Below are 69,668 nucleotides of genomic sequence, written 5' to 3'. Positions count from 1 at the left end.
GTCCTATAATCCTTGATGATTTTAGTTGACTGGGAAGGCTGTCGACGCGACTCTTGGTGGTGATGAGGCTACTTCTGGTGAGGTAGTCGCTACCGCCAAGGATGCTATTAGCGTTGCGGCTGTTGAAGATTTGCCGGTGGGGGTGCCTCTTGTAGACTCAGGAGCATCCCCCGAGACCACGGCCCCAGCGCCGTTGGTTACCGAGTTGCCAGTCCTTGAGAAGGTAGTCGTGGGTGCGTCTTCTGAAGTGGCAGATGTTACGAAGTTGCTGGTGATTGCTAGTGGCACTTTGTTATCCGGTGCTATCACCAGTGGTGAGTTTTTTCTAACTATTTTTGCTAGTCTGAAGCTTTTGTAGTCTTATTTCTGACTTTTTCAGGACTTGGGAAAAATGTCGTGCCTTCAGCTGACCCTGGGGTGCCAAGTACCCGACCATCAGTCAATGAGAAAAAACATGTGCGACTACCACCACGGTCATCTCGGTGAGTTTTAAGTCTTTCTTTGTATCGTGTTTTTGAGCTTTTCGAGGGATGTGTGATGACTGTGTTTTGATGCAGGGATGCAGAGGACACTATCCCTGTGGACACAGGAGTGGAGTCTTGTCCTTCGACTACTTTTTCTGGTCCCTTGGTTGATTTAACTGTTGATGATGTACCCAAGATTGACACGAGCCATCTTGGTGCCACTATGTCCATGCTTCAAGAAGTACTCCACTCAGTGGAGAGCCCTGCGGTCCCTTCGGGCTCTGGTGGTGTGCAATCTTCAATGTCTATTAATGGTACTCTGGCTTTAGTTGATGTGGGTAAAGCGAATGAGGCTGGCGCACCGGGGACGTAGTCGGGGTACAGGTGTTGAAGTCGATGTATTGTGTCCTGTAATGACTAATGTGTGTCGCTTGTCAGGTACTGTCTTGGGTGTAGCTCCAGAGCCTCATGTTGTTAAAAATGCTGAAGGACCAGTACTCGAGCTTCCGTTGGAGTCGGAGTTTCGGAGAGCTATCCAGAGCTTTCAGGTGTGTTGTCTCTTTTGTCTGACTATTTTTTCTGAAAACTTGACAATTTGCTTTTATTTGCAGGATCTTTATGACAGAGCTCAAAGGAATGCCCGGGCCCTCCAGGAGCGAAATGATTCTGTACAACGGCTAGTGCAATTGGAGCAAGAGTGCAGCCGTCTCACTGAGTCCTTGAAGGTTCATGAGGAGGCTGCGAAGTCTTTTGCCGTTGAGCGGAGGGACCATGAGGTATTGCAAGAGAAGTTGGAGAATCGCTACAAGTCATTGAACAAGAAGTATCAAGGTGAGTACTTGCGATTTTTGAGTATTTTTGACTATAGTCGAGGGTTTTTGAACTTGTTGCTTTTTGCAGAGCTCAAGAGAAAAGAGGCTGTTGCGAGTAGCCAGCTTCTTGACTGGAGGAATGCGCATGACCGAGTAGCTGACGAGGCTGACCGTCTTCGGGCATCGCTAGCTGAAGCTCAGGCTGCATGTGAGCATCAGAGGGATAGAAAGAACCAGAATGGAGTTATGCTTGCTATGGCCATGGTGGCTTGTAGGGATCATGGCCGGACCATATGAAGACTATGAGGTGAGCTCCAAGAGTTGACTGATGCTGCGCAAGATGTTGTAACTGCCATTGCTCCTCTTGAGGATGATGCAGAGCCTCGTTCACTAGTCGAGCGGTTGAAGACTGCTCCGGGTAAGGTTGCTGGCCTCTGCAAGGCTGTTTGTAAACAAGTCCTTGCGGTGGTCAAATCTTATTACCCGAGGGCAGATTTAACAGCGGCTGGTGATGGTGTTGCTCGGAACTGCACGGAGGATTCTTACGCGCAATATCTCGAGGAGGCTGAGCCAATTGCTTCGAAGATGTCTGAGTTTGTATCTTTGGAGGAGCCTTAGGCTTCTGAGCCTTGTAATTTGCCGAGTATTTTGTTTACTTGAGACAATCTTTTGAATTTTGTTTGAAGTCTAATGAATGATTGTCAATCCTTGTCCTTGGGAGTAAGTCTGACTACTAGTCGAGTAGTCTTGCGGTTGTCAATTATTGTCGTTGCTATTTTGAAAGTACTCTGTCTTTTACTCTCCAAGGGAGGTGCACGAGTGTATTGTACTCTTTTGTCTTTTTGTGGCATGAATGCCTTCACGTGAATGGAGTTAGAGAGCATCTTGCTGACTCATCGGTACTTTGTTGTCACGAGCGAATAGTAACTCCCGAGTGGGTAGTAGTTGTGGCATTTGGTTATAAATAAAATGCCACGGGGGTCGATCAAGATCAGGTTTGAGTAGCGATGGATTGCTTTCGGTTGTTGTTATTTGATTGTAGAAAGCCTTCAAAGAGTACTCCGATGCTAGAAGATTCATCGTAGATTAGAGCCACCTTCCCTCCATAGACTCTAGCGCTCATAGGGATAGCCGCGATGCTAGAAGAATCCTCGTAGGAGGGTTTGTTGCGTGCCTCATCTTGCAGCTCATGATCCAGCTAAGTCCGTGCTGGAACTCACGAGTGATAGGTGATGAGTGCCGTGATCTTTATCCGGCTCTCTTATTAGAGGTGGAGGTGTGGCATGTAGTGTGGGATGGCTCACCGAGGCTAGCAAGGGAGCAGCCTTGTTTTTTTTCCCTTATGTAGTGCTCGGGATTCATCGTTATTGCTGTCGAGGTAGCGGCGGTGTAGGAGTTCCTGGTGCTGTTTGGGAGGAGGACCTGGATGTGGCTGCATTTTGCGTAGCTTCCTTGCGTGTGGGCCCTTCCCTTTGCAGTAGTCGTTAGGCCCGTGTGTCCTTGTGATATTGAAAAAGCCTGAGGCTTAAATGCAGACTGCTAGTAGGCAATTGCTTGTAGTCTTTGCTGTGCTGTTATGTTGTATTTTGAGTACCCTTACTCTGTTATGAGTAATCATATGTAACTTCAAAATTTGTTCTTGTTTGAACCAATCTTGAGTAAAAAAATTGTTTTGCCCTTTGGAGTTTTAAAACTCGTACTGAGGCTTCGGTACCTGCAGGAGCTGGTCTTGATAAAGTCTTGTTACCAAGAGTAGAGCATCATTAGTCAGAGTCGGGCTTGTAAGCTCCGAGTAGCTGGTAATGAATTTGTTTGACAGACTTGGGGTGAAGGCCCGAGTACGTTTTTCTACTATGGGTAGTAGCGACAGAGATGTTCTATATTACAGGAATTTGGTATTTGTTCTCCTGAAAGTTCTTGTAGTCTGTATGATCCGGGTCCTGTGACCCTGGATACGATGTAGGGACCTTCCCATGGCGAATTGGGTTTGTGCAACCCTAACGAGTCCTAGATTCGTTTGAGGACCATATCGCCTAAGTTAAAGGATCTCTCTTTAATATTGCGGTCGTGGTATCGTCTTAACCCATCGAGGTATCTGGCTGATTGAATTAGGGCTGCGCATCTTATTTCTTCTAGACTATCCAGATCCAGGCGTCTTGTTTCTTCTGCCATTCCTTCGTCATATTGTTCAACTGGAGGAGACTGTCACATGATGTCTGCGGGTAGGATAGCTTCTAAGCCGTATACAGGAAAATAGGGGGAAAACCTGATAGTCTTGCATGGTTGGGTTCGTAGTCCCCACAGAGCGTTAGGTAGCTCTCTGAGCCATTTGCCTCCTTTTGTGTTGCCGATATCATGTAGCCTTTTCTTGAGAGCTTCGAGTATCATGCCGTTGGCACGTTCGACTTGTCCATTGGCTTGTGGGTGAGCAACTGAGACGTAGCGGACATCAATTCCACTGTTCTCGCAGTATTCCTAGAAGTCGTGGTTGTTGAAGTTGGATCCCAGGTCGGTGATGATTCTGTTTGGAAAACCGTAACGGTGTACGATTTCGTCTAAGAAGTTGAGGACTCGGTCTGCCTTGGGACAAGTGACTAGTTTGACCTCGATCCATTTAGTGAATTTGTCGATGGCCACAAGTACTCGGTTGAAACCTCCTAGCGTAGTTGGCAGTGGTCCTATCATGTCTAGACCCCAGCAAGCGAAAGGCCATGTTGCAAGGATGACTAGTTTGTAGGCAGGGACGTGTTGCTGTTTAATGAAGAATTGACAGCCTTGACATTTTCGGACCAATTGTTTTGCATCGGCCAACGCCATGGGCCAGTAGAAGCCTGCTCGGAAAGCTTTGCCTACGATTGTTCGTGAAGATGCATGGTTGCCACAGATTCCTTGGTGAATTTCTTCCAGGATTTCTTGGCCATCTTCTCAGGTGACACATTTCATGAGTACCCCTGATGATGCGCTTTTCCTGTAAAGTTTGTCTCCGACTAGAACGTAGTTTTTTCCTCGTCAGGAGACTTGCTCAGCTTGATTTTTGTCAGATGGTAGCATGTGGTCTTTGATGTAATTGATGAAGGGTGACCTCCAATTAACCTCTATCATCATGATTTCTCGATTAGTTTTTGTAATCTTGACCACTGGTGGTGTGATTTGTTCCGATATGGACGGTTTATGGAGTGTACAAAAATTCCTGCTAGAACTTCTGCACGAGTTGAGCCCATTTTTGATAATACATCAGCGGCTACGTTGTTGTCGCGAACAATATGATGAAATTCCAAGCCTGAGAATTTGTTTTCTAGTTTATGGACTTCTTTGCAGTAGGCGTCCATGTTGTCCTTGTTTCGATCCCATTCGTCATTGACTTGGTTGATAACGACTAGTGAGTCACCGTATACGAGTAGTCGTTTGATTCCAAGGGAGATCGCGAGGCGAAGGCCGTGTAGCAGTGCTTCGTACTCGGCTTTGTTGTTTGAGACTTCCCAAAAGATTTGTAGTGCGTATTTGAGTTGGTCTCCTTTTGGGGAAATTAAGAGTACACCTGTGCCGGCTCCTTCGAGTTTGATGGAACCGTCGAAGTACATTACCCAGTGCTCTAACCTCTTGACTGGTGTTGGTATTTGGTTTTCTATCCATTCAGCCATGAAGTCGACCAAAGCCTGAGATTTGATAGGTGTCCTTGGTTTGAAGTCCAAAGATAGAGCTCCGAGCTCTACTGCCTATTTGGAAATTCTACCCGTGGCATCTCTGTTGTGGAGGATTTCATCGAGCGGGAAGTCGGTGATGACTGAAATGCTATGTTCTTGAAAATAATGTCGCAGCTTCCGTGAGGTGAGAAAAATTGCGTAGAGTAGCTTTTGTATTGGCGGGTACCAGGTTTTGGAGTCCGAGATTACTTCGCTGACGAAGTATATGGGTCTTTGGACTTTATAAACGTGGCCTGATTCAGACCGTTCGACTACTACTACGTTGTTGATGACGTGAGTAGTAGCCGCTATGTATAGGAGCAAGTCCTCGTTTGGAGATGGAGCGGTGAGGATTGGTGGTTTTGATGGAAAGTCTTTGAGTTGCGTCAATACTTTGTCTACCTCTTCTGTCCATTTAAACTTGTCCTGTCGTTTGAGAAGCTTGAAGAAGGGTAATCCTCGTTCTCCAAGTCTCGAGATGAATCAATTAAGGGCTGCCATGCAGCCCGTGAGTTTCTTTACATCCTTGATGCTAGCTGGTGCGTGCATATTTGTGATGGCCGATATTTTCTCTGGGTTGGCCTCAATGCCGCAATGGCTAATGATGAACCCGAGTAGTTTGTCGGAAGGTACACCAAAAACGCATTTGGTAGGGTTAAGTTTCCAGCGAAAAGCTCGTAGGCTTGAGAAGGTTTCCTCCAAGTCGATGATTAGGTCCTCCTGATTTCTTGTTTTGAGGACTACGTCGTCCACGTAAGCTTCTATGTTGCGATGTAATTGCTTTTCGAAGAACATCTGTATGGCGCGTGCGCCCGCGTTTTTTAATCCAAATGACATTGTTTTGTAGCAAAAAGGCCCAAATGGAGTGGTGAAGGCTGTTTTAGCTTGATCTTTTTCTTTGAGGCTTATCTGGTGGTAACCTGAATAACAGTCGAGAAAGCATAGTAAATCGCACCTGGCAGTAGAGTCGACTACCTGGTCGATCCTGGGTAGTCCAAAAGGGTCCTTTGGACAATGTTTGTTGAGATCCGTGTAATCGACACACATTCTCCATTCATTATTTTTCTTACGAACGAGTACAGAATTGGCTAGCCAGTCAGGGTGAAAGACTTCTTTGATGAACCCTGCTGCGAGTAGTTTGGCTAGCTCTTTATTGATTGCTTCTTGTCTATCTTGGGCGAACCTGCGGAGGCGCTGTTGTTTTGGGGTACCTTTTGGGTCAACATTTAGAGAATGCTCAATCAGTTCCTTGGGCACACCAGGCATGTCAGCTGGTTTCCAGGCGAAGATATCATGGTTAGCCCAAAAGAATCTGATGAGCATGATTTCCTATTTAGGGTCTAGCCCTGTCCCAATCAGAGCTGTCTTAGAAGGGTCGCCGGTCTGGAGATCAACTGTTTTGAAGTCTTTCTTACTTGTTGGGTGAAGTTTCTTTGAAGTTGAAAAAACTTGTTGCATAGGGCTGGGTGCTTGAGAGGTTGCGGCAATCTCCACGGCTTCTGTGTCGCACTCATAGGGTCGCCTTAGGTCTCCTCGTAGTGTTAGTTCTCCCTTGGGTCCTGGCATTTTGAGTACCAAGTAAACGTAATGTGGTATAGCCATGAACTTAGCTAGAGCTGGTCTCCCGAGTATGGCGTGGTAAGAAGTCTCGAAGTCAGCGACTTCAAATCTAATGTACTCGGTTCGGTAATGTTCCTTAGTTCCGAACGTGACTGGTAGGACGACTTGTGCTAGTGGTATGGCTGTGTTTCCTGGTACGATTCCGTAGAAAGGTGAGTCTGTTCGAGTGAGCATGTCCGTGACGTCAAGACACATTTTCCTTAGTGTTTTGGCGAAAATGACGTTGAGTCCGCTTCCACCATCGATGAGTACTTTTGTCAGTTTTGAGCCTGCAACGACAGGATCAAGTACTACGGGAAATCGGCCTGGTTCTGAAAAGTTTGACCATTGGTCCCTTCTGCTGAAGGTTATGGGTACCTCAGACCATTTTAGCGGTGTTTGATCTGTTGGTTCAATGGCCATGATTTCCCTGAGTACTAGTTTACTGGATCGCTTGGATGCGGTACCCGGGATTCCGCCAAATATGACATTGACTGTTTTGGAGGCGGTCTGGAAGTCTCCCTCTCCTTCTTCATCCTTATGGACTTTATTTTTGCCCTTATCCTTTTTCTAGTTGTACCCTTCGGGAGGTGGTGGTACGGGTAAGTCTTGCATTACTCGGCGCATGCTGTCTATTGCTGAGTGTTTGCTAGTTGGATGCCATGGGTACTATTTTTTGAGTAGTTCGGTGAAGCTTGGTCGTCATAGTGTTTGCGGGATCCTTTTTTCCCTGAGTTGGTCATGGAAGCGATGGTGTTGTCAGGTTTTCGTTTGCAATTTTGGTTACTTGAAAAGTTGTTTCGAGTATCGCTGTGTCGGTTCCTGTCCTGTTCATGGCTGCTATTGTCGCGTCCGCGGTTGCGATGAGAGCCGAATCGTTCTCGCTCTTTATCTTCTTCATCCGTCCATTGTTGCACCATGATTTTAAGGTCTTTGACAGTGACTGGTCGTCGTTTGCCGAAGTCTTGGTATGTTCGACAATCATAGAGGCCATTTTGAAAGCACTCGATGACATCTGTTTTTGAAATGTCGACTATAGTGGCCTTCTTTTCAAAGAATCATCGCAGGTAGTCGCGCATTGTTTCGCGTTCTTTTTGTTTTACTTGGCTTAGGTCGATCTTGTTGCCTGGTCGGGTCATGGAGCCTGCGTAATTGTTGGTGAACGCCTTTGTCAAATCTTCCCAAGAGTCAATTGTTCTAGGCTTGAGTGACTCAAGCCATGTTAGGGGCGCGGGTTCCATGCATATAGAAAAATGGATGAATTTAGTGTCATTATTGCCTCCGGCTGCTTGGACTGCCAACGAGTAGCATCGAAGCCATTAAACTGGGTCTTGCTTGCCATCATACTTGGTAATTCCTGTTGGCTTAAATTTTTTGGGTAGTCTTGTCCTCATTACCCGAGTTGTGAAGGCGGGAAAGTGGTTGTAGTTGTTGACTTCTCGTTCGCGGCGACTATTGATTATTTCCCGTAGATCGCTTAAATTTAATACTTCATGATTTTTCCTGATATGACGAGGACTTTTTGTGGAATTGGTGCAGCTGGCCTCTCCAACGTCCTTATGTCATACTGGAGCTTCGCATTTTCTCTGTCCTTGGCTGAGTTGCCTTGGTTGGTTGATGACCTCGTTGTTTCTTTGGGTTTTGTGAAGGCCATTGTCGACTGCAGCACCCCTATTGCCCTCTTGATGAGCTGAGTTGCGGGGGACAGATGGGATTGGTGATTCTTTATCGAGTAGTTTGTGTGCTTGTTCTGCGAGTTGCACAATTAGTCCATTGCCTCGCTGCACAAGTTGAGCTGTTATTTCATTGTCTCTATTTTGAGGTATGAGAGTTGATATGAGGTTGATTGAGGCAATTGCTGCAAGTGGAGTGTTGTGTTCTTGAGCTTGTACCACATCAAACACTCTTTCAAGGTTTGTGATGGAAATGTTTGTGGCTAGCAACTGTCGGCGTTCAGCCTGAGTAATGTTTCGTATCCTTCTTTGGTTTCTTTGATCAGAAGTTTCGTCTTATGGAGCGTTAGCCGATGACTCGTCCTCTGAAATGTTGTCGAGTTGTGCTATCCGTCGAGGGGTTCTCTGTTGGCTAGTACCCACATTGTTATTTTGAGTGATGAAAAAGACTTCTCTGACTGGGTAGTAGCTTCCATAGCTTGATGTTGCAATTTCTGTGGAACTATCCTCGCGGCTTGAAGTGAGTGGGATGCCTTCCTGGTACGGAAGGTTGTCTATGTGAGCGACAAGGCGTGACTCGTAGTTGCGGGTAAGGAGAGATGGCCTCATTCCTGGCCAGTGAACGAATCTGCCTTGCGGTGTTGAAGTTATTACCAAACCTTGGGCTGGCCCTGATAACGGGATTTCTTGGACATAGTCCGAGTTGAAGTCTCAATCCTTGTCTTCCCCGTGTTCGAGTTGAGTTTGAGTGAGGAGACCTTGGTAGACTTCGGCTGTATTGCGGAGTCCGTACGGGAATCATTTTGGAGTCAAAGTCGACTTGCGAAGTGACTGGGGTCGACTAGTCCGAACTGGGGTCGAGTCCAAGGCGTAGTCGAACTCGGTGTTGCTGACTTTGAAGTTTTGGTTTTTCTTGACCAAATCCTCTGTTTTTGGCTGAGAAAAGCTTTTATCGAGGGGTTTCTTCTCCTGGACGTTAATGATCTGACGCTGAAACGATCCAGCGCCGTCGGCGATGCAAAGCTAGGATCCGAAAATGAAGGTTGCGCCTGCCTCGAAGGTGAAAGCAGGCTTGATAATGACAGGTGCCATTGAACTCGTGCAGAGAAACTTGGTGACTTCCCCTACCTGGCACGCCAGCTGTCGGTGTTTTAGACCGGCAACCCGCCTAGGGGGTACCCTAGGTGGTCTTTTGTGCGGTGGGTGTCGTCGAGAATCAAGGAGTCAATGGTGACGCAAGGAACACGATTTAGATAGGTTCGGGCCGCTAGATCGCGTAATACCCCACGTCCTGTGAGTTGATTGTATTGAACTCGGGTGAGTTGAGAGGGTTGTCTTTGAGGGGGTCCCTGCCCGCCCTTATATAGTTGGGGGAGCAGGGTTACAAGCTAGAATTCTAGTCGGGTATGGTTACAGAGTTCTACTCGGTGTAGACAGAGTAGTTTCCATATGCATACCTAACTAGTCTTCGGGAGTCCTAGTGGGATACGCTTCCTTGCCGCATAGCCCCCTAGTCTTGATTACGTCCCAGTACACCCCTTACTGGGCCGCACAGGGCCTACTCGTGGGCCTGGGAAGCATGCCCGACACTGTTTGAAAAACATCGAAGTTTGAAAACAGTGACAGCCATCCAACTTTGAAATTAATTTCAGAAGAATTTTTCATATAAGCTTTGAGCGGTTTTGGACCGTAAGTTAACTTGGATATCCAGTGAACCTAGTGGACATGTTGTTGGACAAAGAGAGAAAACAATTCAAATTTTTCTTGAAGCCCAAAGTTTGAAGATTTCACTATCTAGAGTTGACTGTCGAAACTGAATGGCAATGGCCATTTCAACTCTAAAGACAATAAAAAATTGGCCAACTTTGGCTCAAGATTGTGAAGGATTCTATATGTAAATGATGGGAAACAACATTCAAAATGGGATCTAGAACATGTGGTTGACAATTGGTATTAGTTCATGGACAAGGAGAAGTGGGTTTGAATATTTAAATTTGAGCTCAAAGTTGAAGCACAGTTGTTGTTTGAAGGCTATCTGATGAAACTGAATGAGGTATTCAGTTGAACACTGACAGACCGAACCCTAGCTGAATTTCAGGGCTTCAATTCGAAGAGATAGAGTGATCTTTGGCCCTCGATGCAAATCTATAGGATGTAGACTTGAGGATCCTCTACAAGTTTGCTTAAAGGAAATCGTGATGTTTGAATTGGAAATGAGTAGAAGATTGGTTTGACTTTTGGGCGGAATTGGGGAGAAAAGGGGGGGGGAGAGCAGAGCTATGCTACCATGCAACCGCTTGCCGCTGATGGCAAGGGCAGTTTCATCGTGCCACACGCCGGCGCAGGCGTGCGACGCAAACCACAAGCAGGCAGGAGGTGGCGGTCGAGGAGGCAGTGAAAATTTGTATAAATTACCGCTCTCACCGACTGGAGTTATCCTTTCACCGCACTCCTCTGTTTTTCACCGCACTCGGTCGCCGGTGAGCTCCACCGCCATCCCACCACCGCCGGTCGTTTCCCTCTACCAGAATCACCGCCTTGACCTCCTGAATCCATCCCACCAGTCGTCATCCAACCCCGTCCACCACAGCACCTTCCCGTCATCATCGTCCTCAAGCCTGGCAAGTCTCTGTTCTGGTAAGGCCGCCGCCGTGGAGGGCTATGTTGCCAAAGCTCTGGTCGTTGCCTAAGGGTATGGGTGTGTCACGCACGAGCTCTAGATGGTGTAGGTCTAGCTTGTTGGCCTGGAGCACGACCGGGTTGGCCGGAACTCCTGCGCCACCGCGCGCGTGCCTCCGCCATGGCCGCCGTAGTCGAGCTCTTTGCTCCGGCTACGGGAAGCTTTGGTTTGGGCGAGCGCCAGGCGTTTTAGGTTGAGGCGTAGCTCTAGAGCTAGCTTGTGGGTAGAGAGTTGTCGCCGTTGCGCAATTCACCGCCGGGAACCCTAACGCCGCCGTTCGCTGCCGCCGCTCACCAACCCACCCCAAGAACACCACCAGTAGGTGCGCGTGGTTGAGACGGGTCTAGCGGGGTAGTCCCCATCGCTGGAGACCTCACTTGCGGCGAATTTCCACCTCCACCCGCTGGTGAACCCACGGTTTGGGCCGGGGTAATTGTGCTTAAGTCTGGGCCCGTGTGTCAGTGAGAGTGGGTTAGGGCAGGGGTGAGTAAGAAAGGTTCCAAAAGGGGGTTTTCAGGAAGGAAATTGTTTTATAGTTTTAGAAATTAGATTTAAATTTTATTTTCATATTTAATTCATTATAATTTATAGAAGTGTCCAAATTTAGTAAAACCAATTTTGTTAGGTGTATTTTATTTTTCCTTTATGCATTAAAAATTCTTAAACCCTAGGAAAAGATAATAAAAATTGGGTCTTTATTTAGTTCCTTTAATTAAGGTATTTAAATAAATACTTAATCTTTATGAAATGTATAAAATTTTGAATCATATTTTATTATTCACAAATACTTATTAATCCATAGGAATTAAGTTTTAAGATTAGAAATTAATTATAATGCTTTTCTAAATAAGAGAAAAGGTTTAAGTTAGGTAGTTAAACAAATTAAATTGTGGCTTGATCTTTTATGGGTAGATTAGTGTTGGTTTGCAACGTTATTATGAAGGTAAGTTGTATAGTCTTTATTTCAAAAAGTTTTGCATACTCTAACTATGGCTTGCATCATATCGTAGAACCTGAAGCACCGGAAGTGGATTACTTGGATTTCTCTGAGGAACCTTAGGAATTTGAGGAAATTATTGAGGTGGTTCCTTGTGTTGAAGGATCTTCAGAAGAAACTAACTTTTTGGTGAACCAAAGCAAGCCTCGATGCATCTACACCTATTTAATTTCAGAAATTATTATTCATGTGTCCAAAGTATTGGTTACTTCCTTATTTATGCATTAAGTCTAGGAGTTGATTGAAACCTACTCTTGTGCATGATCCAACCTTGTTTGTAGGACATCTTGCCACCTGTTCAAATAATTAGTAACCATCCTATGCTTAGTAATCTTAGATTTCCCTTGAAGTAACTTTTGTTAATCAATCACCTAAGGTTAATATTGTCATACATGTTGATCAAGGAAAAGGGCTTTGAATTTTGAAGATGTGGACAGAAGCTACAGATGGTAGTTTTGTCCACTAAGTTTAATCTGTTAAGGCCCGTTCGTTGTTTTAACCGCTGATAAAGTGATATTTACCTGGTTACTTACTATCTTTGGGGACCAGCAAGCCCGTTAGGTTAGTTCGCTCTCTGATTGGAAATGTTTTTACCTATGCTTGGCATGCAAAAGAAAGGCAGGGGCGTAACCTGAAACTCACATGGAGATTAGGCTAGACGTGGGGTCCCATGTAGGGGTGCATCCCTAGGTTCGGGTAATCATATTTTCGATCTTTAGGTACGGCTAATCGAAAGGTCGTTATGCGCAAACCGATCAATTGTGCATGGCTGGTGATTAGGTATCTCCTGCAGGATACAAATCGGTCCGGATCGCTGTAATTCTCGGTTATGAATGCACTTGATCATCGCTTAAGCATCGTAGAGTAATCAAGTTGGATATAATGTTTTTTCCTTGAATTAATATTGTTATACAATGTTTAGTTCCACTTGATTGATAAAAATGTTTTATTCACCTAGAGTAGTTAGGTAAAGAACTAATCTTGAGTAAAATAACAAACTAAGGTTCCACAAGTAGTAAGCTTTCAGAAAAAATGTGAGTCAGCCAGTATACTAAAAAGTAACATATTCCTTAAAACGTTATTTTAAATCTACCTGTACTAGTTAGATGGGTCAGTCTTGTTGAGTACTTTCGTACTCAGGGGATCCCTTGTTGTTTTCAGACGTGCAGCAGAGGTCGATCGAAGAGGAATGCCTGAAGAACTAGGGTATTTTACGGGTCTCGTAATACCCTAGAGTTAAACCTAGTTGTTTAATTACTTTACTCCTCAGACTCATTTTATGTTTAAAACTCTTAGAACGGTCTAACTTGCATACTAAGTTTGTTTCAATCTATGGTTTATAATAATTCGTACCTCCAGTATGTATGTAAAAATGTAATATTTGTTGATGCTTTCCCTTCGTGGAAGCGATCCTGATGTATGGCTACGATGGACTAGGGACACTTGATGGACTACCGGGTTTAAACTGTTTTGAGTGCGTTCTGTATACTTGATGTTCCGACAGTGATTAGTCGCATTTAAGCCAGTTTAAATCAGACGGTTCCCCGACATTCGCGTTGTACATCCATTGTCGATCCATCTACAAAGTATTAACGAATCAAAGGTATCCTGATCATCCATACATTTATATATGAAACATAACAAACATGATACAAATACCATTAAGCTCAAATGTTGCTGAAAGTTTAGATAGAAATACACAGATTTAAATTTTAGACTCAAACAACATGATACACTACAACAAACTCAAATGTTGCTGAAAGTTTAGATAGAAATATACAAATTCAAATTTCAGACCCAAACAACATGACACACTACAACAAACCATCCACTGAGTACTATCTAGGAGGACTTTAAGCATACTTGGGCGGTGAAGATGAAAGTTTCGCTGACCCAACCTCATCCTGTGGTTTATATGTGCCTCCTGTAATGGTAGTACTAAGTGGATCTGAAACACCCGGGCCTGGTGGTGGAGCATAATGACCACCAAAAGAAGGTTCCTAACTCGTCGCAACAACATCTTCATGACATCTTTGCAAATAATAAAACATTGCTCTCTCCCACGTGCTCATTTTCTTCAGCTTATCACGAGAACCAACTATGATTTTCCCCTTGCCGCGAGAGGAACGACGATCGCCCCCACCATCGCCACTACCTCCGGCAGTAGTAGCCATCTTTATGTACCACAATTTATTTAGCTCATATTTGGAAATGGCTAAACTATGAACAAATTATATTTTTTCCCCACAATTTATGTAACTCAAACATAACATATAAATGAAAAATTTCTCCATTGTAGCTTATTCTAAAATTGACTAATTATGTGCCTCTATTTCATCTTATTATATCTATGTACCACAATTTATCTCGCTCATATTTGCAAATGACTAAAATATGAACAAATTATATTTTTCCCCATAATTTATTTAGCTCATATTTGTAAATGACTAAACTATAAAATTATTCATCTAATCTCATATCAATTTTTTTTATTAATATGAAACATAGCATCCAAAAAATTATAGCTTATTCTAAAAATCACAAATATGAGCTCTAAATAACACATGCATATAAATAAAAAGTTTCTTTATTGTACCTTATTCTAAAAATCGCAAATTACTCTAGTTCTAAAGCATAAAACTTAGTATACTAACCATCTATCAAGGGAGGATCAAATTTCTAACCTTTGAACACTTGAATGAGTAAAATTCTCACGAAATGGTAAAAAAACTAGCAACACCTCCCCTATTTCGTCATGAATGGATGAAGCCCGAGCTGGAGGAAATGGCTCAGGTAGAAGGAAGAAGACGCCTTATTTATATGACGGAAGTTAGTACTGGTTGGGAACTCCAACCGGTACTAAAGGTCACCCATTACTAAAGACCTTCAGGCATATTTGTACCGGGTGGAGGCTTCACCCGGTATAGGTGACCTTTAGTACCGGTTAGAGCTCCCAACCAGTACTAAAGGGTTCACAGAGGGCTTCTGATGAACTAGTCGTTAGACTCGGAACTAGCCGTTAGACCTGGTACTATGCTCATATTAGTACCAAGTTAAAAACTAACTGGTACTAATGGTTAGGATCAATGCTCAGTTTTAAGGTGATGGTCACCTTGCCCACGGCGGGTAGTCGATAAAGTTTTGTGCAAGTTGCAAATCTTTACCTATTATTAAAGCAAGTAACGTTTCTGCCTGGATTTTTCGTCCGTCAGGTTATTTTGCAAAAAAAACCCTGACATTTCGTGATATCAACCCGCAGTCCAATTTGTAGAGATAGGGAGCTCGGGTGGAAAAAGAAGGGAAGGGAGGGGGTTAAAGGGAAAAAGACTTCTCCTTTCTTCACAACAGAGAGGCGGAGGGAGATTGGGCGCGGGCGGCCGGCAGCGTCGATGGTGCGGCGGCCGGCGTCCTGGGCTCAGCCGCAGCCATGGAGAGGGGGAGGAGGGAGAGTGTGAAGGGCGGCCCGACCGCGGGTGCGGACTGCGGAGACGAGGTCAAGCGAGCTCCGGCGGCATGCGATGGATGGGGCGGCCGTGCTGCGCCGCTACCCCGGAGGCCATTTTCTCCGGCCGGGCTCCCCTGCAGGGTCGCCGTACGTGCAGGGCCGCGGGCGGCCGGAGCCATGATGGCCATCTGCAGCATGAGCCGGAACATGTCGCGGATGTTGTTGGCGCTGAACTCCTTGAAGCTCTTGGCATAGTCGCCGCCCTGCAGGAGGAACACCCGGCCCAAGGCCGCCTCCCCGAGCCGCTCCTCCAGCTTCCGCGTCTCTCCCGCGGACACCAGCGGCAGGAACGGCTCCAGCGCGCACTTTGTGGCCTCCAGCGTGACGGAGTGGCAGTTGGAGCGTTGCGCGCTCGGAGGCGACGGGGATTGCAAGCCACCCACCAGGTATAATCCCACCTCACCAATTTACACCCAAAATCGTGGGCTTAAAACCCGGGATGCGAATACAGGTAATGTCTCCACTTAATTGACATCCGATGCGGGAGAGGGCAGGTCGAGGAGCAGGAGGAGTGCGGGCGGCGGAAGCGGCGGCGTAGGATGGGGGAGCGGACGCATCAGGAGCGGGGGGAGGCCATGGTGGCATGGAGTGGCGGCCAGAGAGGGGCGACGGCGGGAGGCATGGCAGCTCCCTCGTTCCCCTCCCCTCCCTCGGGGGATCGAGATCCGCCGCACTCCATCCGGCTCCGGTCCCGTCCCTCGGGGGATCTAGACACCGCCGCTCCGTCCGGCCCTCCACCCATCTCCCTCGTTCCCCTCCCCTTCCTCCGCCACCCTCCTTCTGGGGATCTAGCCGCCGCCGCTCCGTCCGGCCCTCCACCCCATGTCCACCGACGACCTCCCGCCATCCTCCGACATCGACGTCATCATCCTCCATCGACTTCCCACCGCCGCTCCGTCCGGATCCGGGGCCTGCGGTTGGTTCCCACCTTTGCCCTCCTCCCCATGTCTATCGACGACTTTCCCCCGTCCTCCGACATCGACGCCATCATCCTCCGTCGACATCCCACCGCCGTTCCGTCCAGATCCGGGGCCTGCGACCGTTTCCCACCTTTGCCCTCCACCCTTGGTCCCGGGGTCGGATGCGCCCAACCCCTTGAGGGTGGAATGCGCCTGACCCCTTGAGGGTGGAACTCCGCCTCGCCCGACCCTTGGTCCCGGGGTCGGATGCGCCCGACCCCTTAGTCCCGGGGTCGGATGCGCCCGACCCCTTGAGGGTGGAACTCCGCCTCGCCCGACCCTTGGTCCCGGGGTCGGATGCGCCCGACCCCTTGGTCCCGGGGTCGGATGCGCCCGACCCCTTGAGGGTGGAACTCCGCCTCGCCCGACCCTTGGTCCTGGGGTCGGATGCGCCCGACCCCTTGAGGGTGGAACTCCGCCTCGCCCGACCCCGAGTGAAGCTCCACCTCGCCCGACCCTGAGTCCTGAGGTCGGGAGTGTCCGACCCCTGAGCGGAACGTTGGAGTAGTCCGAGGCGAAGTCGAATCCGACGTGTAGTCGAACTCGAACTGGTTGACTTTGAACGTCTCCTCCTCCTCCACTTCCAGGAGGAGGCTCCCGCCCGTCGAGAATGGCCACGGCAGCGCAGGTCTTGCAAATGAAAATTCTTGTTCAAAGTTCAAAAATGGTACGAACAAACGTATAATAACGTGACAGCAAGTAATGACCCGTAGCAACGCACGGGCATTTCTGCTAGTAACAAACAAAGGGTGTATGCACGATAAGTTTTGTTAAAAAGTCAAGGGACCGAAGCAAGCCAAAGAGCCAGCGCAGCCGGGTGATCCACCTACAGCAGAGGAAAGACCAAGTTTGGCCAAGCAGGGATGGCTGCAACCGAGGACTACGACGCCGAGGCCGCGCTGGCCTCGTTCCACGAGTCCCGAGCCGGCGTCCGCGGGCTCGTCGAGTCCGGCGTCACCGCCGTGCCTCCAATCTTCCTCACGGCCACCGCACCATCGCCGCAGTCCCCGGCGTCGACTACTACGGCGTTTGCGATCCCGGCCGTTGACCTCTCCCTCCCTCGCTCGGACACCGTGGCGCTCGTCCGCGCCGCGGCACGTTCGTGCGGCTTCTTCCACGGCATCAACCACGGCGTCCCGGCCGGCATCGTCGACTCCGCACTCTCCGCGGCCAGGGCGTTCCACGAGCAGCCCCGCGCCGCCCGCTCGGCGTTCTACTCCCTCGAGCCCGTCGAGGCCGTCGCCTACTCCACCATCCCCAACGCGCCACCGCGGCAGGAGGGCGCGCCTCTCCTCCCGTGGCGCGACTCCCTCCGCGTCCGCTTCGGCCCATGGGACGGGGAGCCCGACCTCGGCCGCCTCCCCGCGGCCTGCCGCGACACGCTGCGGGAGTATCAGCGCGCGCTGACGGGGTTCGGGAAGGAGATGGCCGGGCTGCTGTCCGAGGCGCTCGGTGTCGGGGTGGAGCGGCTGGAGCAGGCGATGCAGGTGGAAGGGTGGCTCATGGCGTGCCACTACTACCCGCCGTGCCCGGAGCCGGCGCGGGTGGTGGGCAGCCTTGAGCACACCGATCCCAGCTTGTTCACGGTGCTGGCGCAGGACTGGGTCGGCGGGCTGCAGGTCCGGCGCGACGACGGCACTGGTGGCGGTGGGGAGTGGGTGGACGTGGCGCCGGTGGCCGGCGCGCTTCTGGTCAACATCGGGGACGTGCTCAAGGTACTACCCCTCGTGTTCGTCTAGCAGTTAGAACTTAGAAGAGGACGTTAGATTATATTATCTCTGCAAGTAAACAATTATAAACAAGGTACAATAGTGGTGGACGGGGCGCCGGTGGCCGGCGCGCTCCTGGTCATTGGTCAACATCGGGGTACAACCCTCGCGTTCGTCCAGCAGTTAGAACTTAATGAGGTGAAGTTTATCCCGAGTCAAATGTTAACTAGGAGTATTAAATATAGGTTAATGACTAAAATAATTGCATAAATGAGGGATTAATTCGCGAGATGAATCCATTAAATCTAATTTAATTAGTCCAATTAGTCCAGGATTAGTCCAATTAGTCCAGGGAGAAGGACAGGGAGGTGCTGGCGCTTTGTGCTTGGCGATGGATTGCTGCTTGGTTGTCTGGCAGAAGAAAAAACAAGTGAAAAGCAGAACTATGATACATACACCATCAAATAACTAAAACATATCCGTGCGTGCCTTTGTTGAGACTTCAAATGAAAGTTGAAAATATGACAAAAATGATGTCAACAAACAAAAGTTGAAACTATGAAAGAATGATATCGTTAAATTAAAGGTGAAACTATAATAGAATTACATCAATAAATTGAAACATGGCGGTTATGAAAAACTATCATTAAAATATTTATATACTCCTATTAACTTGTGAAATAAAATCAATGTGCATTTATTTGGAATTTGGCATGCATGCAAAAATTAGACTATTTTTCATAAAGATATAGCTTTTCATTGTGACATCATCCTGCCTGTCTTGTCACCTTGGACTAAAGGTGAAGTTAACAAGATTTACCGGGGAACATTTAGGAAAGTTTAACAACAGGAAAAAGCGGCATGAGATCAACACAATCACAAATTCACATGAATTCCGTTTTCTCAAGTATCATTGCCACCTCATGAAGCCCTATAAAACCTCAAGCTCATAATTCCTTCCAAGTGTGCTGAATCAGCCATAGTCGGCCATACCATGCACGCCCCATGTGTGGTCGATACACACCGACTTGAACCAAAGAATTTTCGCTACCAGAGAAAATGCTATCTCCGCTGGTTTTTGGTGAGCCAGCGGTGATAAGTTATCACCTCCAGCTTCTTACATAATTCGGTGGTGATAACCAAAACCAGCGGTGATAATTTCCTATCACCGCTGGTTTGTATTACGAGCCGGCGGTGATAGGTATCACCCGCCGTTTCATTTAAAAATCCATTGGCAATAGGATGTGTGGACCTGAAATTAATATTCATTGCAATTTTGAGTCCGCCTCTACCTTATCCACCCACCCGGCTCTCTCCTCTGCTCCTCCAACCTTATCCACCCATCTGCCAGCCTCTTCTCGTCCCGTCTCTCCCACCCACCTGCCGGTCCCTTCTCCCCTCTCTCCACTTTTTCCTCCACCTGCTGGCCCTTCTCCTCCCCTCTCTCCACTTTCTCCTCCACCCGCTGCACCGGCCCTTCTCCTCCGAGGCACGAGGGTGCAGCGGCGGGAGCTCCGGGGCGCAGCAGTCGGAGCTCCGGGGGTGCAGCGATGGGAGCTCCGGGGAGTGCGGGGCAGTCAGAGCTCAGTGGCGGGAGCTCCGGGGGGCACGACGCTGGGAGTGGTGGGCCTACAGCAGCGGGAGCTCACCCGGAGCTCCCCGGCACGTCGCGCAGGATGTTGCTATGGCGACGGCGGATGAGTCGTGGGATGCAGGTCGTGTTAGCAGCCGCGGCCGATGGCGCTCGCGAACGGGATTTTTTTTTATTTTTTGAGATGCTTATGGTTTGCAATCTGTTGTTGTCAAGATTAGCGGATCAAGACTACGACTAGTAAATTTCTTTTATGCGCGTAAGGCTTCGGATGGTGGCGTGAGAGGACACGGGGTTAGACTGGTTCGGGCAAGGAAAGCCCTACGTCCAGTATGAGGAGCTGCTCGTGTTACTCACGCAAGGTCTGTAGTAGGGGTTACAAACGGGCGAAAGAGGGAGCTGGTCCCAAGTCTCTTGGGTGTGCACTGATGCTCGTTGAGAGAGTGTGTGGGTTCTGTTGGCTTGAGAGTCCCTCTCCTCTCGGGGCCCCTGGTTCTCCTTTTATAGTGCAAGGAGAGCTCAAGGGTTACAGGTGAGCCAGGTGTCAGGAGAAGTAAAAGAGATAAGCTAAGTAAAGTAAAGTACAAGGAGAAGGACCAAGTCCCCGGGTCGCCGCCTCCTGCTCCAGCCTTCGGCTCCTGTCAGCGTGGCCATCGGAGGAGGGCGGCTGTCGACGGATCTTGTCGCCGGTCCTCCGGGCGACTGTTGTCGCCGAACATGATGATGGTGTTTGGCTGCGGCAACTGTGCACGTTGGGGAAGACAGCTGACCCCTGTTGTCCTGCTTACGGCCCATGGAACACGGACGTCGCGTCTATGTCGCTGGATACGCCGGGCATGAGAACGGACGGCGCTCCCTCCTGTGCCGGGCGGCGCATGCCATGAGTGCCCTATGACGAATCAGGGGGAGCCACGGCCACTATAGCCTGTGCGGTCGTGGCTACAGTGCTCCGCCCGGGTACTTGTGGCGGGTCACGTCGAGGGGCGCGGGCGCCTTTCTGCGCGCCAGAGCTGCGGTGCATTTATGGCAAGATCGGCGGGGGGGCCACGAGATCCGCGCCCTCGTCTGTTGGTCTGCGCCCGAGGTGGATACTTGTCTTGTGGGCCCGGATGAGTCCGACCTCCTACGCCCAGGGTCGGGCGAGGCGGAGCCTTGCGGCGAGGGGTCGGGCGCACCCGACCCTGGGACTGTGGGTCGGGCAAGGCGGAGTTCCGCCATCGAGGGGTCGGGAGTGTCCGACCCTGGGACCCTGGGTCGGGCGAGACGGAGTGGGATGTTCCCTGCCCATGCTGGGTCGGCGGTAATCGTCATTATCGCAGTTGGGCCTAGGCCTTCATGATTGTTGTTTTAAGGGGCATTAGGAGGTCATTAATATATCCCCCCAACACAATCCGGCTGTGATAACCAAAGTCTTCACTATCGACCTTGATCTAACGGATCGCAAAACCGGCGGTGATGACGGTTATAGGGCCGGCAGTGATAGCCCAATCTGTAGTAGTGTTTTAGGTCATATTATACCGCTGTAACTTTTATGAACTAATTGATGTGATCGCTTGGATTTCAGGCTATATCTATTGGACTTGGTGTTTGTTCCTGTTGCAACGCACGGGCATATTTTCTAGTAATTCTAATTAGCATCAAACATGCTATGTGACTCAGGCTAAAATTTAGCTCAAGGATCCAAACACCTTCTTAGAAGAGGACGTTAGATTATATTATCTTTGCAAGTAAACTAGATACCAGGAAGCAGCTCGGACTACCTCAGGCCTCGTTTTGTTCTCTTGGAACCGCCCGAAATGATTTCTATTCCGCACGGATTGATTTGACATGGTTTAAAATTCGGTCTAATATAAAATAATCGTTTGGTTCGGATCGGAATAGAGCCGTCCTTGATTATATTCCAGCTCGTTTTGGTTATTCCGGCCTCTTCGCGACCCGGAATCAATACCCATGTCTTCATCTCTGGAACCAAACCCTACAGGATCAAGTGAATCCACTCATTCCCCTCTAGGAATGAATCCTCATGTCTTGATACAGTCGGATCTGCTCATTCCCCTCTAGGAATGAATCCCCGTGTCTTGATACAGCCGGATCCACTCATTCCCCTACAGGAATGAATACGTTCTATGATTCAATCCTGAACAACCGAACAAGACCTTATGCGGTTAGGCCACCGACACATGGATCCGGGTCTACCTAGTACCTATTAGTGACCCAAAGTTGCACCTCATTGGTCGGTTTTTTCTCTCGAACACGCAGGAGGGCTTCATATCATTATATTAAGAAGAAAAAAAGAATAAGAATCCTTACAACACACAAACACACACATCATTACAGAACCACGCCGACAAGCGCCCTTTCTACGGAAAAAACAGCCGACCTCGACCTAAACCTTCACTCAGTTGGCACTAGAGCAAGGAGGTGATTAACTCCTCGAGCTCCAGCCATACCCCACAAATGTAACTCCTCACTGGCGGACAACAAAGCTCACTGGTCGTCCATAATAGTAGTATATGGAGTTGTTGAAAGTGTGTTTTTGAAGATCATGATGTCATTTAGTTGTACTATAGTTAAATACCTCCTCTGATTCAAAATAACTGCAGTTTTACCCTCTTGTAAATATATTCAAAATCCACTTTCAAGTTTCAACCACTGAAGTGCTTTACATTTTCAAATCAAATTTTGCAATTGTCTTCTAGATGCACCAGGGGTTATTAGGGACCAGAGAGTCGTCAGGTCCTCTCCATTTTTATCAGGCAACACAAGAAGGCTGGTTGAACGCTATGTTTTGCATATGTATTTGTTGCTCTTAATCCTGTTGTGTCACAGGCAGATGGCAGAGTAGTGTAAAATTCAGCGTAAACTGCACATTAATTTAGCATGCAACCCAACAATATGAGTAGGTGGTCTAGGCAAGTATTTTTGTTGAAGTATACATTTCTACTTTGCTTTGTAATATATTGCAACAAAAAGTAAAAGCTAATGTTGTATTTCAGAGACTGCGTTATGTTCAAAATATCAATTATTTGTGACTGCAAGGAGTAACTGTTGTGCCTGCAAGCAGGTTGTTTCCAATGATGAATTAAAGAGCGTGGAGCACAGGGTGGTCATCAAATCCACACAAGATGCCAGGGTGTCGATCGCCCTCTTCATCAATCCTGCCAAGCGTGACAAGTCCGACCTCTTTGGGCCTCTCCCAGAACTGGTGACAGCAGAAAAGCCCGCACAGTACCGGAGTTTCACAGTGCCTGAGTTCATGAGTTCAAGGAGGGAATACGGCCATAGCAGATCGTCCATTGAACGGTTCAAGGTGAGCTCGAGTTAAATAGTCTGGAGGGATGACGATGAGTTTGATGGCGAAGCAACCATGCTTGCACTGTTGCACACGTACGTTAATTTGTCAGGATGATGTCTGGTTAATTTCCCTGCGCAATGCAGCGAAAAAGAATGAGAATTACTGGTTCGTTGCAAGTATTGTAATGATAGGAGATATCGAACACAAAGTACAAAATAATGATCTACCTTTTATAGATGAATTGACAAGAGCGTGATGCATAACGAAAGTACCTTAGGGTGAGATTGGCGACTTGTTACATCTAGTACTGTGTCACTCCTATGTACTACAATAGATCAACTCTACTAAGTACTACTACAGGGAAAGATCAAACATTATAAGCCAAGCAGCAGCTCAGCTCAGGCTCAGCACAAAATTAATCACATGATCATTACTAATACACAATTACATGCACGCAACATACATGGATGATCCTGGCTAACTGGTGCGCAAACGACAAATAGGTCGAAACCATAACATAACAATATTATTTACTCGCAAAAAACACAGCAAAAAGAAAACCGCTGCATAATTTGATTCCCTTCCTATTTTCCCCCCTACTCATTATAGTTTAGGCCATCAAACCAGTCAGCGATCTGGCAGCTGATGGCCGTCATCTACAACTATGCTGGGCAGCTCCTCAGGGCCAACCGACCTGCTGTTGGCCACCGCTGGCTCACCCCCACTCTCCAGGCTTTCATGCCGGACTGGGCGGAGCAGCAGACCCTGCAACCGCACCAAGTAGCTTTGCCCCACCGGCTGTGACCTCACATATCTAGTCGCTGAAGTTGCTGTTGTTACATCGCTGGCACTGGCAGATGGATGGTCTGGCTCGCTGGTCGACCGGAGATTGTTCAGCGCACTTAGATCCAGGTTGGGGAAGACAGAGCACCGGCACCGTGGGCACTTGACGTTCAGCCGGAGCCATTGGTCGATGCACTCCACATGGAAATTGTGTGCACATGGGAGTCCACGGACCTGCATTAACAGGATTGGATTGGACCCGTGAGCATATATCGCAACCAAATCGATTCATCTCCTTAAGGCTTTAAGAGCTGCTTATGACTATTGATGCATGAGGTAGACAGCGACTCTGCTTTACCTCATTGCCAACATGAAATTCTTCAAGGCAAATAGGACATTCACTGCAGTCCGTTGGAACAGCTTTCAGCCTGAATTTTGGAAGTTCTTGAATCAGTGCCTCAACTGCTTCTCTCTGCACAAAAAGAAAAGGACCCCTCAAAATTCAAAAGTGCATAATCCATCCAAGGAAAATTCGATTCTAACTTAATGCTAGCATACAAAATAGCAGATATAAGATGAGTTAATTGATACTATAATGATGTTCCATATGTGGAACTAGAATAGTTCCACTCTACATCCCTAGTACTACTAGAAGAGAGCACTAGAACATTCAGACATATACAGGCAAGGAATGCATCTCCAACTTCAGCATTGACTGGCACCAGATGTCTAGTCCAAAGAAAAAAAAATGCTGTTCCTCTCTTCACTGAAAATCCTATTAGGGTACTATTGAACAATGGTAAAAGTTTCCTAAACTTTTAGCCCTCTAGCACTTCTGATCTCTCTGTCCTATTACCAAATTTCTCTTTTTCTTCGTAGACAAACAGAATTCTTATTGCTAACAGTCAAGAAAAAAGCATAAATTTGCTAAGCTAGACCTATTCCATGAGCAAACCAACAACTAACAAGCTGCACAACCATTGGATCTACAGCTAAGCATATAGAAAATACTTTAGCGAACTTGTGCAAGATTACCAAAATAAACTCACCTGAGCTGCAGTTAAATAAAGACCCGGATGGTATGCTGTATCTTGGCCCACTCTCATTTCCAGGCCAACAGCCTCAAATGCCCAGTCAGGCACGCGGATCATATCAACCAAAACCTGCACGAATGAAAACCATATTAGAAATATACCATACCACCAGAATAAATACAGGAATAGATTGAAACAAAATAAACCTGTGCATTCAACCAAAACATTCAATCTTGCCCATGAAGAAAAACCAGTTTGGACATGGTAGAAAATTAAATCTAACATTTAGGTATAGCTACACCTATATCTGACTCATGAATTTGTAAATTTTAAAAATTCCCAATAAATTTCAAACAAGTTTAAGTATAATGATCAATAAAATATCATTGGGAGAATATATCATGAACTAAACATGAAAACACTAATAAAGATGCACAAAATGATTTGATACATTCAAACTGCTAATCTCAACAGCTCATTTTATATTCGTAAAAGGATGCATAGAAAATAGAGAGAAGCAGTACCCCATATTCAGAGACGGGAATTCCCTGCTGTGCCCTTTGTTGAAGTGCATGCCTTCGGTTTATCCACTACAAAACAAAAATCATAAATTCTCCATGAACTAGCATCTGCTCAAATGATCCTCAGAATAATCAAAGCCATACTAGTAACAAGTCAATAATATTATGCCTCCTTCCTATAAGTATACACTTCTATTAAATCACAGGAACATGCTTTTATTAGTATGTCATATTGCACACGAACAGTCAAATATAGAGTGAAAACTGAAAAAATGCACATGAACAGGTCAACCGCTTTAGTGTTTGATAGATGTGTACTTAGGTAGGGACATATAAGTGTGGATCCCTGGTGAAGTAGTGATATCACATATATCAAATACAGTTGTATGTTTGACCAGAAGTAGACACTCAGTATATCAAGATTAAAGACTTTATGCAAGAGGATCAGTAACACTTCATCCTTTTAAAGAATCCAATGAAGCATCCAAGCTCATAGCACACAGTTCAGACCAGTACAGTTATGCCCATTAGAATAGAACCCATCAGTGTCCCTTCTGAACTAATACTAATAATGAGGCACATAATCTTTATCCACATAGTAGCTCAATATTATTCTAGCTGATGAACAGCAGATGTGAATGTATCATGGATATAAACATTCTTTACAGTTTACGCGCACTGAACTTAAGCTAAACAATTTCAGTCCAAGTAAGATCAAGTCGCAATATGCATGCCCAATTCAATAAAGATGGGCAGCAGAACTAACTCCATTAACAGCATCACCATACTAAATAAACTATTATTTTTGTAGGAAGGGCATATGTAATACCACTGTTAGATAAGCATTTTCAAAATGTATATACGAACTTCATAGTAATACCTTTCCAACAGCAACACAAGCAATACAGGCGAGCCCACAGTAACTGAACAGCAGCCATATCAGGAAGCCCCATTTTTGTCCTTCCTCAGGCAACTACAGAGGAAATGTGCATTTAGTATAATTCACATATATAGTGATACAAATAATACCTATATCAAGAATATCAGAACTCACGCAGCTTCTTGCAGTGCTAAACCACAATGTTCCTATCACAGTCCAAACCCAAAGAAAGGGGTAGAGAAGGAGTACAAGAACTGAGAGGACAACTATTCTTCCACAAAAGCGAGCATATCTCTGTTGCCATCCGAGGTCTCTACAGTTTGAAACACAAAAATATACAAAAGAATTAACTGACAGCCATACTTCTGCAAAGTTCAGTTAGTCATTGGTTGTGGGGCGGACAAATAAGACAAAGCTTAGAAACTTAAAACAACTGTATGCGAATGAAAAACATAAAGTAGCAATTAATATGGTAGGAAAATGGAAGATCAAGAACCTCCCATGCACCTAGACAAATCGTAAATGGCTATGTGTTACATAATTACTTTGATGAAAAGAATACTGCAACTCAAATCTTAGAATCATGCATTTGAAAGTAATCGCCTGCATCACATAGAATATGCCATTAACAGGTTTCATTTCAATTTTCAAACAACACATATCAGAAAACTGAGATATCCGAATTTAGAATATTCCATTAGCTGATAGAAAGTCGAGAGTACTTCAGACAAAACAAAATTGAGATAGCTTAAGGAGCACAATACTTTTATCGATTCTAAATAGCCTGACCATAAGTTAGAGTGTCATCCACTGGATCTGCAGACTATTCAGAGAGATATGACCATGTGAGCAACAGACTATCCTAGTGATAAATCGCACAGAACCGAGGGTATCTATCTAGCTTTATGCATCTCCGTAATCTTGTTTCCACTAAGAGTTTCTAAAGGACTAACGGTTTGATTAGTTTAAACCAAGACAGGATCAAGGTTGCAATCAAGGTCTGTCTGTGATTCGCATTGGTGAGGTCATCAAGAACAACAATTTTCTTGCCTTGTTAGCTTTTTCAGTGGCTGGCAAAGCAGTGAGACCATAATGCTCAACTACGGCTTTGGGCGACCAAAGAAGAGCACAAGTGAATGCAACATGCTAAATTGCGTGACAAAATTAGTTTGTATTCCAATACTTTCTCAAATTAAGAAAAGAGTCCAAAGCGTTGGGGGAGTAGGTTTAAAATGACTCACAATCCCATCCCTGCAGCAAGACCATTATCGAGAAACATCAGCAGACGGAAGATGAAGACAGTGGTGTAGTCCACCTGTGGAAAGCAGGCAGTAGAAACAATGAACGAAAATAGAATCAATCCACACATGAGTAGTAAAAACTGAGATACTAATCCTTCAAGTAGAATGAAAAAAAGAAACACTGGGGCAGGACAGGAATCTGACCACTATCCAAATATGGAGTGGATGGGCACATAGGCGATACCTCTTCCAATTTATGGAGACGATGATTCTAAACATGTATTGGATGATTATTAAGGAATAGCATAAGCAACGAAATAAAAAATTGGATGAAGTTGGTCAGGGAATTAGTGGGTGAAGTAGGATACACGCTAGTGGCGAGCATGGAGAGGAAGAACCCGTCGTACCTGCAATCAATCGCAAACCCAGTCTCTCAAATCAGCCAACCGCACTAACTGTCCAACTAACTAGCTAGGGTTGATTTGACAGGGATCTCCAAATTAAAAGAGGGAACGAATTAGAGAAGAAGCGGAGAGACGAGAGGGGTGAGACGCACCACTTGAAATCGACGCCCCGCATCGCCATGGTCTTCTTACTCTTGTTCTGAAGCACCGGAGTGGAAGAACTGAAAAAAAAAAAGGTTTTTAGCTGAAATTGGCGATCAAAATTGAACAAATCAAAAGAGCCCATCCACTTGCTCTTCGAATTTGTCAATACAACGACCGCAATCGGCTCAATCGAAGCCAGATTCCTTAATGGCCACTGATGGGATCGAGCTGAGGCTGACAGCGTCACGCTGCTGACCTGAGGGGGTTTGTCTTCCCGCAGGCGGGAAGCAGGGCAGCTGACGCGCTTCCCCTCCCCCGAAGCGGGTTCTCTGCGGCGCGAGCCCGCTGCCTACGACGCGCTCGCGGCCCCAACGCAGGCTTGCCGCGGGCGAGCTCACTGCCCCAGCGGGGGCTTGCCGCCGCCGGCGTCGCAGGCTCGCCGCCCCGATGCGCTCGACGCCCTACGCGTGGAGAGGGGGAGACGAGGAGGCAAGTGGGCTTTAGATCCGGTGGTGGTGGTTCTGCTCGTCGGCGTTGGGGTGAGCTCCTCGCCGCCGCAGCAGCATCAGTAGCGCCAGCATCTCATCGCAGCGCCCACGGAAGGGAAGGGAAAGGAACGGAATCGAAAGAGGACAGGCAGCAAGCGCTCCCGCAGGCCGCAACAGGTTGGTGGGCGAACCGAGCGGCTTTCACTTACCTCGCTGACGCCCGGAGCCCCCACATGTGGATCCCACCTGTCGGTGCGTTAACATCAGTCATCTGCCTCTCCCAGATTTTGATTTCTACGAAAATTCATACTAGTAGAATTTTTCACCAAAGAACTCATACTATAGGCTTACAGAGCTTTTAAAAATGAATCCTCCATCTTAAAAAACTTGGACGTTAATCTATGAAGGGTTTCAATATCAAAATGAAATGATAATTTCAGTAGTGTATGATATGTTGGGATCACCATCTGGTTGAATTATTTGGGAGTCACGGAGAATCAAAGAGTCTTTCTTACTGTGATTTACAAAAGTGGACACGTTACGAAATGTGTAGCTAACAAACTTGCCTTGGAGAACGATTCTAGTACTCCAAGGCCTCCAGGTGCTCCCGTACTCCTGGCTAACTTCATCCGTTGGAGTAAATATGGACGGCCAAGATCTGGCCAGTCCAATTGCTTTGGAAACTTTTAGATAGGCCCTCTGGTGGAGACGTTACATTTCTTGGTTAGCCCCCTGAAGTAGCATAGTATACTTTCTGATTGCAGGTCCTCTCCCTGACTCCCTACCGAGTCTGTTCACCTTCCGGACTTTCTCTCGTCAGCTGCTAGGGGAACGACTACTTCCACCGGAGCTGGAGCCAAATCTGTGAGAAATTCCACCACATTTTCAGCCTCTTCACCGTCTACTCCACGGCCTTCCTGTTCGCTTGCTTGCTTGCTCTCGATTGTAGCCTCCCAACTAGCTACGACAATCAGGGAAGCAGGTTCGCCCTTCCCGGATCTTCGCCGGCCCTGCTCAGGTGATGATCCTCCACCAAGTGTGCCTTCTCCATTCCCTTGCCTTCATGTTAGGGAGCACGATTAGGGATTTTTGGGCAGAAAGATGGGGAATGGGAGGGGGAGGAATGGATGGTGGGACTGCGGGAGTGAGAGGGGAAACTACCGTGGTGGCACCGCCTCCAGTTGGCTGTGGAGGAGGAGATCGGCTGCCGGTGCCCAAAATCGCCTTCCATTGAGACGGACAACAGCTTCAGTGGACTTGAAATGAGAAGGAGAAAGAATTTAGGGGTCTTTCACTAAATGCACCATGGAACTGGACTTAGTTGATAATGGTGGGATTTATTCAGGCGGGTTATTTACAAATTGTACGCTTGTGTAAGTATCATCCAGATCCTACACGTCCATATTCAACCTGAAGGCTGATATCGAGTTTCGGGAGTACGGGAGCATAGGAAGGCTGCGGAGTACTAGAATTGTTCTCAGTTGCCTAGGGTATGTTACCGAATACTCCGATCTGTGAGATAACACAAACTGAATTTAGGTGGTGTTTGGTTCAGCATAATGAGTAGTCACGATAGCGCAATATTAGTCCCCCTCTCTATGTTGTAAGTATTTCATAAACTTTATAAATATCCACTAAGCACTATGTGGAGTAAATATCCTCTAAGCGCTATGGGGAACTCCCCCACAGTCTTTCTTATAACATAATAAATTAAGAAAAGATTATTTTTGACCATCAAACTATTGCCTCCATTTGAGTTTGGTCTTCCAATTCCAAAATCAGGAATTTTTTACCACCGAACTGTCAAAACCGTTCATAATTGACCATTGCTGATGTGGACGACACATGGCAGTGAGTCCACATGTTAGGTGTTTTTTCTTTGTTCTCTCCTCTTTTTCTCTCCATTCATAATTGACCATTGCTGATGTGGACGACACATGGCAGTGAGTCCACATGTTAGGTGCTTTTTCTTTGTTCTCTTCTCTTTTTCTCTTTCTTCTCTTCCTTCTCTTTTCCGCTCCGCCGCTGGCAGCAGCACCTCCGAGCACACTGTTGAGGCGACAGGCAGCAGCGGCGGTCCTGCGCAGAGGTGGACGGCAGCGGTGGCCCCGCAGGGAAGGCCGGCTGCGGCCGTAGCTCGGCGTGAGTGGAGTGGGTAGCGGCAGCTCGACATGGGGGTGGACGGCGGCGGCGGCTAGGCGCTATTCACGAAAAGGGTTTCGCATGGCACCCCCACCTTTCAGCCCATGTAATGGTCCATGTAAAGGTCGGAAGGCTTAGTTGCAAATTTTGTACCTACCAGAGGCTTAGGGGCTAATTGCCACCCCATCCTCTTCTATATTGAGGAGGGGACTCACCTTGGGCACTCCACGCTCCCTTTAAGTTGTGACTTCATTTCTCTTTTATATCTCTCTTCTCCTGTTTGGCGGAGTCAAACCTCCAACATTTGGCACCCCGCCGCGTGTTTGACTGAAAAAATATAATATTGAAAAGAGAGATATAATTTAAGAGGAACGAGAAATAACTTCAGAGAGTGATCCCACGACTTCGCTTCTCTTCATCCGTGACTTCGTTTGCGACTTCATTTGGCTCGTCATCGGTCAACTTGGCCAACGTGGAGCGTGCCAACTTTGTTCGTGGTCTGCGTGTCCAGTTTCGCCCCAACATCAACATCAGCCCAACAGCTTCGCTAGCTTGTTTTTTTCTTCGGTGGGCACACTGTTGACGCTCGTTATTGACACACTTTTAATGTTATTTAACTAGTATTTTCATACTTAATCTTATACTAACCTGCCAGTTGGCACCTGAAATAACCCCATTATTGCATATGTGTTGTATTTTGGAGTATATTGCATTATAATAGGAAATACGACATAATCAAGGGGTTTGAATAAAGAGCTTAATGGATATTTGGACATGGGTTGTCGAGGGAAGCCAGCACGAAGAAGGAAAGGACTAGAAGGGCTAGGAGGACCCAGGCCAATCGGCCTGGGACCCTCTGGGCTAATCGGCCTGGCCAATTTCAGGGCCTGGTCGACCTCCCGTTTCTTCAGCGTGAAGTCTACGATGATCTCTAGGGTTTTTTCACCGACATTGACCAGGAGTTGCCGCTTATGGGAGACTATAAATACCCCCTCATGGACTTCAAGGAAGAGCAGGAGAGAAAGAAGAAAGAGAGAGAGGAGAAAATACCACGCAAACACCATCCACCGCCACCAAAAGGAGGAAGGAACCTCCCAAGCCAATCGGCTTGGAGGTGCCCAGGCTGATCGACCTAGGGCTTTTCTGCCCCCGTTCGTCGTCGCCTTCTGTCCAGCTTGATGAGGACATCACTATCAACGATACATCCACGCCGACACAAGTATTAGTTTCTGGTCCTATTACTCGCGCCCATGCTCGTCAACTTAATGATAAGTTCCTGTCTATCATATTTAGATCATGGAGACGCGTGCACTCTTGTTTTGGTTAGGAACCAGGGGGAAGACCAAAAGAGAAAAGGATTCGCGCAGGCTGGATTTAGACTGCAGGACAACACCAACTTGAGATGGTCACCACGGTCGTATACGGACTCGGATTGGGGCATTCAAGTACTTCATGGAATCCTTATGAAGTCTATTTTCATATGGATCTGGACTCAAGTCTATACCTGTTCTGAGGCAGCCGCAATGACCGAATTACTACCGAGAGATTTTTTGTCCAAAGGTGCTGCATCGCCTTATTTTGGCCCAATGGACCGTGTATCAAGTCAGGTCCATTAGGGATGTGTCCTAGTGTTGGAGCACAACCCTAACACTCTGGTGGTCATCCTCTTACCTTCATATACCCCTTAGCCGCCACCAAGAACGGTTGGGTATTGTTTAGATTAAGTTTAGCTTCTGCTACTTGCTTGTAAGTGCACGTGCTGGATCAGCCACCTGTCTTCTTATCTTCGAAAACCCACCATTTTTGAGGTTGAGTTTGAAACCTTCATCTACATCTAGTAAATTCAGTACTTGTTATACTTGTTCTTGCTAGTTCTTTGATTGCTTGCAGGACGAGTGCCCTAGTGGCCGGGTGACGCGCTCCACAATATCGCGGCAACCATTGGAGGTAGTGTATCGGTTGCTAAGGCACATCGTCCTTGGAAGGTTGTAGTCAAGCCATGAACGTCATCTCCATCCACCAATCGAGTTATCCCACACCCTCTCATCGAAAGATCGAGAATCAACCCTAGCGGGTTCTTATCAGTTGGTAATCCGAGCAAGGTTTATCGGTGAGAGACTTCCAATCCTTTGCTGTTTTAATTTTTCCTATAGTCCAGAAAAGCTCCAAAAAATAGTAGATTAGTTTAGCCACAATCCTAGAAACCCTTTGAGCCTTTGCTAGCATTGCTTAGTTAGGGCTTATTGAGTTTTCGGTTGCATCGATTGTGTCGAGTTGCTAGTCTTAGTTTTAGTCCTTTAGAGTTTCGAGTTCTTGTCACGTTCTAGTCATAGCCGTGTGCTACCATATAAACCTTGTATTGGCTGAATCCGAATATATCCTTGTGTTCAAGTCCGAGTAGGAATATGAGTTTGTTTGAGACCGAATCCCACGTGGTGTTGAGTTCGAGTTGGAATCGATTTTGAGTCCGAATTGACAGCTGCCTTGTTACTGTTTTGAGTCCGAATCTGAGTACATCTTTATGCAACAGTAGTCCTACCTATACTCAAACTCTCCACGTCCTGCATATATACATTTTGGTTCGGTTTACTCTAGAGAGAGAGAGAGAGTATCTTTTTTTTTACCGGAATACCCCTGTCCTTTCGGAAAAAGTATGTGTAGTGTGTGACTCTTGTGAAGTCTTTTTGTTCATATAATCAGATTTGAGGATCCCCTGGAAAAAAATAGAAAAAAACAGAAAAAAGAAGAAAAGAAAGAAAGAAACATGAAGAAAAGGGGTTGTTCTTTGTGCTTCTCTATTTTTTTCCGGTGGTGTGTTGTGACTTCTTTTGTGTCCAGACTGGCATCTCTAGCACGGTCTAGGTTAGGACCAGCACAGTACCACCGTTGAATGATTATTCAGCTTACTTTGGTGACTAACGTGGTGCTAGTACTTCCTTGCTTCAGCCCACCTACAGCTCCACATATTTCGACTACAGCTTGACAAGTCTTGTTGTTGCGGTATCGATACACTTCATTCGACGGTTGCAAACTTGTTGGTTGCTGTTCCCTCCTGTTGAGCAAGGTAAGAATTAGTAAGAGCTTGTCTAACAGGTTGAGAGTGAGCGCCTTGCAGTAGCTACATCCTAATAGTTGTAGGGTTTTTATTTCTTCACTTGTTTTCTTGTTGCCGTTGTTTGTCTAACTATGATAGAATCAAATGATAGTCAGAATATGCCACATTCTCCCCGCACCAAGGGCATCATACAACATTTTGAAAAGCTAGAGAATGGGCATGTGGAAGGGCTTGATGATGATTTGCAGGTGACAAATGAGAAGATTGGGCAGTTGGAGGCCACACAGCTTGCCACAACACCAAGCTTACAGGGCTGGAGACGTCGGTCGCTCGTATTGACAAAAGTCTTGCTGCTATTTTGAGGCGCTTTGATGAGATGCATGCCAAAACCACTAATGGGCATGATGGAGATAACAAGAAGGATGACTGTGTCGAGGACAATTGGGATGCTGATACTGAACAAGATGACCAAGTGCTCATGATCGCCGACGGCTACGTAATAATCGAAGAGGTATGGGTGCTTACCGACGACGCAAGGTACATAATAATGATGATGCTTTCAGTAAGATAAAATTTAAGATACATCTTTTTGATGGTAAATATGATCCTAATGCATACATTACTTGGGAAATTGCTGTTAATCAAAAGTTTGCATGTTATGAATTTCCTGAAAATACACGTGTTAGGGCTGCTACTAGTGAGTTTACTAGTTTTGCTTCTGTTTGGTGGATAGGACATGGCAAGAAAAATCCTAATAACATGCCACAAACATGGGATGCTTTGAAACATGTCATGCAAGCTAGATTTGTTCCTTCTTACTATGCACGTGATCTGTTAAATAGGTTGCAACAATTGAGACAGGGTGCTAAAAGTGTAGAAGAATATCATCAGAAGTTACAAATGGGTATGCTGCATTGTAGCTTAGAGGAGGATGAGAAACCTGCTATGGCTAGATTTTTGGATGGTTTAAACCGTGAAATTCAGGACATCCTTGCTTATAAAGATTATACTAACATAACCCATTTGTTTCATCTTGCTTGTAAAGCTGAAAGGGAAGTGCAGGGGCGACATGCTAGTTCCAAGACTAATATTTCTGCAGGAAAATCTACATCATGGCAGCCACACATGACTACCTCTTTGATCGGACGTGCACCTCCGCCCTCTCCCTCCTCGAGTCGGTCGGCACCACCACCTCCGTCCAGCGACAAGCAATGTGCTCCTCCCACAAATTCAGTAATCAAGACTGTCCAGAAACCAGTCACTAGTACCTCTTCGGTTGCATCCACAGGTAGAACAAGAGATGTTCAGTGCCATCGATGCAAGGGGTTTGGACACGTGCAGCATGACTGTCCTAGCAAGCGTGTTTTGGTGGTCAAAAAAGATGGTGGGTATTCCTCTGCTAGTAATTTTGATGAAGATACACTCGCTTTGCTTGCTGCTGACCATGCAAGTAGTGAGGAACAACCAGTGTAGCGGATTGGTGCAGAGGATGCAGATCATTATGAGAGCCTTATTGTGCAGCGTGTGCTTAGTGCACAAATGGAGAAGGTGGAGAAAAATCAGCGGCATACACTATTTCAAACAAAGTGTGTCATTAAAGAGTGTTTGTGCCGTTTGGTCATTGATGGAGGTAGCTGCAATAACTTGGCTAGCAGCAATATGGTGGAGAAGCTTGCACTTACAACCAAACTGCACCCCCATCCATATCACATTCGATGGCTCAAGGTTAAGGTAACGAGACTGGTGTGAATTAATTTTGCTATTGGATCATACCATGACGTTGTTGAATGTGATGTTGTGCCTATAGAAGTTTGTCATATTCTGCTAGGTAGACCATGGCAATTTGATACGGATTGTATGCATCAGGGTAGATCAAATTAGTATTCTCTCATACACCATGATAAGAAAATTATTTTGCTTCCTATGTCGCCTATAGCTATTGTGCATGATGATGTTGCTAAAGCTACAAAAACTAAAACTGATAGCGATAAAAATACCAAATCTGTTAGTAGTAAAAAAGATGAGATAAGATTGAAAGGATATTGCTTGCTTGCTACTAAATCTGATATTAATGAACTGGTTGCTTCCACTTCTGTTGCCTATGCTTTGGTATGCAAGGATGCTTTGATTTCAATTTATGATATGCAACATTGTTTGCCCCCTGCTGTTGCTAACATTTTGCAGGAGTATTCTGATGTGTTTCCAAGTGAGATACCAACGGGGCTGTCACCAATACGAGGGATTGAGCACCAAATTGACCTTATTCCTGGTGCATCTTTACCAAATTGTGTGCCATACAGAACAAATCCGGAGGAAATGAAAGAAATTCAGTGACAAGTGCAAGAACTACTTGACAAAGGTTATCTGCATGAGTCCCTTAGTCCTTGTGTTGTTTCGGTTATTTTAGTACCTAAGAAAGATGGAACATGGCATATGTGTGTTGATTGTAGAGCTATTAATAATATCACCATTCGGTATCGACACCCTATTCCATGTTTGGATGATATGCTTGATGAACTGAGTGGTGCTGTTGTGTTTTTCAAAGTTGATTTGCGTAGTGGGTACCACCAGATTCGTATGAAATTGGGAGATGAATGGAAAATTGCTTTCAAAACTAAATTTGGTTTATATGAGTAGTTAGTCATGCCTTTTGGGTTAACTAATGCACCTAGTATTTTAATGGGATTAATGAACAAGGTTCTGCGTGCTTTTATTGGATGATATATTGATTTACAGCAAATCTATGGATGAACATCTTGATCACTTACGTGCTATTTTTAATGCTTTACGAGATGCACGTTTATTTTGTAACCTTGAGAACTGCACCTTTTGCACCGATCGAGTGTCTTTTCTTGGCTATGTTGTGACTCCACAGGGAATTGAGGTTGATCAAGCTAAAGTAGAAGCTATACAGGGATGACCTATACCAAAGACTATCACACAAGTGCGGAGTTTCCTAGGACTTCCTGGTTTCTACCGCTATTTTGTGAAGGACTTCAGCACCATTGCTGCTGTCGACCATACATTCCCGAGCCCACCAGAAGATCTGTACGAACCCACTCAAGGGTACGTACTCGAGACATATCAGGACATGAAGACTACACTATTGGGCAACATAGACTACAGGGAACTCCTGAAGGACTAGTCGGAATACAAGGAAACTACTCTGCTGAGTTAGAGTAGGACTCTGTAGTCGTATCCGACTAGTGCTCTTGTATTAAAGATTACCCTGTAACCTTGCTCCCCCAATATATAAGGGCGGGCAGGGACCCCCTCAAGACAAGTTCAATCGAATACAAGCATACAATACACATGACGTAGGGTATTACGCGATCTAGCGACCCGAACCTGTCTAAATCGTGTTACTGCATCACCATTGACTCCTTGATTTTGGCGACACCCACCAACCAAAACACTATCTCAGGTACTCCCTTGATAGGTTGCCGAGTTAAAACATCGACAGCTGGCGCACCAGGTACGGAAAGTCGCCAAAATTCTATGCGCGAGATCAATGGCTCCAGTCATCATTAAGCCTGCATTCGTGTTCGAAGCGGGTGCAACGTTCATTTTCGGCTCCTGGCTCTGCATCGCTGACGGCATTGGAGGTTTCCAATGCTGCTTCATCAAAGAACCTGAGAAGAAGCATTTTGGCAGAAACTCTCGTCAACATGAGGCGGAAGATTTCGTCAAGAAATTCGAATTTTTTGATCTGAACAACACCGGGTCCGACCACAACTCGGACTCAACCACAACTCGGACTAGTTCGCGCGAGCAGGCATTTTAGCCATCGTGTGGACCAGATACAACTCCAAGCCAATTCCCGCTCGGACTCCGAAACGCGGTCACCATTCATCAAAAAGCTCTATCCCAAGTCCAATCCGGACTGGAGTCAACTGTGAACCATGACCACGACTCGGACTCTCTTGAAGAACTCCCCTTATCAGGTCTGCAGCAGGGCTTAGTAATCACATCAACACTGCAAGGCAAATTCGTCTACTAGCCAGGCATGAGGCCATCTTTCCTTGCCCAGGACACGCCTCGTTGCATACTTGGATATCTTCCCATACAAAGAGGGTATTCCACTCTCACGGATCCGTGAAGAAGATGGCTCCATTGAGGTCATAACATCCAGCTCTGGAAGCTATTCTCCAGATAGAGAGCTCTTTGTTGTTGTTTCGCCAGCTGATGGAACAGGAACCAGCGATCAATACCAACATTAGAGAACTCCTCGTCGGGAAAGACAAGTCGAAGTAGTCTCCCAAGATGAATTATCAGCTAATGCCCTGGAGGGTGAAACTAGCAGCCAGAGAACTCAAAGAAGAGCAATAAACACTCAGAGAGCAGAACGTCATCGACTTCTAGCCGCAAGACTTCCCATCGTGAACCTTAACAGAGCATTCGAAGTAGTACAAACACGAGAACATAACACGCCACTTGCCACTATCGTCTCTATTGACCTTATCGCCCGTTCAATGCCTCCGAACAAATACAACGATCTCCTGTCATACTTGGTAGAACACGCATACAAACTCCTCGACAAGGAAACACCAATACCATCCGTGCCTCGCAACCCAAGTCACCATGTGATAGCAGAGACCATGCAAGACACTCAAACCAACCACATGAAGAACCAAGACAACATAGGGGCGTACTCGAAGCTCCAAGATAAAATAGGGATGAAGCCGAAGGTAGTCGTACAGCCTCCGTGGAAGGCCCACATCACTACAGAGCTAATCCAGAGCCCTCGTACATCAGTGATCTTAGAGAAACATTAAATCACAACCGTGATGCTCGAGATATAATTAACAATCGTCGCCGTGAACGTGAAGCTGAGGGTGATGACAATGACCACTTCCCCGCTTTTATAAGACGAATCATGAAGACTACTCTTCCAGAGAAATTCAAACCAATGGGCATTACTAAGTATGATGGCAAACAAGACCCAGTCCAGTGGCTCCGCTGCTACTCACTAGCAGTCCAAGCTGCAGGCGGAAGCAATGATACAAAGGTCATTTATTTTCTCGTTTGCATGGAACCCGTGCCACAAACTTGGCTCGAATCTTTGAAGCCTAACTCCATTGACTCATGGTCTGATCTAAAGAAAGTTTTTACAAGCAACTACGCTGGAGCTATGCAGCGCTCTGACAATAGAATTGACTTGGCTCAGGTTAAGCAGCAAAAGGATGAATCCCTGTGCAACTACCTATACAGTTTTTTCGACAAAAAGGCTACAATTGTCGACATCTCAGAAGCAGACATGATAGAATGTTTTCAAAACAGCCTCTGGGACCGATGCATGTTCCAAGACTTTGGAGACGCCATCCAGCGGATGTCAAAGAACTCAAAATTATGGCTCATTCATGGGTAGACCAAGAAGATAAGGAACACGAAAGGTTTGACTTACATCGCAATCACAGACGTGACAACAATAACCAAGGTAACAATCAAGAACAAGATAGAAACCGGAACGGCGATCACTGAAACAACTATTCAGGCAATCAGAATCGCAAGCGTAAACCAGACAATACCATTGCAGCAATGTCAAACTCAAGCAAGAAAGGACCAAACAAATGAAATGATGGCCCTTCATTCAATGAACTACTCAAGAAACAATGTCCACGGCACCCACACAGCAAGCACACTGCAATAGACTGCTACAGCCTTCGCAGAGTTATGCAAGAGTTGCCAGAACCTCCCACCAACAACAATAACAATAACAACAATAAGGACAAAGGCAAGGGTAAGATGGATGAAACTGAAGATGGCGAAGACAAGTTCCAGACAATGTCTAAAACTGTCAACATCATTTTCGGCGGAATTCCAGGCACTACCTCTAAGCGATCCAACAAATTAGTACTTAGAGAAATCATGGCTATCGAACCAGCCACCCCCACACCTCTCAAATGGTCTGAGGTACGCATTACCTTCAGTAGAAAGGATCAATGGACCAACTTCTCAGTATCAGCGCGTTTCCCTCTCATACTAGATCCAGTTATCGCAGGCTCAAGACTAACCAAAGTACTCATCAACGGCGACAGTGGACTCAACATCATTTTCACCAAGACTCTAAGCAAGATGGGTCTCGACATCACAGAAATGCTTACCCTAATGGATTCTCCCTTCTACGGAATCGTCCCAAGCAACGCAGCTATCCCATTAGGACAAGTCATCTTACCTGTCACCTTCAGCACCAAAGAGCATTACCGTACAGAGTACATCAAGTTTGAGGTGGCTGACTTCGAGACTTCTTACCATGCCATCCTTGGAAGACCAGCCCTGGCCAAGGTCATGGCCATCCCACACTACATGTACTTGCTACTAAAACTGCCCGGACCAAAAGGAGAACTATCTCTTCGTGGAGACCTGTGATAATCATATGAATGCGACATGGAAGCTGTTGAGATAGTCGTGACTACTCAAGTTCCCAGCTCCACGCAACAAGTTTTCATTGGGTCAAAGAAGCTCATCCCGGCAGAACTCGAAATTCCAGAGAACAAGTCGGGAGCTACTAAAGTCAAGCCAGCAAATGACAAGGACTTCAGAGCCATTGACCTCGAGACTGGCAACTCATCTAAAACAGCCCTGATCGGAACATGGCTTGATCCTAAATAGGAAAGCGCGCTCATCGGTTTTCTTCGGGAAAACCGAGATATTTTCACGTGGAAACCAGCCGACATGCCAGGTGTGCCCAAGGAACTAATCGAGCACCCACTCAACATCAATCCTAAAGGTACTCCCAAAAGACAACGACTACGAAGATTCGCCCAAGATAGAAGAGACACAACTAAGAAACAGCTAGCTAAATTACTTGCAGCAGGCTTCATAAAAGAAGTTTTCCACCCTGATTGGCTAGCCAACCCAGTTTTAGTTCTAAAGAAGAATAACAACGAGTAGAGGATGTGTGTTGACTACACAGACCTTAACAAACATTGCTCCAAAGATCCCTTTGGGCTTCCTAGAATCAACCAAGTAGTCGACTTCACAGCTGGATGTGCACTACTATGTTTCCTCAATTGTTACTCGGGATATCACCAGATAGCACTTAAGGAAGAAGACCAAGCCAAAACTGCATTCATCACCCCTTTCGGAGCATTCTGCTACAAGACAATGTTCTTCGGGCTGAAGAACGCAGGTGCGACTTATCAACATGCAATTCAAATGTGCTTTAAGAAACAACTACACCGCAACGTAGAAGCCTATGTGGACGATGTAGTAGTCAAAACCAGAAATCCAGATGATCTGATCGCAGACTTAGAAGAAACTTTCACAAGCCTGCGAGCATTCTGATGGAAACTCAATCCTACCAAATGCGTTTTTGGTGTACCATCGGGGAAACTACTCGGGTTCATCATCAGCCATCGAGGCATCGAAGCAAACCCTAAGAAAATCTCTACCATTACTAATATGCAAGCCCCATCCGACGTAAAAGATGTGCAGAAGCTCACAGGCTGCATGGCAGCCCTAAACAGATTCATATCAAGACTTGGAGAACGGGGTCTACCTTTCTTCAAATTACTCAAGCGACAAGACAAGTTTCAATGGACAGAGGAGGCGGATAAGGCTCTATTACAACTGAAAGACTTCCTACCATAGCCACTGATCCTCACACCTCCAACACCAAATGAAGACTTGCTCTTGTACATCGTTGCAACCACTCATGTTGTCAGCACTGCAATAGTAATCGAAAGGTCTGAACCAGGCCACATCTACAAAGTCCAGAGACCAGTATACTTTATCAGTGAAGTACTCTCGGAGTCCAAGACACGGTACCCGCCGGTCCAGAAGCTACTTTACGCCATACTACTCGCTTCGCGAAAATTACGACACTACTTCTAGGAACACAGCATATCCGTCATCACTGATTTTCCTCTCGGTGAAATCCTCCACAATCGGGATGCCATGGGAAAAATCTCAAATGGCTAGTGGAACTCAGAGCATTGTCCTTGGAATCCAAACCCAGAACAGCAATTAAGTCCCAAGCTCTGGTCGACTTCATGGCTGAGTGGAGGGAAAACCAATTATCTACACAGGTCGAATACCCTGAATACTGGGTCATGTACTTCGACTAATCTCTCAAGCTTGAGAGAGCTGGAGCAGGAGTACTCTTAATATCCCCAAAAGGCGAACAACTCAAGTACGCTCTTTAAATCTTTTGGGAAGCGTCAAATAGCGAAGTCGAGTACAAAGCACTTCTACACGGTCTTCGCCTAGCAATTTCACTGGGCATCGAAAGATTACTAATCTACGATGACTCATTAATAGTCATCAACCAAGTCAACGACGAGTGGGACCACAACAAGAAAAACATGGACGCATACTGCAAAGAAGTCGGTAAGCTAGAGAACAAGTTCTCAAGCCTCGAATTTCCCCATGTGGTCCACGACAACAACGTTGCTGCCGATGTTTTATCCAAAATGGGTTTAACATGCACAGAAGTTCCAGCAGGCATCTTCGTTCATGAACTTCGCAAGCTGTCCATAATAGAACAAATGAATTCAGCAACCACCAGTAAGGGTCCACCAGAACCTGACCGAGAGATCATCATGATCGAAGTAGACTGGAGGACTCCTTTTATCAACTACATTAAAGAGCACAAGCTACCTTTCGACAAGAAGCAGGCAGAACAAGTCTCACGACGAGGCAAAAGCTACGTTCTAGTCGGAGATAAACTCTACAGAAGAGAAGCGTCCTCGGGAGTACTCATGAAGTGCGTCACTCGCGAAGACGGCAAGGACATCTTTGAGGAAATACATAAAGAATATGCGGGAATCACGCATCCTCAAGAACAATAGTAGGCAAAGCTTTTAGAGCAGGATTTTATTGGCCAACTACGCTAGCAGATGCAGAGGAACTAGTCCGCAGATGTCAAGGCTGCCAGTTTTTTGCTAAGCAACAACATGTCCCTACCTACAAACTCATCACCATACCTTCAACATGGCCTTTCACATGCTGGGGGCTCGACATGGTTGGTCCGCTCCCAACAGCCTCAAGAGGATTCAATCGAGTACTCGTCGCCATTGATAAGTTCACCAAATGGGTCAAGGTAAAACTAGTCACCTGCTCCAAGGCTGACAAGGTTCTCGACTTTTTGGATGAAATAGTTCACCACTATGGTTTTCCAAACAGAATTATCATAGACTTGACTCAAATTTCAACAATCACGAATTCTGGGAGTATTACGAGAATAGCGGAATCGACGTTTGCTACGTCTCCGTCGCTCACCCAAGAGCCAATGGCCAGGTTGAACGTGCCAACGGCATGTTACTTGAAGCTCTCAAGAAAAGGTTGTATGACATTGGCAACACCAAAGGAGGCAAGTGGCTCAAAGAACTATCCAACGTTCTCTTGGGGCTACGTACTCAACCGTGCAAGCCTACTGGGCAGTCGTCTTACTTCCTCGTTTACGGGTCAGAAGCCATACTCCCTGCTGATGTCATGTGGAGGTCCCCTGTGGTCGAGCAATATGACGAAGGGGCAGCAGAGGAAACAAGGCGCTTAGACCTCGACAGCTTGGAAGAATCACGCTGTGTAGCACTCGTATAGTCAGCAAGATACCTTGAATGACTACGTTGTTACCACAATCGCAACGTCAAAGAACGTTCTTTCAACATTGGCAACATGGTCCTCAAGTGCATTCAAGACACAACGGGACTACACAAACTCAACTCACTATGGGAAAGGCCTTACATCATGTCCAAAGTCACAGGACCAGGATTGTACAGGCTACAACAACTCTCCAGCGAAGAAGTCACAAACTCCTGGAACATTGAGCACTTGTGTCGCTACTACCCATAGTTAGCAGACTAAGCAGCACTGTACTCAGGACACCAGCCTCAATCTTTCATTTTTAATTAATAAATTTCCTATCGGCAACTACCGACTACTCATCTTTGCCTACAACTACGGCTTGCAAAGGCGGGTCAGCTGCAACTTGAGCTACTCAGCTCTACGAGCCTCTGCGCTCTGACTTCGACTTGTTTTCAACAAGTCTAGCGGCTCGCAAAGGCGGGTTAGCTGCAACTTGAGCTACTCAGCTCTATGAGCCTCTCCGCTCTAACTTCGACTTGTTTTCAACAAGTCTAGCGGCTCGCAAAGGCGGGTCAGCTGCAACTTGAGCTACTCAGCTCTACGAGCCTCTGCGCTCTAACTTTGACTTGTTTCAACAAGTCTAGCGGCTCGCAAAGGCGGGTCAGCTGCAACTTAAGCTATTCAGCTCAATGAGCCTCTGCACTTTGCCTTCAACTTGTTTCAAAAAGTCTAGCAATTCACAAAGGCGAGATAGCTACATCTTGAGCTATTCAGCTCCACGAGCCCCAACACTCTGCTTTTGACTTGTCAACACAAATCAATACGAGTTCTCTACAACTCATACAGTAGCTTACACCTGCAATTTGAGCTATTTTGGCTAACAAGTCTGCACGAACTATTCAATTCCATAGGCATCAGTTTGTCACAACAGACAGATAAAGAGTACACAAAACTACTCATTTCATTTTTCACATGCAATCTTCATATTAACAAAATTTTGCAGGATTACAACAGATAACTCCACTTTAAGAAGTCGGAGTGTTCAGAGTACAACATAAGTGCACAACAACAACTGGAAGCAACTGCCTACTGGCAGTTACAACAGAAGTTCTAGGCTTTTATTATATCACAAGGATACACTTGAGCCTAGTCACTACTCATAGATCAGGAGGAAGAGACACCAAGAGGTGGGGAGTGCATGCAAGGAAGCTGCGCTCTAGGCAGTTGTGCCCTTCTCCTCCCATCGGTGGTGGCATAGACAGAGATTGGGTTTCCGTGCACTCCAGTCCCGTTACCCTCCATCAACACCCTTTCCCCTCTACAAGTACACGGAACTAGACTTCAAGTACACATCGTGTACTTGAGTCTCATCCCGAGACGTTGCAGAGAGAGTGAGCAGTCAGCACCACGCCTCCATCCTCGACTAGACAACTGGATAAAGACCATGAAGCTCATCATGCTTCACTCGTGAGCTCCAGCACGGTTACTACCAGAGAGCAGGGGGGAAGACCGAGCTCATGGCAAATCCTCCTACGAGGATTCTTCTAGCATCGCAGTCATCTCTCCTAGTGAGGAGATTTGTGGAGGGAATGTGGAACCTCGCTACGAGGAATCTTCTAGCACCGGGGCGCTCATTGGAAATTTGCTATTGTCAAAGAAAAGCAACCTAAGGCCAACCATTGCTATAATCGGATCTATATTTCAGCAACGGCAGCTAGGGGGGCTATTTATAGTCGGAAGGCCAGGCAGCATAGCACACCCATGACTATACAGTAACTCGACTTGTCCTTCACAAGGACAAAACCCACGTGAAGCCTTCCTAAGAAGAATCAAAGCTTGCATGTGAATCACTCAGGACGCAAACCGTCAAGTCCTTCGTAGTACACTCGTGTGTCCTTGCAACTTCACAGCAATAATGCAACAATTACCACAATCACATGCACGCTCTCCGCAACCATCTACAACAATTGGGGTCTACATGGAAGTCTAACTGCCAACTCAATGATTACTCGAAAGACTAACCATTGCGAGATTTGAAAGCAAGTTCTCACTACATATACAATGATCAACAACCGAAGAGAAAAAATAGATACCTGTTCAGATACATAAAGGTCATCGGCAAAATTACAAGTCAATACAACAAACTGAGACTACTCCAAATTGATAAAGCCCGCTACACGCTCTGTGACTGGCTCTAGATCCTCCAAATATTGCGTGTACGCTTCATCACTACAATCTCCAGCGATACCATCTGCGACCAGAGCCAAGTTTGCCTTTGGATAAAAGGACTTTACGATCGCCAGCACCTGCTTGCAAACGGACTTCACCATATTGGTGATCTGGGCCAGTGCGTCCCTCAATCTCGCGATTAAAGGGCGGGACTCTAATCCTTCCTCGGTGGGCTCCATCACGTCAACAAAGGCCTGTGCTACATCGGATAACTCTTTGAGATCTTTCTCCTTCTTCTTCAAAGAGGCTTCATGACTTCTGATAGCAAGCATAGCCTCGGCCAACATAACCCCGAAATCTTGACGCATATTCCTCTATTTTTCACGGTCTCTCTCTGATTCCTCTAAACGGGCTTTGAGTTGCTCATTTTTGTCGGCAACACGACTATGAACATTGCTCCAATCCAGCACTTGGCCGCTGAGCTTGGCTTCCCAACCTTTGAGTTCTAGAAGGGGCAACAGTAAAAGCAATCAGAGAAACTGATACAATACAGCATTATGGTAAAAAAGTCAAGGGTATAAGTACTCACCCTCCAGTTTTTGCTACAAGGATTTGTTGCGCGTCGTCATACAGCTCCTCTCCACTTCAAATTCTTGCATTTCAATTTGAAAGGACTCAACGGCATCTTCATACTTCTTCAAGAAGTCAACAGTGCAATGACGCTCCTCAATAATGTCCTTCTCCAACTGCGCCACATGGCGCGCAGCCTCACTCCACTCCTGGACAACCTAGATATTCTTGCGAGATTTTTCATATAAATCCTGCATAATCAAACAATTAGTACTCTTCACGAGTGCAAATGGCACTAGGATACAAAATTAATTACTCAAACACAATACTAAGAACTCACCTGAGTATAAGCCATCAACTGCTGATTCAAGTTCACGAAGTCTGATATTGGCAGCAGCTCTTCCATGGGACTCTAAAAAATTTTAACTTTCTACAACAACCTTGGAGCCTTGGCCGCCACACTAGCCCTCACACTCGGCGTAAGGACTAGCTATTGAGAAAAAGAAGCTCAAGCCTTAGAAACCTTCTTGCCTGCCGCTTGCTCAAGCATAGCAGTTGGCACAACATTTTCCTCAGATGCCTTGCCACTCTATGAGACTACTACAGCCCCCTCTTCGATACTCGCCATTGTTGTAGTCACTGCAATCTCGGTTGCGGGGGGAGGATTGTCATTGACAACCTCGGGGGTTGGCAGCGCCAGATCCTCAAGTGAACAAATTACATCCTGCAGTATGGCGGCTGCGAGAGTCACTGCACCTGTGTCACTAGTTTGCGCCGGGTCTTCACTTGTCAAATCGACAATGGGTGCCGCAGCAGAGTCCGTGCCAAATGGATTTTCAACTTGCTCCGCGCTCACCCCTTCGAGAACAATATCCTCGGAAGTCCTGATATCAAACACGATTCAAGATTAAGAAAGCGACTACTGATCATGAAGTTGGTAATCAAACCATTACAACAGAGTACTAACTTGGCGGACCGGGGAGGAACTCAATGACGTTTCTTCACCACAGGAACTGGCTGTACACTCGAAGCTGGCTCACTAGCCGGTACGGGTGGCAACTCTTCGGTGTTTTCACCAAGACCTGAAAGAACCAACTCAGAGACAATGTACGCGCGACTACTACTAGTACTCGTGTACTCAGCGCTAGCGGGGACTTTAGGCAAAATGGCGTCAGAAACTGCTTCGGGCGTTTTCATAGTTCCACCTATGGAAGTCTCTGACGGGTCGCTCGCTCCACCACTAGCAACTTCAAGATCAACTGCCACTTGAGTAGTAGCCATCTTGGGCGTCATGGCTGCATCTTCAGCAGATGTCTCCAAAGAAATCACACTAGCAGCCGCGTCCTTAGCTATCGTGACTGCATCATCAGAAGTAGTCTCAGCAGCTCCATACGTTGCATCCACGGCATCCTCAATATCTTCACCTGCATCATCAACAACCTGCAAACACAAACATCAAAACAAGTCATTTCGACTACTCAAGGAAGCTATATAAGTACTCATACTTCAGCACATTGCTCTTCTGCAAAGGTAATTACCGGCGGTGGAGCTTTGAACGTCTCCAGTGCTTGCTGACTGATTGTTTATGCACTACGGTCCGTCTTTTCTTCGGCATTGGAGCCTGGACCTCTTCATCACCAACATCTCCCGCTGGACGCTTCAAGGTGTCGGTTCCAAATATATATCCTTTGAGAACTTGAGACTACACAGAAACATGATTAGACAACTCGTACTCAGACGACGCAATATCTGAATCACCAAGCAGCTCAGATTCCCCATCCTCCTCCTCCTCTGAGGGATCTTTAGGAAAGCGCACGTAGTGCACAGATTTCGCATTTTTTATGCCATCAGCATCAGGGGAAGGAGGAGACAAGTATAAAAGGACATACTCCTGCATAAGGAATTACTGTTTGGCAAACATAACGACTACTAATTATGAGTACTCAAAAAGAAAGTAAGTTACCTCTCTAGGTTTATACCATCTATCAAATTCCTGAATGGATTCATCGACTTCGGGCACTCCTTGGAAATTTTTGAAAAATTTGCCTAACAAGTCCTCAACTGTATCATTAGATATATTCTCAACTGACATCCGTGATGTATCATCAAAGCCTAAGTACTCATAGCCCCAGGTCTGGTGCAGCTGCAATGGTTGCACTCTTCTCTTCAAGAAGCTGGCTGCCACGTTTATCCCAGTCAGCCTTGCTTTGTTCAATGCTGCGATCCTCTGCAACAACTCGACAACCTGATGACTATCTTCAATGCTAGACTCTTCAAGCCACTTGCTCGAGTACTTAGGGCGATACCCGGTGATCACTGGCATTGGAGGCCCATGGTTCTCGATGTAAAACCACTTCTCTTTCCAAGCGCCATGGGACAATGGAGTCTCATACTCCAGATACACATCGGAGTCCCTCAGCTGAAATCCCGCACCTCCGAGTACTGCCATTCTATCTTGACTAGGCTGAGGTTTGCAGCGGAAAAGCTTGCGAAACAATTGAAAATAGGGTTGTATCCCCAAATATGCTTCACAGAGATGCACAAAGATTGCAATGTGCAATATCCCGTTGAGATTCAGATGAACAAGCTGAATGTCGTAAAAGTTGAGGATACCTCTGAAGAACTCCGACGTCGGAACAGCAAGTCCTCTCTCCACAAAATGAGCCCAAATCACTATCTCTTTCGGATGGGCCTCAAAGTTCCAGGCATTGGCATAGGCGCACCTCCAATTTACGACGACCTTCTCCTGCAGCAATTTTTCATCCACCAACTCTTGGATTGCTTCCTTCTTCATGGTGGACATCTTCCAAGCGGATGCTTGATTTGGTGGAGCGATCTACTCGGTTGGCCCACATTTGGGTGAAGGAAGCTGTGGCTCCTTCCCCTTCTTGGAATCTTTCATCAATTCTTCCACGGCTTTTTCCTTAGACTTGTCGGTCTTCTTCCCCATCTTCTTCACACGCATCACCTCGGGACGCGTAAGGGGAGGAAGAGAAAAATACTATGACACTTAAGGTCGCTTACTTCGGCTGATGGTGGTGGCGGCGGCGCAAGTGGTAGCGGCTGATGGAGAATAACAGATGCGAATGGCTGGAAGCGTAACCCATGAAGGCTACCGGCTTTATCTTTTATAACAGCGCAATGGATCTAAACAGCTCCGAGATTGTGGGAACACAGACGATAATCTCGCAACAATCTGATACTCTTAAGATTTATTGCGAGATCGAAGTCCAACAGTCACGTTGATCATGATTGACCCCTTTATCGCCTGGACATAGTCGATCAAGTGCTTGGAGGCTGCATACACCTCACCCGTTGGACAAAATTTTCTTTTTCTTCAGGGATTTAGGAAAGATGAAGCAAATTCAGTTTGACCCTCAGCCTGATTCTATGATTCAACCTAAGGCTCGGGGGCTACTCTATATGGAGTGCAATTTTCATCGCACTTCCATATAAAGACTTAAAACTAATCAAAACCAATGTTAGAATGGGGCAGGAGTACCTTCCAGCCGCATGACAGTATTTAGGTACTCGAAGACTAGCCACGACAGAAGTACTCAACGAGCACCAAAGACTAATCGAGCAACGTCTGCTGAGTAGTCGAAACTGTTTCATTTGACTACAAAGTACTTGGGCGCTTGTCGACCATACATCCCCGGGCTCACCAAAAGATCTATACGGACCCACTCAAGGGGACGTACTCGAGACATATCAGGATATGAAGACTACGCTATAGGGCAACGTAGACTACTTGGAACTCCTGAAGGACTAGTTGGAATAAAGGAAACTACTCTGTCGAGTTAGAGTAGGACTTTGTAGTCGTATCCGACTAGTGCTCTTATATCAAAGACTACCCTGTAACCCTACTCCCCCGATATATAAGGGTGGGCAGGGGCCCCCTCAAGACAAGTTCAATCGAATACAAGGATACAATACACCGGACGTAGGGTATTACGCGATCTAGCGGTCCGAACCTGTCTAAATCGTGTTCCCGCATCACCATCAACTCCTTGATTTCGGCGACACCCACCAACCAAAACACTATCTCGGGTACTCCCTTGATAGGTTGCTGGGTTAAAACATCAACAGCTGCACCTTTGAATGAGCTTACGAAGAAGGGAGTGCCTTTTAGTTGGGGCAAAATACAAGACAACACCTTCAACATGCTGAAAGATAGGTTGACACATGCACTCCTACTCCAACTTCTTGATTTTATTAAGACTTTTGAGCTTAAATGTGATGCTAGTGGATTTGGATTGGGTGGTGTTTTGTTACAAGAAGGCAAACCTGTTGCGTATTTTAGTAAAAAATTGAGCGGACTAGTTCTGAATTATTCTACTTATGATAAGGAATTGTATGCTCTTGTTCTCATATTAGAAACATGGCAGCATTACTTGTGGCCCAAAGAGTTTGTTATTCTGATCATGAATCTTTGAAGCATATTCATTATCAAGGAAATTGAACCGTAGATATGCTAAGTGGGTTGAATTTATTGAATCTTTTCCTTATGTTATTAAGCACAAGAAAGGGAAAGAGAATATTATTGCTGGTGCTTTGTCTAGGAGATATACCTTGCTAAATCAACTTGATTACAAAATCTTTGGATTAAAAACAATTAAAGACCAATATGTTAATGATGCTGATTTTAAAGATGTGTTTCTACATTGCAAAGATGGGAAAGGATGGAAGAAATTCATCGTTAGTGATGGGTTTGTATTTAGAGCTAACAAGCTATGCATTCCAGCTAGCTCCGTTCGGTTGTTGTTGCTGCAGGAAGCGCATGGAGGTGGCTTGATGGGGGCATTTTGGAGCAAAGAAAATGGAATACTTGCTGGTCATTTCTTTTGGCCAAAGATGAGAAGAGATGTGAAGAGATTTGTTGCTTGTTGCACAACATGTCAAAAGGCTAAATCACGGTTAAATCCACACGGTTTGTATTTACCTTTACCTGTTCCTAGTGCTCCTTGGGAAGATATTTCTATGGATTTTGTGTTGGGATTGCCAAGAACCAGGAAGGGACGTGATAGTGTGTTTGTGGTTGTTGATAGATTTTCTGAGATGGCACATTTCATACCATGTCATAAAACTGATGGTGTTACTCATATTGTTGATTTGTTCTTTTGTGAAATTGTTCGTTTGCATGGTGTGCCCAACACAATTGTTTCTGATCATGATGCTAAATTTCTTAGTCATTTTTGGAAGACTTTACGGGGAAAACTAGGAACTAAGCTTTTGTTTTCTACTACATGTTATCCCCAAACTGATGGTCAAACTGAAGTTGTCAATAGAACTTTGTGTACTATGTTAAGGGTTGTTTTAAAGAAGAACATTAAGATGTGGGAAGATTGTTTGCCTCATATTGAATTTGCCTATAATCGTTTGCTGCATTCTACTACAAAGATGTGCCTATTTCAGATTGTTTATAGTTTCTTGCCTCGTGCTCCTATTGATTTGATGCCTTTGCTATCTTCTGAAAAACTAAATTTTGATGTTACTAAGCATGCTGGATGAAACTGCATGAAATAACTAAAGAAAATATAGAGCATATGAATGCTAAATATAAGTTTACTGATGATAAAGGTAGAAAGGAACTCATTTTTGAACCTGGAGATTTAGTTTGGTTGCACTTGAGGAAGGATAGGTTTCCTGAATTGAGAAAGTCTAAATTGATGCCTAGGGCTGTTGGACCATTCAAAGTGTTAGAGAAAATTAATGATAATGTATATAAGCCTGATCTGCCTGCAAATTTTGAAGTTAGTCCCACATTTAACATTGCAGACTTGAAGCCTATTTGGGAGAAGAAGAAGAGCTTGAGTCGAGAACGACTCAAGTGCAAGGAGGGAAGGATGATGAGGACATCACCATCAACAATACATCCACGCTAACACAAGTACCAGTTTCTGGTCCTATTACTCGTGCCCGTGCTCGTCAACTTAATCATCAAGTAAGTTTACTCTTGAGTTCCTATCCATCATATTTAGACTATGGAGACGCGTGCACTCTTATTTTGGTTAGTAACCAGGGAGAAGACTGAAAGGGAAAAGGATTCGTGCAGGTTGGATTCGGACTGTCAAGACATCACCAACTTGTGATGGTCACCACAGTCGCATACGGACTTGGATTGGGGCGTTCAAGTACTTCATGGAATCCTTATGAAGTGTATTTTCATATGGATCTAGACTCAAGTCTATATATGTTCTGAGGCAGTCGCAATAACTAAATTACTACTGAGAGGTTTTCTATCCAAAGGTGCCGCGTCACCTTATTTTGGCCCAATGGGTCGTGTATCAAGTCGGGACCATTAGGGACACATCCTAAGGTTGGAGCATGACCCCAATACCCTGGTGATCATCCTCCCACCTTCATATACCCCTTAGCCGCCACCAAGAGTGGTTGAGTTTTGTTTAGATTAAATTTAGCTTCTGCTACTTGCTTGTAAGCGCGCGTGCTGGATCAGCCGCCCGTTTTCTTATCTTTGGAACCCCACCATTATTGAGATTGAGTTTGAAACCTTCATCTACATCTAGTAAATTCAGTACTTGTTATACTTGTTCTTGCTAGTTCTTCGATTGCTTGCAGGACGAGTGCCCTAGTGACCGAGTGACGCGCTCCACAAGATCGCGGCAACCATTGGAGGTGGTGTATCGGTTGCTAAGGTGCAGCGTCCTTGGAAGGCTGTAGTCGGGCCATGAACGTTGTCTCCATCCACCAATCAAGTTATTCCCATTCCCTCTCATCAAAAGATCGGGAATCAACCCTAGCGGGTTCCTATCACAGTTGATCTACATGGCGATCTTTACCCAGAATTCTATCGACATGTGTAAGGTCATGTGGTAAATTCTCTGTTTGCCTTTGGGGTTGTATGGAGATCTTAATTTGTAATCGCTGAACCTCTTGTTTAAGATTTGTTTGTTATTTATCATATCTTGACGATGCTCTTTCATGTAATGGTTGGCCAACGCTACTTTGGGTTGTTGTGGGGGATCTATGGGATGTAATGATACCTCCTGACCGGGGATGATGATGTAACGTTTGTGCCATACAATGATACCATGAAGTGCATCTCCTAGTGTACTTTCCCCGTCACCTTCTGGGAGGTAAAGCTCTAGGCCTTCATATTTACTATCACAAATCTACTCTACCCTAATAGTGGAGTAGCCAGGTGGAATCGCCATGCCCTATGGCTTGTCTGCCCTGGTAGGATTGGTAAAACACTTATATACGCCACCTGTACATATAGGAGAAATAAAAAAGTTATTAAATTCCCAAGGCGTGGATGAATTGAGATAATTGTATATACTCCCTCCGTTCCTTGATGTAAGTCATATAGATTTCTAAAGAAAATTCCAAAATACAGGGTACGTATCAGCTCCCAATGCTAGCTTCCCACGCGTATGGAACAAAATCTCTTTAAAAAAAAGGAGCCGATTAGTTTGGAAACATTCCAACTGTATATAGGATATGCCCCAACTAATCTCTTAGATTTAGGAATCTTCTTTTTCTTAACAGAACATATATATGCATCTGATTAATTTGGAAACCTTCCATCGTGCATATGCATCCGATCGAAACCTCTCTAGCACGCGTATCTCCGTAGCGTTGTTTCTCTCCCTCTCTCTTTCACGCGCCAGACTTCTATGCCCATTCCATGGACAACTGCAACTCATCTTCCATGCCCAAGGAGAAGAGAAACCAAGCGATCTCGCTTCCAATGGTCAAGGACACGAAGACGGCGACCTTGCTTCCATGCTGAAGGAGGAGATCAAGCTGGTGCCATGTGTGACGTGTCTTCAATTGCCCGAAATGAAGACTTACTTCTCGTATTGGTTCAGAGAGATGGCAAAGTATGAGTGTTCTGGGTGCGGCGAGATGCGCGCTATGTTTGAGCCACCCTCGGATGGATCTTCAACGAACAGCTATGTCGGTAGCGATGAAGAAGACCATGGGAGCGACCCGGAAAGAACATGTAGGAATTGATCAATTAGCACGAATAATTATTTTTACCCTTGTCATTTCCTCCTTTTGATCATTTTGAGCATGTACGAGTACTCCTTTTGATCAATTAAACTTGTACGACTACTACTAGTTCCAATAAATGATCCATGCATGTACGAGTTGTAGTACTAGTTCCAAAATGAATAAACTCATGGTGTAGCTTGTCCATTATCGAGTTCAGGACTAAATAAAGCCATCAGAGCTGAATGGAAAACAATAGAAGTTCAACACAAGAATAAAGGCCTAGTCTGATTACATAAACTAAGCGTCCGGCAAAAATTCAATGGCATCTCTAACAACAGTAGCAGCGCATTCTAATGCCGCCGGGAGAGCACCGAGCCTCTCTAGCACAGCCTTCCGCATGTGCGGAACTTTGTAGCAGTTCCCTCCCAGTTGCTTTAACACTTCGCGCATGCATGCTTGCAAGGTGAGGAATATTCTATTGTTTCGCTTGGCTGGGTACTCGTCAAAGGCATGTTGCACCTTCATCACAATGTCTTCAATAGAACTTACAAAAATAGTCAAAAATCAGCACAACTCACAAGTAAACATATTTCAAGTACGCCTGACTGAACAATTACCTAGAGACAACTTGTGGAAAAGTGATTGAAGCGGCTGCAAAAAAAACCTAAATCTAGAATATTTAGGTCTGGAGAGTTAGGAGGCTGGCATGTGAAACGGATGTCCCACCCTTCAGCTTGAGCCGCAACGACAAACTCCGGGTCATCCACAGGGATATGCGTCTTCGCATTATCCTGTTAGATGTATATTGGCATGCCACGCTCGGCCGCAGGCCATCTCGCCCTTATGGCACAAAGTAAAAAATTTAGCATGTACTCCTAACTTACATCTTGAGTAACCCCCGGGAGTACTTTAGTGACCTATGCAATCAAATTAAGCACCATGTCAATAAAAATGAATTACTCATCATGAGAATAATAGATTAAACTTGGTACCATGGTTCCCGCATCTCTGTTCTTGCTCTTCCTTTTTGCTACTTCTTTGTATGTGAACGGCCAAATTCCTAGTTTTCCATCGAAGATCACCGTGCTGTTAGCATCAAAGCGTGGGCGAGCCACCGCAGCCAAAAACATCACCTACACAATAACATCATCATGCCATTATTAACAATTCATTTAAATTCTAATCAGGCGAATATTGAAATTTAAAAAATCCATTGCTCACCTTTTCAATGAAGTTTTTGCTTTGGATGCTATGATATGGCTCCTCTTCGCCAGGCGCCAAATAGTAATTCTGGCAACCGCACGAGCGGTGAACCATTTCTCTTCAATATGAATGACATTGTACATCACTTTAAATTTTGGATCGTGCAGGTCAGTATGCTCGTCAAGCATTGACAAGCAATTACCCGACCTACCTTGTTATCATCTGTTAATGTTGACTTGATGGCGTTTGTGTGACACCTCAACAAGCCCTCCTGCAAACGTCACCATAACGTGATCGTCGCCATGTTCAACTCATTTGCTAGATCCTTAAGAGTGGTTCTTTTCCGCAAGTCCACCTGTTTGATAACCTCCGGATCGAAGGCTATCCTTGTCCGCCCACAGTTTCTTGACTTTTTGTTTTCCAGTCCGTGCATTCCACTGACATCCTTGCATTTCTTTCACCACTTCTGCAATGTCCCCACAGGTATGCCCATTAGTACAGACACTTCTTCGGACACTCCTCGACTCCATACACCAGGAGCTGTCCTCTCTAGAAGCATTGTGTAGGCAGTTTGCTTCTCATAAAGTCGATACCACCTTCTTCTCCTCCTCAATGTACTGTTGGCACCTGCAGATTAAAGTGAAGATAGTAGTTAGTGTAAATTCATTACTGCTACATTTAAAAACGGAGACTACAAATCAAAGTTCAAAATAATCCAGTACCAAGATGCACTAAAAACTGATTGGCTAGTTTTAAAAATGCAGGAACAAGATGCAAGATTACCAGTGGCTTCTCCGTTCTGCCTTCCTTCCTCATTGGTGCCTCCCTCGGGTTCAACCTCAACATGCTCGTCGGTGTCGCTGAGTCCGCCGCCTCCATTCGCACCTAAAATACTCAGAATTATGAATGAGTAAACCGTACGCAGAGTTATGCGAGAAAGTGTACAAAAAATTACTCCATGCATACCTATGCCTTCATCAACTTGTTCATCTCCCTCAGGACCATCTACACTCGCATTGCCGTTAACATCTAGACCATCTCCATTGGCGCCTACAAAAACTTCATCATTCATAATTGGCGTCTCCCTTCCTCATTCCTAGTGCGTCCTCCATGATCTGAACAAAACATGCATCAACTCGAGTAGCAGATTACCTTGAATAGGAAGATGAGGATGCCATCGTGTCACAGGTGCACGCCCACGGCTACGACCTGTTAGTCCTAGGCGAGCTCGCCCACATAACTGCAGTGCGTCCTCCCTGCTGGCGCCTACGCCATGAGCGCCGACCATGGCGCTGTTGACGATGGACCGCACCCAGTGCGCAAGACCATGGCGACCACTGAGCAGCGGGCCACCGAGTCCTTTGCGGACGCCAAGGACATGTCCGTGTTCGTGACATGCTTGTCCCGCGTCGTTGTGACCACCTAATCCGCCATGGCCATCCCATTTTTGTCCACCATTTGCCATGGGCTGATCGGCTTCCATGTAGGTGTCCTCCTCTACCTTCCATGCGCCCAGCTCGGACACCTTCAGCCAGGCCGAGCCTGCCTCCACGGCGGCGATCAGATGACTCTGTCACTTCTAACTCTGTGAAGATACCAAATTCGAATGATCCACAGATCGCGAAACGAATGAAGAATCGATTGCAGAAACGATGAATCAAAGTGGGAAAACCTGGTTCAAGCCACTCGTAGTCGTAGTTCAACTTGGCAGCATCCTCCTCCACCTCGTCGCCGAGGGCATCCCAGTTGATCCACTCGGAGCGGCGACCAGCCATTAGAGATGTCGAGCTCGAGAGGGAGACTAGTGAGATAGCGATGGGGAGGGGGGGGGAATTTATAGCTCCAGGGTTGTTGTTTACAAAACAAAAATTTCTGATCATTGGCGCCATTGTGATTCCCTCCTCTGCTGGAATTTTTGGATGAGCCAAAAAATTTCATCGGTTTTGAACTTGGCTGAGGCTTTTCGCTCTGCATGCCGCACGGGAGAGAGAGAGGAAAATAATGCACATCTTGTCGCTCGCGGGAAACGTAGGCGGTGGGTTGAGCGAGGAAGAGGGGATACCGATCGGGGGAGAGATGATTGTGGGGTTTGTTATGATGTGTTAGGAAGCAATCTGATCGGGAGAGAGAAGATGGCCTGAGTTCCCTTATTTTCCTTGGTCTCATGTCCTTCCCCAAGGTCCATTCACGTACAAAAGCAACGGATTTTTTCCTCCCAGGTCGTGCATTAATATTGGTGCTAAAAACTAAATGGCTTATATCAAGGAACAGAGGGAGTATATATATATATATATATATATATATATATATATATATATATGTATGTATGTATGTATGTATGTATGTATGTATGTATGTATGTATGTATGTATGTATGTATGTGTGTGTGTGTACCTTAATTGTGAAGTTGTCAAATGGTTTGTACAGCTCACATGCTGGGGACCCATGTGGAAGCACAACTGCTTCAGCGTTGAGAAGGGCTGACGACGACGTTGGGATCTGGCAGTGGTCCAGATTGGACCATCTCATTAAGTGCTAGTGCCACTCACTGTTGAACCTCTTCCTGCATTCTTTCATCTTGTTCATGTACTTTCGCTTCTAACATGCGCCGCCACCTCTCCTCTTGCAGTTCCTTTCTTCTCTTCCGACTTCTGTATGTGTCGATGTCCCTACGGAAAGCATACTTCCACAGAACCACCCCGAAGCCTCGACAATGTTCTAGGTGTTCGAGATCCCCGAGCGCCAAAGTCAGCTCATCATTCTCTCTATCAAGCTTGAACTTCCCCGCTTTAGAATCTTCAATATTTTTAATAAGCCTGAGGGTCTTCTCACGTATTGTTTCGTTGAAAACAAGTGTCCCATCCTCAGGGCTAAGGGTACCTTCGTGAGTGTAATACCAATTCTTTGATCGATTGGGCCAGTCAATAGTCGTTGGTACAATACCTCAATTGATTAGGTCTTGTTCCATCTTTCTCCATCTGGGAATTGCACTCCTGTAATCACCTTGCACTAAATGATGATGGTACTTCTTCTAGGCATTGCCTGAGTTGATACAAACCTTGTTCGTACTATCTTCACTCTTCTTGTATTCCGGAAATGAGTTCCAGTGATCTTTTAACTTCGGCTAGTCATTGAAATCTAGAGTTTGGCCCTTTTCAATATAGTTGGTATCAAGATTCTTCTTGAAGGTCTGAAATTGGGTTGCCATCTTCTTGAGTGTCCAGTCTTTTACATCTTTTTCATCGACGCCGTTAGGAAGTGTGAAGTATTTCTTGACATTTGCCCACAACATATCTTTCTGTGTCTGCGGGAGCACGTATGGATCATCTTTTTTACTGGACTTCCATTCTCGAATGTTGATGGTCATGTTGTCCCTTACAATATCCCTGTATCTTTCTAGCAACTTTTTTAGGAGCAATTGGCTGGCCCTCTTTTGTCACTTCGGTGATATGAAGCCTTCCCTCCATTATCTTTGTACGACCCCGCGGCTTGTACAATAGTTATACACACATGTAATCATAGATACATTAAATTAAATATTTTCTCAAGTTGACATATACATATAATCATTAAAGAAACTTATACATGGAAACTTATACACATGGAATCATAAAAAAACTTAAACATTGAATTGAATGATATATACACATGAATGAAATATACAATTTTTTAAGCAGTTATACTATTTGCCAAGCATTTGTACTAATTTTTACTAATTTTCTAAGCATTTGTACTAATTTGTACTAATTTTCTAACCATTTATACTGATTTTCCACTTTTTCTATAAATATATACTTATTTTTCTAAAGAATCATTCTAATTCATACAATTTTTCTAAGTATTTAAACTAGTTTAAAATAAATTATATACTAATTTTCTAAGAATTTGTAGTAAATTGTACTAATTAATACTAATTTCTACTAATTTCTACTTATTTCTACTAATTTCTTCTAATTTGCTAATTTAAAAAAATCCGGCTAGGGGTTTGCGTCAACGCTACCTTGCGAGGCGGCGGGCCGGGGTATCGTGCAACGACGTACGGGGAGGTGGCGCAGCGGAGGTCGGGGACAAGGATGGCGCACGCGCGGCGACGAGGAGGAGGCAGCGGATGGAGGGGATGGCCGGGGTTGAGGTGGCGATGGCGATGTGGTGGTCGGCCGGCGGCACTGGAGGGGTGGCGACGAACGAGGGGCGACATCGAGGGAACAACATCGCTGGAAGGGTCGGGGTGCCACGAGACGCCGCGCGCGGAGGAGAAGGCTGGTGGCGTGGTCGATCGACGATGACGGTGAGGTGGGGGGCCGGCCGAGCAGGCGCAGCGGCATGGTCGGGGAGGAGGACGGAGAGGCATGGGAAGGGGCAGCGGTGGAGGATGACGCGGCACGGCATGTCGACTGGGGCTAGCGGCGGATGTGGCGGTCGGGAAGGATAATGCGGCGGAGGAGACAACGACGATGAGGTGGCGGATCGGGGAGTGCAGTGAGGAGGAGGAACAAGGGGGGTGACGAAGATATTTATTCCCCCCTTTAGTCCCCGGTGAAGTTTACAACTGGGATTACCACTCGGGACTAAAGGGGGCTGTTAGCGCGGGAGACAAAAAAGGACTAAAGGCCCCTCCTTTTCGTTTCCCACGGTAGTTACAATTGGTTTTGTAGTTGTAATTTATATACGTTTTACGTTGTTTTCTCTGCTGTTGTGCAAGAAAAATTGAAAAATTCAATATTTTGATCATGCCAAAATATATTAAATTATCAAATATATCTAAAATAACTTTGAGTAAGTCATTAATTCTATACTAGTTTATTATAGTTCTATAATAATTATTTTAATGAATCAATTGATCAACAAATTCTTGTATTAAATATTTGAACATGCAAAAATGCATTAATTGGTATATCCTATTAACTTATGTGATTAAGTTAATATTTTGACCATATAATTTTGTTGAACCTTTTTAATGTTGTTCATATTGGTTGAATAATCATGTGATGAGCCAAAAACTCTCATAAAGGATGATCATATATAGTGCATTACATAAATGAGTTTTACACATCACTAAAATATAATAGAAAGGTTCTGATGACCATAGAACATTACAATGTAACGTTAAAAAACTTCTTCTTGATGAAAGTTCCATCGCGGCGTAAGTACGAAGCCTCTTTTTTAGCTAGCATGATGCTTGGGTCAACTTCGACAGCGAATGCAGGCATGCCGTCAAACCGATCATAATCATCTAACTGGTCTATTTTGTCCTCGACTCCCACAATTACTCTTTTACCTGGAAAAACTATGTGGTGCTTTGGCTCCCATAGTTTATTTTATCTTCTGAATTATTCTTGGGTTTGCTATACATGTCCTTCACATAGAAAACATGATGCACATCATTGGCAAGGACGAATGGTTTATCTTTGTATCCAGTCTTGGTTAGGTCCACTATTATCACTCCATACTGATCTTTCGTTACGCTACCTCTAGTTAGCTTCACCCATTGGCAATGAAACAGAGGGATGTTCAGCAGTCCGTAGTCGAGTTCCCTGATCTCCTCTATGAAACCATAATACGAGTCCTTGCTCCTATTGCTATCTATGACATCTATACGGACACCACTATTTTGGTTGGTGCTTTTTTGGTCTTGGGCTCTTGTGTAAAATGTATAACAATTTATCTTGTAACCTTGAAATTTTACGATTGTGCTAGAAGGTCCTCTAGCTAACCAAGCGAGTTGTCCGTGAATCGTGGAGTTACCCATAAGGTGTTGACACAACCAAGAGGGAAAAACATCCATGTGATGACATATAATCCAGGCATCGAATTTCATCGGGTATTGGGAAAATAGAGTCTGCTTGTGTTCTTCGATATACGGAGCCACCAAGGATGATTGTTGCAGAACCATGAAGTGTGCTTTAAGGAACAAATCACTATTAATGCTCAAACTTGATTTCCTTACAATGGTTCCCTTTCCCCATAGCTCCCCTCGTGGTGTGACACTGGAACCCCAGTCAAATTAATTGAGTTAATAAAATCAATAAAAAACTCAATGACCTCCTCTGTTCCATATCTCTTGGTGATACTTCCTTCTAGACAGGCATGATTAAGAACATATTTTTTTAGAACTGACATAGACCACTCGAAGGGCCACATATTGTGCAGGAATACTGAACCGAGAATAGTAATCTATTTGACTAGGTGAAGCAAGAGTTGCGTCATAAAATTGAAGAAGGATGGTGGAAATACCAACTCAAAGCTGACAAGACGTTGTACCACATCATTTTGTAGCTTTAGTAGCTTGGTTGGATTGATTGCCTTGTACGAAATCGCATTGAGAAACGCTTTACGAGCGCCAATTATACATTCTCTGGTAGAACATCCCTCAGTGCAACCGGAAGCAACTGTGTCATCAACATGTGGTAGTCATGGGCCTTTAGATTTGTGAACTTCTTTTTTTATTATTCCCTTTATATTCGAGGAGTACCTAGGCGGAACCTTGATATTATTCATGCAATCAAACATGCTATCCTTCTCTTCCTTGTAGAGAGTGTAACTAGCAAGACGTAAGTAGTGCTACCATTCTGGATGTAGGTCATCTCATTGCGGAGTTTCTTCTTCCTGTATGAAACTAGCTTCAATGAGCTTTTTGCTTCATACGTTTTAGGTCCTGTCGTGCTTCCAATGTATCTTTTGAATTCCCATAACAACTCAGGAAGCCTAGCACGTTCATGCAAAGATTCTTCATCACGTGCATCACGTCAATTGTGTTGCGGACCTCTAGCATTTCCCAATAAGGTATCTCTCAAAATATGGACTTCTTTTTCCACAGGGGTGCACATCCGTTATTGTCGTTCATAATAGATTTTCTACCAAGATCTATCCAAAGACTACCCTTACATCCTTTATCATCTCAAATACACATTTTCCATTACAGTGTGCAAGCTTATTATGATTGTCTACCGCTCCTTTGAAATGCATCCCTTTCTTTCGTAAGGGGTGGTTAGTAGGAAGAAATCGATGATGACCCATATACACAACTTTCCTACAGTGTTTCAAATACATGTTGTCTATTTCGTCTAAACAGTGGGTGCAGGTCCGATATCCCTTGTTTGCCTGTCCTGAAAGGTTACTCAGCGCAGGCCAATCATTGATGGGTATGAACAACAATGCTCGTAGGTTAAAGCTCTCTTGTTTATCCTCATCCCACACGCGTACACCTTTTTCATTCTTGAGCAGTAAAAGTTCTTCACCCAACGGTTTTAGATACACATCAATGTTGTTGCCAGGTTGTTTTGGGCCTTGGATAAGCACCGGCATCATAATAAACTTCCGCTTCATGCATAGCCAAGGAGGAAGGTTGAATATACATAGGGTCATAGGTCAAGTCCTATGACCACTACTCAACTTACCAAATAGATTGAAACCAACCGTACTTAAACCAAACCTTATGTTCCTTGCATCCCTTTCAAAGTCTAGAAATTCTCTATCAACTGATCTCCACTAGGCCCCATTAGCGGGGTATCTCAGCATGTCATCTTGCTTACATTCTTCTTTATGCCATCGCATCAACTTAGCATTTGCCTTGTTTCTAAACAAATGCTTCAAACAAGGTATTATAGGGAAATACCACATCGCCCTAGTGAGAACTCTTCTTGGGAGGCTGTCCTTCGACATCACCAGGATCTTCTCACCTGATCTTATACCACATCGCACCACACACAGGACAAGCATCCAATTTCTCGTATTCATTATCACGATAGAGGATACAATCATTCGGACATGCATCTATCTTCTGAACCTCCAATCCCATAGGGCAAACAACTTGTTTTGCTTCATATGTTGTGGACGACAATTCATTATTCTTGGGAAGCATGTTCTTTATAATTTTCAATATCCCTTGAAATGCCTTATCGGACGCACCATTTTTTACCTTCCATTGCAGCATTTCCAGTGCACTACCTAGCTTTTTATGCCCCTGCTTGCAATAATTTTTTTATGGTCATCTATCATACACTGCAGCTTTTTTTGATTCCAACTCAGTTTCGCAATCTTTTTATGCATCCCGTAGCACCTGACCAAGATCATCAATAGGATCATCTTCTGCAAACTCTTCTTCGTCAGCCTCGCCCATTGTAGTGTATGCAAAGACTTGGCCTGCAGCCTAGTTCAGAATGTTGTTATCATCCTCCTCTTCTTCGTTGTCTTCCATTATAAACCCTCTTTTGCCGTGCTTGGTCCAAACCAAGTAGTTAGGCATGAAACCATAACTAAACAAGTGACTGTGAAAAGTCCGCTAGGAAGAGTAGTCCTTATTGTTACTGCATTGGAAGCATGGACAATATATGAATATCTTCTCTGGCTTGTTGGCTTTGGCCACTTCAAGAAAATAATGCAAGCCATCAAACAACTCCTTGGTCCATCCGTCCACGTTGTACATTCATTGCCGGTCCATCTGCATCATATTACGTGAAAAATGGACATAGAACTTAATCAATATTAGGTAGGGTAAAATAGAGTAAATGTGTTTATAATATTTAGTCCTTGTAATAAATATGAGATAAATAAATTATTGGTCAAAAAAATAGAATTATTGTTAAATTAGAGTGACATGAAAATTACACTAGTCAACCTTCATATCATTCACTTGTTCGACAAAAATAAAAATGCTAGAATTCTGGAACAAGACAATAAAGATACACTAAAGACTACACACACTCCATAGTGGACTTCACGGAGTCAACAATCCTAAAATAATGGTACAACAGAAGATCTTCGAGTCCACATACTCTGGCTGAATATCATAAAGGAATCTTGAAATAATTGTCCAAACATCTTTTGGAGCAAGTGCCACATTTTTAAAATAGAAGATCTGTTCACCGAGCATGGCCCATTTTAGCAATTCGAAACCAACCAAAAGTTGATGGGTCAAGGTCAGTGAACTAATGTGGCTCCAAAAGACATTTGGAAAACTATTTCAAGATTTTTTTAAATTTAGCCAGAGTTTGTGGACTTGAAGTTCTTCTGTTTTACCATTATTTTAGGATTCTTGACTCCGTGAAGTTCACTATGGAGCTTCTGTAGTCTTTAGTGTATCTTTATTGTCCTGTTCCAGAATTCTAGCATTTTTATTTTTGTTGAACTAGTGAATGATACGAAGGTTGACCGGTGTAATGTTTATGTCACTCTAAAAAGACATTTGGAAAACTATTTCAAGATTTTTTTAAATTCAGCCAGAGTTTGTGGACTTGAAGTTCTTCTGTTCTACCATTATTTTAGGATTCTTGACTCCGTGAAGTTCACTATAGAGCTTCTGTAGTCTTTAGTGTATCTTTATTGTCCTGTTCCAGAATTCTAGCATTTTTATTTTTGTCGAACTAGTGAATGATACGAAGGTTGCCCAGTGTAATATTTATGTCACTCTAATTTAACATGCAAACTATCCAAAAAATTGTAGTAAGGACCAAATTCTAATTCTTTAACCTACAATTTATTTACTTCATGTTTATTGCAAGGACTAAATATTATAAACACATTTACTCTATTTTTTCCCATCCCTAATATTGATCAAGTTCTTTATCTAATACGAACCTATCCATCAAATTCTAGTTCAAAAACATGTATAAATAAAAAAATCCTCTCCATTCTCCCTCATTCTAAAAAAAACTCAATTTTTTCTATCTCTAAAGCATTAAACAAAGCATAATAGGATGAAGTAGGTAACCTTTACAACCCTTTGGATGAGTTAAATCCCCACGAAATTGATGAAAAAAAATCGGGTAGCACCTCCCTAAGCTTGCTTGTACTACGGGAAGCAGAAGGTTTGCCGTGTGTCTAGGGCACACGGTAAAGCCCAAAAAACACTCGGCAAAAGCTTTGCCGAGTGTTACACTCGTCAAAAGCTTTGCCGAGTGTTACACTCGTCAAACAGCACTCGACATCTACTGACTCGGCAAAAGTTTTTTTGTTGAGTATTTTTTATCGGGCACTCAACAAAGATTTTGCCGAGTGCTAAACTAGACGCTCGACAAAAAAAACCAATCTGACAGCACGGAGACGGTCACAGCACGTTTACCGAGTGTCTAACGGCCACTACACTCGACAAACATGCCCTTGTTTGCCGAGTGTCCTAGCCCTGGCACTCGGCAAACATGCCATTCTATGCCTAGATTTTGGCCCCTTTGCCGAGTGTCATCGGCCCTAACACTCGGCAAACATTCCATTTTAGGCCCAAAATGCACAGATTTTTGCCACGTGGCCTCTTTGCCGAGTGTATTCCGCGTGGCACTCGGCAAAGAGGGCTTTTGCCGAGTGTAATATTCGATAAAGCTACCATATTCATCCATTTTATTTCGTTCGGTCACATATAACATACCACACTCAAATAAACATTACGTCCATCACAGATAGTTCACAATAAGCATCACAGGCAATTCATATAGATATATCGATAACACATAAATGCAAATAAACTTCAAAATCACAAGTAGGTTTGTTCACAATAACAAATGCAAATAAACATCAGAATCACAAGTAGGTTTGTTCACACTCCAGGCTCATCATAAATGCGAATAAATGTAGTCACTGTGACCACGGTCGGTCATAAGGCTCATTTGATGCCGCAAATTGATTCTGCGCAAAGGAGAAGAGATAAATTATTCACAGTGATTGAGAACGAAACATACAAATATTAGAAATAAATTAGCAACTAGAAATAGTGATTAATTTTGCGAAAACTGAAAGTAGCTAAGTTAAAGCGATTGAGAAAGAAACAGTGATTACAAGGTTAACTACAAACTAGAAATAAACTAGAAATTAGAAACTAGAAACATACGCACATCACAAAGGAGAAAAGATTAATTCTGTATAAACTAGAAACGGTGATTATAAGGTTGTGAAGTTACTCACAGTGCCTGATGGAGTATTTGGAGTAGGTTGAGAAGGGACTGGCATCGGTGGCGGAGGTTGACCGATAGCAACGTAAACACCCCTCATCATTTCAAACATCTGCAAACACTCTGCCTCCATCCTCTGCTCGAGCTCCTGCCGTAGCCTCCTCTCGTGTTCCAGCTAGGCCTACAATATTTCATCCCAATGTTACAATGCAATGCAAAAGTATGTAAAAATCAATGAACGGTGAATAAAATAGAAATAACCTGGAGTTCATTCATCTGGAACCCTGTAGAGTCCGGCTGAGGGCGTATCGCCGAGCTAGAACTCATGCTCCGTGCTCGAAGCTGGGAGAGAGTTGGAGTACTGGTCGTGTCGATTGTGCCATCGCCAATCCAGAATCGGCCATACTGCTTGCCTCCTCCCACCCTCATGACCACTTCTCCATCAAGGTCATGGGCGCTTGGATCGTACTCTAGGCCATGGACCGCCCTTGCCATCGATGTGTATCCATCGAGGCGACTGTGGACGAACTCATTGCTATACGTCGAGGGCGGGTCATCCAGGTTGTAGGCGATGTCGGCCGTCGCCTTGCCCTTGTGGGCCAAAGCATATGCCATGAACCTGGAGAAAGGCTCGCCACCATGTGCCACCGACTGCAAAAAAAAGCAATATGATTAGAAATTATGCAGAAATGAGCGTTAGAATAAAGAAATGCATTCGCATACCCATCTAGCTGCGTATTCTGAGAGTTTGAGGTTGCCTTGATGGTGTGGTGCACCCCTCATCCGCAAACACCGCTCCCGGCAAGCGTTGTGATTCTCCTCCCACGCGGGGTCGCACCACCTATCCACCATCCGGGCCCAGCACTGCAAATCGTGGGTGCACCACCACGGAGGCACCTACGTCATCAATTATATGACATATAAGAAGATGAAATTAAGCATAATTAATCTAATAAAAATAAGTATTAATGTTCTATTTTTATCTTCATGTATTGTTCCCGGGTCAGCTTCATGGTTCTTGCCTCACTTTTAGGGATCCTCACTCTACGGATGTCCACGTGGTATTAGATCATAGCCTGGATGCGCGCCTAGTAGTGCATGTCCTTGACAAGTTTCTTGGTGGCTTTGTTAGCCACAGCATCCGCCTTGGCCTCATATCCCTCCTCGCATCTAAAGAAATCTTGCATATAGACACGATGTATCCGGTCATTATTTCAAGAATGTCCAATCAATGCCATGTATTGAGCAATGTAGTGTGAGAAAGAGTTACCCAAAGCCCGGCCTTGACACGCTGCACCTTGTTGGCGAATACCCTGCCATCCTGATCAGGGGTGTCAGGGATGACGGCATAGTGGACCCATGTGTAGGCCGGCTCGACAGTTCCGTCAAACTGCACCAGGCCAGGGAACTTTTCCTTGATCAAAAGACCAAGGATGTCATTCACATGGCATGCGTGATCACCCCCACCAACCTTCCTCCAACCCCTACCAAAGTGATTAAGATAAATTATTAGTTTCTATTGTAATTTTGAACATATCAAACAAAAAATTAGTGATAACATCTAAAGTTACTTACTTGTCTCCATCGGGTCGAATCAGCGGGCATCTCTCAGGAGGTATCGATCACCTTGGGAGGGTCGAGGGACCTCGCAACCACACACGCGACGAAGTAGAGGAAGAGGTACCCCATGCCTCCTCCTCCAATTGTACCTCCTCCTCCTCAGAGGATGCGTGAGCGGAAGGTACCTCCTCAGACTCAAACGTCGATGAAGGTACAAGCGACTCTGGCCTCGTCCTACCTCCACCCTTCCCTCGACCCCTACCTCCACCCCTGGGTCTACCCCGAGGTCTCCTCCCAGACCCTCAGTTGCATCGAACCCTATACGCGTCGCTGTCACTTTTGAGTAAAGCGACGCTATCCTCCTCGTATCGCCCACCATTGTTCAATCACCTATAATTAAAAAGAGTAAACCAATTAGCATAGATAATACAATGAAATAGATGCAAAATAAACAAAACATACTTAGAAAGATGCAACAGCTATAAGAACCAATGTAGCCTCCACAACCAAGATTAGTGTTCTTTCATAAGACAGTTGTTTACCACATAAACTAAGGAGACATATTTCTATGAAAAAAATGCATCTTTGTAAGTACTACCACTCAGATTACATGTTTGCATAGTAAAAATTCAATTTCATAAAACTACATGCAATTCAAGAAAACTATGAAAAAGCATCCATTTCACCATGCACTGATTTTGCATTGGTTGGTAACTCCAGCATATATATCAATCAAAATAATGACATGTGCATTACTGAAATCCTGAAATCCTTCTCCTTACAGCCTTACCTGTCCCTAGCAGTGGTGGTGTGGCAGTTGGGTTGGGGATGCGGTGGTGGCATCCTGCTCGGGGTCTGAGGGGGAGGTGGGGGCTGGGGGCAGGGAGCAGCAGCGGGGGCCGGTGGCGGCGGGGGCCGGGGGCCGGGGGCAGGGTGCACATGATAGACAGATCCAAGGAGGTGTTTCCCTAAGGGAATTGAATTCCCCATCGACAGCGCTTCGGCCAAGCTTTGCAGATTGGTAGTTGGTCCAGCCGATCTTCCACAGAAAATGAACTTGTCCAGCCACATGTTCAAGAAAGCAACATGTTCCTTAGCATCGATAGTGCCCGTTTTGGCATGACGACCGATGTAGCCTTTCCATCCGCCAATGTTCTTTGTTTCTAGCCGATGAGAGGGCTTGGCAGGAAGGGTGAGTGTGCTATCGGCAGAAGTGATGTCTAAGCCCGTCAGCATCAGAACATCGGCTAGTGTGGGCGTCATCGGCCCGTGACCAAACAAAAATGCATTCAGAGCATATGATGCAACAATTAGCATAGACTTGTTTCTGGCCATATTTGATAGGGAAAGGGTGATGCACTTGTTGATGTTGTATTGCTCCCAAAGGGGTCTTTTTGAGGCTACTATTCTGAGATACCAGTCTTTCCATCCTGCTATATGACTAGGTCAGGATCTAAAGGCTTGACTCCAGTCAGATAAATCCATGGATGCAAGCTTGAAGGGGATCCTATTGGTTTCTAAGTTGATCAGATCTATTGGGTCAGGATTCCCCATAGGGCCTAAGCAAACAAATTTGGGCTTATCATCTATAGGAATGGTAATCCTATTCCTAAGTTCCTGAGAATGCGGACATTCCTAAATCAAATGAGGAAAAACAAGAATGCAGAAAGAATGATGGGAGATAGGAAACATACCTCAGGGATTGAAGAAAGGCTCGCCATGGATGGAGCGGACCTGTGACTTGAAGCAACCGTTGGGGAACACAGACGGGTCGCCGCAAATCACTTTTTTTCTCGAGGAAGGAGAGGAACAAAATCTGCTTTGATGTGCGAAAGGGTGAGCTGGCAGAGGAGGAAGATGATGGCCATGGACTTATAGTCTTGCCTGTGAAGGGTATGTATGGCATTTCATCCACCGTCCGTGAGGAATACGAGAAGCTATTGTTCGTAGATGTTTTTTCAGGAGGGTGAATCATGGCTGACAGAATTTCGAAGCAAAAAATATATTTTACTCTGGAACCGTTGTTCGCCGGCGCTTTCTCAGGAAAGTAAATCATGGCCGAGAGAATTTCGAAAGTGAAAGATATATTTCACTCCGAAACTGGGGGCATGTGTTGACACCATTTTTTGACATGTGTCAA

At 45.3% G+C, this 69,668-nt stretch overlaps 3 protein-coding genes across 3 annotated transcripts; 2 read left to right on the top strand and 1 right to left on the bottom strand.

The window, feature by feature from the left end:
- The first annotated feature begins 17,157 nt into the window (after positions 1 to 17,157).
- Positions 17,158 to 23,208, top strand: LOC117857212 (1-aminocyclopropane-1-carboxylate oxidase homolog 6). Its single transcript, XM_034739733.2, has 2 exons — positions 17,158 to 18,087; positions 22,737 to 23,208. Exons 1-2 carry the CDS (start codon positions 17,236 to 17,238, stop codon positions 22,995 to 22,997), a joined length of 1,113 nt encoding a protein of 370 aa, XP_034595624.1. The 5' UTR covers positions 17,158 to 17,235; the 3' UTR covers positions 22,998 to 23,208.
- A 163-nt stretch (positions 23,209 to 23,371) lies between these two features.
- Positions 23,372 to 28,638, bottom strand: LOC117857211 (E3 ubiquitin-protein ligase SIS3). The gene is made up of 11 exons (XM_034739732.2): positions 28,231 to 28,638; positions 27,983 to 28,051; positions 27,795 to 27,833; positions 27,631 to 27,697; positions 27,427 to 27,500; positions 26,360 to 26,498; positions 26,186 to 26,278; positions 25,309 to 25,374; positions 24,800 to 24,913; positions 24,109 to 24,222; positions 23,372 to 23,984 (listed from the first exon to the last, which is right to left on the bottom strand). The coding sequence occupies exons 2-11, from the start codon at positions 28,009 to 28,011 to the stop codon at positions 23,595 to 23,597; spliced, it is 1,125 nt and encodes a 374-aa protein (XP_034595623.1). The 5' UTR covers positions 28,012 to 28,051; positions 28,231 to 28,638; the 3' UTR covers positions 23,372 to 23,594.
- A 561-nt stretch (positions 28,639 to 29,199) lies between these two features.
- On the top strand, positions 29,200 to 36,939 carry LOC117857210 (uncharacterized). The gene has a single exon (XM_072293537.1). The coding sequence runs from the start codon at positions 34,173 to 34,175 to the stop codon at positions 35,130 to 35,132; it is 960 nt and encodes a 319-aa protein (XP_072149638.1). The 5' UTR covers positions 29,200 to 34,172; the 3' UTR covers positions 35,133 to 36,939.
- Positions 36,940 to 69,668: the final 32,729 nt, after the last annotated feature.

This window comes from Setaria viridis, chromosome 5 (genome assembly GCF_005286985.2).
Source record: "Setaria viridis chromosome 5, Setaria_viridis_v4.0, whole genome shotgun sequence".
In the NCBI taxonomy this organism is placed as follows: Eukaryota; Viridiplantae; Streptophyta; class Magnoliopsida; order Poales; family Poaceae; genus Setaria; species Setaria viridis.
Note: the sequence above shows the minus strand (reverse complement) of the source record. Positions and strands in the feature narration are given on the sequence as shown.

Coding starts and splice junctions, on each gene's coding strand:
- LOC117857210 (XM_072293537.1), top strand. CDS start 34,173: ATGGGTGCTTACCGACGACGCAAGGTACATAATAATGATGATGCTTTC.
- LOC117857212 (XM_034739733.2), top strand. CDS start 17,236: ATGGCTGCAACCGAGGACTACGACGCCGAGGCCGCGCTGGCCTCGTTC. Junction 18,088..22,736: donor ACATCGGGGACGTGCTCAAG/GTACTACCCCTC, acceptor GCCTGCAAGCAG/GTTGTTTCCAATGATGAATT.
- LOC117857211 (XM_034739732.2), bottom strand. CDS start 28,011: ATGGCGATGCGGGGCGTCGATTTCAAGTG. Junction 26,499..27,426: donor CTTGCTGCAGGGATGGGATT/GTGAGTCATTTT, acceptor TTCAAACTGTAG/AGACCTCGGATGGCAACAGA. Junction 24,223..24,799: donor TTTATTTAACTGCAGCTCAG/GTGAGTTTATTT, acceptor CTTTTTGTGCAG/AGAGAAGCAGTTGAGGCACT.